Raw genomic sequence first — 72,089 nt, forward strand, 5'->3', positions numbered from 1 at the left:
GGATCACACCCTAAATCGGTGTCAGAGAAAGCATCTGTAATCAGTAGGCCATGAGCAAGTCACTGACCTTCTCTGAGCCCGTTTCTCCAGCTGTGAAATGAAAGCAATGATATTTAGCTGCCTCTTGGGCCTATCATGAAAGCTACCTACGGCCCTGACCCAAAGCAGGCTGGGTGGGTAGATCTGCATAGGATCCACCCACACAGGCTCAGAGGACTCAATGTTTGTCCATCGCTACGTAGGTGCAAGTTCCCACTGCAGCCAGTCTCAAAGATAGTGAAGAGCTCAGGACCTTTTAATTGCAGCCCTGTGGTCTGTCTTTCGTTACCATGTGGGACAAAGGAAAGGAGTGGTTGGGGAGGTTGTTTCTGCTGCAGAATTCACAAGTGGGATTTTCGGTGTGTTTTGCATTATCGCAAAATGTGTGTTTTGCGTTATCGCAAAACATCCCTGCAAATAATTTCTCATTTTTTTTAAACTGAGAAGACTACTGACTGTTCACTATTGCACAAACCTGACTGGCGGGCAGTTAAACACAAACTCTTCTCCACACGATTTTTCACCAGCTGACACCTAGCTCTGGTGGCAGGGAGTTGGTAACAAGGATCATGGAGTCACTCACCACTAAGTCATTTCAGTGTCTTATCTGAAATGAGTTTGATGGGTCTCAGCCCAGTTTCTAGTGGACCAAATGTCATAGATTCATAGACTCTAGGACTGGAAGGGACCTCAAGAGGTCATCGAGTCCAGTCCCCTGCCCTCATGGCAGGACCAAATACTGTCTAGACCATCCCTGATAGACATTTATCTAACCTACACTTAAATACCTCCAGAGATGGAGATTCCACAACCTCCCTGGGCAACTTATTCCAGTGTTTAACCACCCTGACAGTCAGGAACTTTTTCCTAATGTCCAACTTAAACCTCCCTTGCTGCAGTTTAAGCCCATTGCTTCTTGTTCTGTCCTTAGAGGCTGAGGTGAACAAGTTTTCTCCCTCCTCCTGATGACACCCTTTTAGATACCTGAAAACTGCTATCATGTCCCCTCTCCATCTTCTCTTTTCCAAACTAAACAAACCCAATTCTTTCAGCCTTCCTTCATAGGTCCCAAGATCTTTAATCATTCTTGTTGCTCTTCTCTGGACCCTCTCCAATTTCTCCACATCTTTCTTGAAATGCGGTGCTCAGAACTGGATACAATACTCCAGTTGAGGCCTAACCAGTGCAGAGTAGAGCGGAAGAATGACTTCTCGTGTCTTGCTCACAACACACCTGTTAATGCATCCCAGAATCACGTTTACTTTTTTTGCAACAGCATCACACTGTTGACTCATATTTAGCTTGCGGTCCACTATAACCCCTAGATCCCTTTCTGCCATACTCCTTCCTAGACAGTTTCTTCCCAAACTGTATGTGTGAAACTGATTGTTCCTTCCTAAGTGGAGCACTTTGCATTTGTCTTTATTAAACTTCATCCGGTTTACTTCAGACCATTTCTCCAATTTGTCCAGATCATTTTGAATTATGACCCTGTCCTCCAAAGCAGTTGCTATCCCTCCCAGTTTGGTATCATCTGCAAACTTAATAAGCGTACTTTCTATGCCAATATCTAAGTCGTTGATGAAGATATTGAACAGAACTGGTCCCAAAACAGACCCCTGCGGAACCCCACTTGTTATACCTTTCCAGCAGGATTGGGACCCATTAATAACTACTCTCTGAGTACGGTTATCCAGCCAGTTATGCACCCACCTTATAGTAGCCCCATCTAAATTGTATTTGCCTAGTTTATCGATAAGAATATCATGTGAGACCGTATCAAATGCCTTATTAAAGTCTAAGTATACCACATCCACCGCTTCTCCCTTATTCACAAGACTCATTATCCTATCAAAGAAAGCTATCAGATTGGTTTGACACGATTTGTTCTTTACAAATCCATGCTGGCTATTCCCTATCACCTTACCACCTTCCAAGTGTTTGCAGATGATTTCCTTAATTACTTGCTCCATTATCTTCCCTGGCACAGAAGTTAAACTAACTGGTCTGTAGTTTCCTGGGTTGTTTTTATTTCCCTTTTTATAGATGGGCACTATATTTGCCCTTTTCCAGTCTTCTGGAATCTCTCCCGCCTCCCGTGATTTTCCAAAGATAATAGCTAGAGTCTCAGATACCTCCTCTATTAGCTCCTTGAGTATTCTAGGATGCATTTCATCAGGCCCTGGTGACTTGCAGGCATCTAAATTTTCTAAGTGATTTCTAACTTGTTCTTTTTTTATTTTATCTTCTAAACCTACCCCCTTCCCATTAGCATTCACTATGGTAGGCATTCCTTCAGACTTCTCCGTGACGACTGAAACAAAGAAGTCATTAAGCATCTCTGCCATTTCCAAGTTTCCTGTTACTGTTTCTCCCTCCTCACTGAGCAGTGGGCCTACTCTGTCCTTGGTCTTCCTCTTGCTTCTAATGTATTGATAAAATACAGAGTTATGGCACCCCATCACACGTTGCACCAGTTACTAGAAAATGGCAGAGAGGCCAAAGTGGCAACTGAATTGGGAGCTCAGTTGGGCAAAGCAGCAGCTGAGTTTAAGACTGTTTCAGAATTTGGCAGTGCTCTGTTAATATCCATCTCTTTCCTGCTGCCTCAGTATAACACCGACAGATCCCGGTTGTCAATGGGTGGGATCAAACCTGAGATCTCGGAAGCTAAATGCATGAGCCTCTACAGCATGAGCTAAAAGTCACGTATGCCTTAGGTAAGGCTGTAGCAGACTCAATCTCTCTCTAAGTGGTCTTGGTGCCACTAGCTGGGACAGAACACCACACCTGTGTGGGTTACATCAGCATTTCTGAGCTCTATCCAGAGGCAGAAACACCTGTGTATCATAGGAAACCATGTTCTTCGCAGTATCCCAACCCAGTCAGAAGCAGGAAATGTGGGGAATTCCTGAGATGTTCCCAGTCTTGCAGAAGTGTAGACAAGCACCCAACATTGGGAAGCATCTCCTAAACCAGAAGAGATGGTCCAAACGCAGACCCTGGATCCACCCGCCCCTTTACTGTGAGGAATCTCGAATCCGGAACCGAATGTCATGCTCGGCCCCTCCCTTTATAATGACAAAGAAGGTCCATTCCTTGACTGCTGAGTCCAGACCAGAACTGAGGATGACCCTGTGTGATGATGTAGCCAGCATAGACCGGGAGGTAGACAGCCAGAGTGAACCATAGGCTCTGTCTGTGTCTGGCAGCCTCAATAAAGTATCCCCTTTATATTTGTTACAGTTGAGTCCTGTCTCTTTACCACGAGGGATTCAATGGTTGCTAGGCCCTGTTTCTATTATGGCTTGAACCTAAATACCCCCAAGTCCTGGAAAAGTTCCAGTGAAAATCCTGATCCAAACGCTGTGGCTCCAACCCATCTCCGCTAACTGAAGGGTAGGTCTACACTGCAGACTAAGCCTGGGCTCCGAGTCAGGTTTGAGCCTAAGCCCCCCTTCCATCCACACACAAATCAGCCTGACTTAGGTCAGCAAGCGCCCAGGACCCTGCTGAGGGGTACAATCAGAGCCTGAGTCCTGCTGGGACTCGGGCCCTGTCATTTTGCAGTGTGGACTTAGGTCAAGCCACCGAACTGAATGAGAAGGTCTGCAAAGTGTGAGACCGAGGTCCAGCAACTATAAACCCAGGTTTACAATGCAGTGCGGACACTCAAGTGCAAGTTGGAAATACCAAGTCCACAAGTGCAGGTCCCGCAGACCTGGCCTTAGTGTGCAGAGGCTCCCCCATCACCAGTTCTTTCCTGCTCCAATTATTTCTCCACAACCCTCTGCCAGAATCATTCCAGCTGTTTTCAGAGGTTGGGCCATTGGGAGTTTGCCAACCATCTGATAATCAATTTACCATTTCCAAGCTTGGCTGACTTTGATATGGAAGATTTGGGGTGGGGTCGGGGGGGTTAAGCTGCAGCCGTCATATTTCTGAGGGGACGTTATGCATAGGAAACTTTTGCCTTGCGCTTTGGTGGATTAGTTGTTCTGCTTCCTATAAAAATGTATATCTGCCAACTAAACTCTTTCAGATCAGAATTAAAATGAAGAGTTTGCAGATCCCATTACGGCAAATAGAACTTCTCCAGTAGTTTGGGATTGAGGCCAAAGTTGTAAATATGAAGGGTCTGATTTTCAGCTCCCAGCCTCAACTGGTGTGTGTAAAAAAGTGCCCAGGCATGGACAGTCACTCTCGGTGCATGCCCTTGCAGAATGCTAATGCCAGGACACGTACAAGTATTAGAATTTGCACCTTTAATCCACATTTGTTTTAGTGGAGGCAAACTCTAGCACTTGTAATGCGGAGGTTAGGATTTTCAAAGTGCACATGCAGTTGTTTGCACCTGAGAAGCGTAGCCATGTATATATGCCTTCCGAACCAGGGACCACATAGGATATGTCTACACTGCAGGTGGAAGCAAGCCCCTCAGGCAGGGTAGACAGACTAGAGCTAGCATACTAGAAACAGGAGTGTGGATATTATGGCTAGGGCTGGAGCTCAGGTTCTCAAGCTCTTCTGACTCTCTGCTATTTTCAGTGCACTAGCTGACATCCCGCTAGCAAAGTCTGTCTATCTGGAGTGGGCACTTGCTCCCAGCTCCAATGTAGACATACCCCATAGAGACCTGCTGGAAAACAGCCTGAGAATGACCTTTTCCTTTACAATCTCCAACCACTTTACTGTTATTAATTACACCTCACAAATGTACCCTATGAGATATTATTCTTCCAGTTTCACAGATGAGACACTCAGGTACAGGGAGGTTCGCATTTTGCCTAAGTTCACACATTGAGTCAGAGCTGGAGGTAGAACCCAAGAGTCCTGACTTCCAGTCCCCACCTCTGACAAACGGACAACAATACTTACCATATTATCAGACATTTTCTGCCCTTGAATTCATACATGCAAATCCCCTGGGATTCAAGGAGACTTGTGCCCATGGATGGAATCTGAGGGCAAAGACTGGCCCCTCTCTATCTTAAATTCTTTGCTTGAAGTTAGTCATAGTATGACCCACAGACCTTCTGGGTGTGGTGTTCTGTCCCATCTAGTGGCACCAATACCACTTAGAGAGAGAGAGAAAATGAGTCTGCTCTACAGCCTTAGCTGAGAGCCAGTTGGCTTTTAGCTCATGTGGTAGAGGCTCATGCACTAAGCGCCAGAGGCCCCACGTTCAATCCTGACAATGATGACCGGGGTCTGCCAGTATTATCACAGAAGACTAGGGTTGGAAGGGACCTCAGGAAGTCATCTAGTCCCAGCCCCTACTCAAAGCAGGACTAACCCCAACTAAATCATCCCAGCCAGGGCTTTGTCAAGCCGGGCCTTAAAAACCTCCCTAGGGAACCCATTCCAGTGCTTCACCACCCTCCTAGTGAAAAAGTTTTTCCTAATATCCAATCTAGACCTCCCCCACTGCCACTTGAGACCATTGCTTCTTGTTCTGTCATCTGCTACCACTGAGAACAGTCTAGATCCATCCTCTTTGAAACCCCCCTTCAGGTAGTTGAGGGCTGCTATCAAATCCCTCAAAGATGAAAACCCTTCTGGCAAAAGGCAACAGATGATGCAGAGCCACATCTCTGCCCACTGCTCTAAAGGCTTCTCCCGGCTCACAGACATCACTTATTAGCCATCTAGGCTCAGCTGCAGGTGGCCCGCTTTCCTCCAGCTCCATGTCTCTGGCAGGAAACGGGAGAGCAATGAGACTGCAGAATCTGAGATGCGGAGGAGACCTGGAGATGAGGATCAGCCGCATATTACGGGCCAAAAGCTCTCACCGTCTTCCCTAGTTGGTTGCTAGATGAGGTCATGTCAGTGATCGCTCAGTGATCGCTCCATCCTTGAGATGCTTGCAAGAGCTCCGCTGTATTCTATGTATACATAACAGCAAGAGATTCACAGCACTGCTGCCCCTCTAGACTCTCTCTCTGGGAAGCTCAGCCCTTAAAGGCACTGCCCCCAGTACCACAGCAGAGCATGAATTACGCCAGGAGAGGCACAGAGATAGTTTTCCATGATTAAGCCTGGTGTAAGCAGGACATCAGAGGGAACAAACCAATTACTTTGCTGCATTAGATGGACCCAGGACTACCCTTGGCCCAGGTAGCAACGTGCTTCAAAGATGTCAAAATTCTCTGCAAATGCAGGATTGGATCCAATGCAAAACTGGATCAGACTAAGTCTAAACACTTTACAAGATTTGACAGGGTCAACTGGCCTGGTTGGGACTCAGGACCCATAAAATACCTTCATCTGAAAGTCCTGGCCTCCAGCGTACTTTGCTCTCAGCTCCCTCTGGCTTGGTTTCCTTCTTTATGTGTGTGTCCTAAGAAATGGAGCTCAGGAATGCAGGCAGGACACAGTCGTGTAGCTGGGACCAATGTTTGGGATGGGTAGCATTTGGCAATCATCCTTGGAGCTCACGCAGTGGGAAGGAAAGCTCAGAAGCAGCCCTGAGCCGAGAGTTTTCCCAGATGTGCTTCTCTGGGTGGGGGGGTTCACCTGGACGTCACCTCAGGATCCAGCTGAGGCGAGAGCCACCATTAACGAGAAGAGCACGAGGGCTGCCAGCTGGGTCGGGAACCATTCCCATGGCCGCAAGACGTTTACGGGACAAGCAAGAGACGCACGTTTGTTGCAAACGTCTGCGAACAGGAAATAAGACGAAGGAGGGGCAAAGTGATTTTGGCTGCAAATGTAGAGGAAGCAGCCGCTCCAGGGGAAATGATATTCATGAGGGTTGGGTGGTGTGAACAGGTAGTCCTGTACTTTGTTCTCAAGAGACGGGGGAAGGAAGAGACAGGGAGAAGACCCTGACAGCGCCTGTGAGACCAATGCTTCAGGTATTTATGTTTTAATATTCTTTGCCTTTCCCTGGGAATAGCTGGGGTGTTCACTACATTTTCCCGACATTAATAAATTAATCCTCTCAGAATCTCTGCACAGCACAGGAATTATTGCCCCCAGTTCACTGATGGGGAAACCAAGGCACAGAGCAAGCTGCAGTTACTTGCCCAAAGACATCAAGCGAGTCAGCAGCAGAGCTAGAAATAGAGCCCTGGATTTTGGGCCCACTGTGCGTTAAGTACTAGGCAAAGCTTTCCCTCCACTGTGTCACAAGTGACAGCCAACATTCTCCTCTCTTATGTGTACGGCAAATGACTCCTGGAGGCTCTGGCCTCACGCATCTGCTGTGTCCTAACTGATTCGGAGCTTCTGGAATGAATCACACAGATGCAGTAGATCGTTTTAAAGGAAGATTCCATAGACCACGTGTTTAATCCTGCAGCTCACAGAACATGGCAAACAGCTTCTCCATTTGTAGCTAACTGCACTCTCTAGTCAAAACGAAAATCTGAAAAAGGAATCACTTGACCCAATTGCTATACTCGGTACTCTAAAAGACCAACACGGATCATGGAATGGGTTGTCCATAAACACTACATCCCTCCTTTTCTCCAAAATCTTTAAATTAACAACAGTTACTAAATTCACAGCTTTGAAATACTTCCACCTTATGAATAAAATACAAGCATAAAATAGATGAAGCAATGTCAAAAGTTTAATGATTGATCAATACATCCTCAAAGCCACCAGCTCTTACGTTAGATAGTCCTTCAAATGCACTGGAGGTTGATGGCTACCTCTTTTGGGGTAATGGGGACTTTCCACCTCTGGATCACAGTCTGGAGAGACTACAGGGGGTTCAGTCTCTCTGTAAAATTGTCATCAGAGTGGGAACATAATGAGTGCTACGGTGTCCCTGGCCTCTGTTTGCCAGATGCTGGGAATGGGTGACAGAGGATGGATCACTTGATGATTCTCTGTTCTGTTCATTCCCTCTAGGGCACCTGGCATTGGCTGCTGTCAGAAGACAGACACTGGGCTAGATGGACTTTTGGTCTGACCCAGTATGGCCGATCTTACGTTCTTATGAAGAAGTTTGGTGTGAGATGCATTTCATGTGACTTTATGGAATCCTCTCTGAGCAGTGACCATCGTGCCTTTGACCACTGTGATCTAGAAAGACTTAAGATAAAAGGGAGTAGAGAGTTTGTTGCAAGGCTGAAAGTTTCTGACTAGAACTACGTCTCCCGCACTGAAAGATGTGGGCTTGCCCTTCAGCGTATCTTTTCATGGTGAGCTTTGCTTTGTTGTCACGTTGACGTAGAGGTTCATCCACTCAACAACTTGTGGCAATTTTGTCTCGAGTTGTCTGCCAAACATGACAATTCCAGCTGCCGTGTTAGTTGAACAGTGGGGAGTGGTTTGATAACTGCAGAGGAAACAGAATAACTCCTGTTTCGTGTCCAATCCATCTGCTGTAGCAATTCGCAGTGCTTTCTTGAGCGTTCCCATAAACCTCTCAACTTCTCCATTGGCTTGTGGCCAGTGTGGAGTAAGTTTACCGTGTTTGAAACCAAGATACTCTGCAAATTGAGTGAATTGTGAGCATTGAAAGGGGGGATGTTGTCTGTTTTAATAACAGCGAGTATGCCGTAGGCTGACAAAATCTTGTCTAGTTTGGGTATAACAGTGCTGGCAGAAGTAATGCTGACCATTTCAACCTCTGGGTAATGAGAATAGTTGTCTATAACAACCAGTAAATGTTTTTTGTTAGCGAGATCACAAAAATCCGTGTTAACTTCCATCCATGGGGACATGGGCAGAGGAGATACATGTAGTGGAGTAGTGTGCTTTTCCAGAAATGCTGCCTAGCATATTCTGTGGGACTGACTTCAAGTTTCACTAAGGTCATCAATCCCAGGGGACCAAACTTTTTCTCTGAGTAAGGATTTTGTTTTGTTTTTATCAGTCCTTGGTGACCTTTATAAGCCAATCCAGCATGTGATCCCACAACAAACACAGAATAACAAGTCCTGTATCTTGAAGTAGGAGCTCATCATCTGTGATGGTAGGTTCACCTTTAACATGGGCAATTGATCGTAGGACAGCTTGTGTTTCAGAGGTCAAATGTTGTACGCTATGCAGAAGGTCTTTCCATTGACCACTTTGAATGGTTTTGATGCCCATTTGGAGACTCTGGCTGTTTTGATGTGTTGTAATGAGAGAACTGTAGGAATGCTGTGTGAGAGTAGGATGTTCACATGCACTTCTGCTTTCTCTTCAGTGGTGTAATTGTTAGCTGGTTCAGGAATAGCATGCCTGGTGAAGTAGTCCTCAGTAGTAGCAGTCGTCTTTTCCAGGCCAATAGATAAATTTGTAGTCATAACCTGGTAGTTTGAGCATCCACTGCTCAATGCGAGGTGGTGGGCGAAAAGAGAGATTGTGGAACATAGGCGCAAGAGATTTATGATCAGTCAGAATCACGAAATGACATCCCTAAATGCACAAGTGCAAATAGGAACATCCCCATGGTACAGCAAGAGCTTCTCTTTCTGTCTGAGAGTATCGTCGTTCAACAGGCGAAAAAGCCTTGCTGGTTTAAGCAATGATATAAATCTGACCATGTTGGGTAATCTGTGGAGGACTGCTCCTAATCCACTACTGAAAGTTCAATTCTCTTACTGGAATCAAAATGTGACATGTCTACATCACTGGGAATGGATTTCTTTAGCTCCTCAAGTGCATTTTGACGTTCACCTAACCAAACCCATATTTGGTCTTTCCTGGTTAGACTACTCTGTGATAGTGGCTAACCTCGGAATGACTCTGCCACGGTAATTTGTGAGATTCTGCTCCTGCAGTCGTACAAAAACAGCTGCGAGGCGAGTGTCATGTTCTTTAGATGTGGTGCCAAATACTAATATGTCATCACTCACATTAAGAACTCCAGGGATCCTCGCTAGTCCCTCATGTGTGGTGTTTTGAAATATTTCTGCAGCTGAAGAAATGCCAGAACCGAGTCGTTTATAGCGGCATAGACTAACATGTATCATAAAGATTGTTATGTACGTTGACTCGGTGAAGCTCGAGTTGATGGTATCCTGCTGTGAAGTCAAGCCTGGAGAAGAACTTCGCACCATTCAGAGTTGCAATAATGTTATCTACAGTGGGGGTGATGTATTGCTCATGCTTGAGAGCCCAATCGGGTAAATGCATATCCACGCAAATTTGGATTTTGCCTGGTTGCTTTGGTATCAGGGCCACTACTATAGGGGAGACCCATGATGTGGGCCTTCCCTTGCTCAATGATTTCAAGCTCTTCCAGGTGTGATAATTTGTCTTCCACCAGCTTTGTGAAATGGAAAGGAATGTGGTAGAACTACAGCTCACCCATGTCATCAAAGTGCAATTTTATTTGCTGTCCTTTCAACTTTCTTAATCCTTCGAACATGTCCTCATCAGACTGGAGGAGTTGATATGACGGCGTGGCACTGTGGTTGAATGATGTGCTCAGAAGGCTATGTTATTTTGGGACCTACTGTGAGGACAGAAGAGCTGTCATCTTCTGAGGTGTCCATTTGAAGCGCATTCACTCCATCTTGACATCTTCTTTGGAACTTTGTCTCACCCTGTGTGGGAATAGTAGAATAGTAGATCTACCGACATTTGCACAGTGGTTCATTTTCCACAGCTATGACAGAGAAACCATTTTGCTGGGAAATCACCCTGTTATGGGCATGAACCTCCACATTTTTAGCATTTTACATCTGTCATCTTTGTGACCAGAACCTGAGTTTTCCGGGGTTGGTTACCATCTTGAGAATGCCACATTTGATTCCAGATATAGTTCATAGTGGGGAGTGCATGCACTGTCTCTATACTGCTTGCCAGGTTTCCATATTTTACTGGTCAGGCATGTGTTCCCAACATCTTGTTCACTCGAGCAGTGTCCAGTAGTCTTACAAGAGTCATCTGGGGGTCTCAGAGAAATTGTCTTCTCAGTTTAGCTGACAAACATCCTTTTATTCTCTGTCCTCTTATCTTGTGATCCACATGAATCACAAAGTGACGTAGGTGGGCATGATTTTCATCCATGTTTTCCCCTCCTCGCTGATGTGCTTGCTGGAATCTATATTGCCATTGTCAATGTTTTTATTTGGTTTAAAGTACCTTGTGAGTGCTTTTTTCACTTTCTCCTAATCCTAATGATCCCTAGCAGCTGGCAACGTCTTAAAAATATGGTACACCTTGCTTCCCACAAAGTTTAGGAGCATAGCACATTTTGTGGTAGAGTTATCTTCTTGCATTGCAATAAATTGATTTTTCAAACCTTTCAAGCCTGTGTTCCCATCTGGGTCCCAGAGTGGAATGAGATTCCTGGACAGGAAACTCAGAAAAGTTTGGGAACATTTTTTCGTTTGAAGTTAGAACTGCTGTATAACAAAGTGTACTGTTTTCAGAGTGGTAGCCGTGTTAGTCTGTATCAGCAAAAAGAACAAGGAGTACTTGTGGCACCTTAGAGACTAACAAATTTATTTGGGCATAAGCTTTCGTGGGCTAAAGCCCACTTCATCAGATGCATACAGTGGAACATACAGTAGGAAGAGAACATGAAAAAATGGGTTGCCATACTAACTCTAATGAGACCTAATTGATTAAGGTGTACTGTGTGGCTGTAGATGAGGAAGACCCTTGACAGATTTGTTATCACAAAACCTTGGGTAGCAATGTTCTGTGTACACGGGTGTGGGCGTGTTTTAACTTAAGACGGACGTATTCAGACTTTCTGATGCAGTCCAGAGGATATGCCACACTCAAAATGGCCAGGGCTGTCCAGAGGATTCAAGGGGCCTGGGGCAAAGCAATTTCGGGGGCCCCTTCCATAAAAAAATTGCAATACTCTACAATACTATATTCTCGTGGGGGCCACTGCAGGGCCCGGGGCAAATTGCCCCACTTGCCCCACACACACACACACACAGGTGGCCCTTGGAAAAATAAACCTTCCGCATCTCGACACAAACCCAGTTTTGAGAAAACTTCTTTACAAGGTATCTCTGGTTCTCAGTATCAGCTAGGCACTAAAAGCACTAAAAGGCACTAAAGCTCATTTGTTGTGGTTTTTTTAATTGAAAAGCTGAAATTAGTCTGCCAAAACCTGAATATGGTTTGGGGTTTCAGAAGTGTGTGGCCAAATATTTGCTGCTTGCTGTGTTTGATTGTTTAAAGAAACAATAAAAAAATTCTGCTTAAAAAAAAATCCAAAACTTTTGAACCACCTCAACTTGTGACCAAACGCCTGAGCCCATCCAGTCAGAGATTTTTCCAGGTTTCTGATACTCTGCTGGCTTCCTTGACACATATCTATCTCTATAACTTTGGGTTCATTTAGGTTAGAACATAAGAACAGCCATACTGGGTCAAACCAAAGGTCCATCCAGCCCAGTATCCTGTCTACCGACAATGGCCAATGCCAAGTGCCCCAGAGGGAGTGAACCTAACAGGTGATCTCTCCCCTGCCATCCATCTCCACCCTCTGACAAACAGAGGCTAGAGACACCATTCCTTACCCATCCTGGCTAACAGCCATTAATGGACTTAACCTCCATGCATTTATCTGTTTCCTAGAGACTGGCTCCACGAGGTCCCTCACAAACTGGAGACAGTTACTGTGGGTTTGTCTTTAGTATAGACTATGTACATACTCCACGAACTGAGCGTTTGAGCTTGTTCCAGAATCTGGGATGTTGTGAAAACTGAAATGCTCAAAATAGCACATGCATGTGAATGGACACAGGGTGCTAAAATTAAATTAACCCAGGGCTTCTCAAACTGGGGGTCGGGACCCCTCAGGGGGTCACGAGGTTATTACTGGGGGTTGCGAGCTATCAGCCTCCACCTCAAACCCCTCTTTGCCTCCAGCATTTATAATAGTGTTAAATATATAAAAAAGTGTTTTTAATTTATAAGGGGGGGTCGCACTCAGAGGTTTGTTATGTGAAAGGGGTCACCTGTACAAAAGTTTGAGAACCACTGAATTAACCCCTCTGAAGCCTCAGGGAATGCAGGGGAGGGGGGGTGTCTCCCTTGGTAGGGTTGGGAAGGAGGTAGGTGGTGTAGGATATTGCTCTTCTCATGTGATCCCTCCTCCAGTGGCTAATTTGAAATGAAGCTCCCCTCCCCTGACATGAATCTCCCTATGGCACTGAAATTAAATACAGACTATAACTTGGCATTTGAGAAGTGAAAAGGATGGTAGCCCTAGTGGAAAAGCTAACAGCTTGGCTCTTCTGCAAGCCTCAAACTGCTGAATGAGCTTTAGGGTGGGGAAGGCTGTGCCTCCCAAACAGCCTGGCCCTGCCCCCTATCCGACCCCCACCCACTTCCTGCCCCCCGACTGCCCACCCCCCTCAGAATCCCCGACCCATCCTGCTCCTTGCCCCCTCATCGTCTCCCAGAGACCCCCCACCACATCCCTGCTCCCTGTCCCCTGACTGCCCCGACCCCATCCACCCCCTGCTGAGTCCTAACAGACCCCCGGAACGCCCACGATCCAACCCCCCATTACCTGTCCCCTGACTGCCCCCCCCAACCTCTGCCCCCTCCCTGTCCCCTGACTGTCCCCGGGACTTCCTGCCCCTTATCCAACCCCCCAGGCCCTGGCTCCCCCCTCAGCCGGAGCCTCAGCACGCCGCATCCAGGAGCATCCCTGAACAGCGCTGCAGCGTGGCTCTCGCGGGGCCTGAGCTCCTCCCCGCTCAGAGCCGCGTGGTAACGGGGCGGGGCTGCGAGCTCCAGAGGGGCCTGAGCTCCCTCTGCTTGGCCTGGAGCTCGCAGACCCGCCCCCTTACCACACGGCTCTGAGCGGGGAGGAGCTCAGGCCCCGCCGGAGTCATGCTGCGCTGCTGTCCAGGGATGCTCCTGGATGCGCTGAGGCTCCAGGAGAAGGGCGGAGGTGGGGTGGGGCCGGGGCCGGGGAGGGAGCCTCAGACATTCTCGTGAGGGCCCCTGCGGAGCCCAGGGCCTGGGGCAAATTGCCCCAGTTGCCCTCCCCCGTCTGGGCGGCCCTGAAAATGGCTACCACAATGCTTCCGAGCTGATAGAGCAGAATATGCCACACCCAAAAAGGGTGCCCTCAACCTTCAGGGCTGACAGAGCAAGGCACAATCCCTGCAAAGTGCTAATTACAAGCATGTCAAGAAGATTAGTGTTTCCATGGGCAGCCTTGTACAATCTAAAAATTCAGCAGCCGGCTAGCGCTCAGACCTCTTTTTTCTTTTTGTTTGTTGTGGTCCCTTTTTGTCTGTTTGTTTCGTTTTCTGGTTCCTGCTGATCCTGGCTTCATCGCCAACACTGTGTCCTAACAGTCCTGGCTTGTGAAATGAATCACATAGACGCAGTAGATCGTTTTAAAGGAAGATCCCACAGACCCTATGTTTAATCCTGCAGCTCACAGAACGCAGCACGCAGCTTCTCTGTTTGTAGCTAACTGCACTCTCTAGGTAAAACCAGGACTGAATGAACTTGACCCGGCGGCTATACTCGGTGCTCTAAAAGACCAGCACAGAGCACGGAATGGGTTCTCCAGAAATATCCCGGCGCCTTTCACCTCCAAGACCTGGTCGCCGTCAAACTGCAAAGCGTCTCCAATCCTAGCCTCTGGAGGCTGCACTGAGATGTCTCATGTCAGTTCTTCTGCCACACAGATGCCCTAAAGTCTCAGGGATGTGTTTGAATTTGGGCCAAAAGCGCAGATCATCTGGTTAAATACTAACAGGCTTTGGCTGGGAATTTCTAATGAGACTAAAGGACTGAGGGTTCAGTGCCTAACTCCCTTGGGCTCTTTCCCAAATCCCAAGCTTAATGCATATTGGAAGCAGCGGGGCCTAAACTGAGCTTCGGGTGGGTGTAGCGTCCACCGCAGATTGAAACCCAACATTTCAAAGAGGATCTCGTTTGAAACCACCCAGTTTCACCTGTACAAAATGCCAGTTTTGCTCAATTCCAATTTAAACCCACCATTTGTCCCTGGGCTCATGCAAAAGATGGCCCAGTTTCACTGAGAAGGTTCTCAGACTGCTGAGTTGGTGGGTTTTTGTGTGGTCTGGGGATTTTTTGTGCATGTTTCTCACACACACTTGCCGCTAGGTTCCCAGGCTAAAAAATCCTTGTAACACTCATGCCAGAAAGTTTTAGCTAGAGTGCAAGTCAGTAGCTGCTTTGGGTTATTTTTTCCTTTTCTTTCCTTTTTTTTTTAAGTGTTGTTTTAATTTTAAAAAGACAAATAAATTCAAAGGCACAATTCCAGGCACTGGTTTTAATTTCAGAGAGGAGAGAAAAGAATCTAAAATCACTAGCAGGTTTTTTTCCAGTCTCGCAACTTAAAGTGACCCAGAATGATTTTATTTTTGAGGATGAACAGAGAAGGCTCTTCAGGGCAGGCAGGGTTGGCAGGACCAGGTGTGTCTTGACTTCACATTATCATCCTTGCCAGTTGCTGTCAATTTGGCTCTGAGCGATACATTTCCATCACCTGTTCCCTTTCCACATCAACATCCACTGTGAAATTAACTAGGGATGGGGCCATACCAAAAAAACTGTCTCCCTGCACTTTGGTAGAATTCATATCTGGAGAGAAACTTTGGGCCCATCTCTGAAATTAATATTGTAAAAATCATTTGGCTGGAGACTTTACGCCCGGATTTCTCACCCAGAGGGTTTTTTTTTTTAATGGCTTGTGGCCGACACACCTCCCTGCCAGCAGCTGAATCTGGCCTGTGGCTATCTCCAGAAAGGCATGGCACTGACTTCCTAAACCCTTGTTGGTGGTGAGACCATTTCAAAAGGGAGGAGACTGACTGCAGGAGGGAGAGTTGGAAATAGAAGTGAGGAAGTGATAAATACAGTTACCCCTTCTGATTCAAGCAGTTAGCCAAAGTTCGGGGCCCTGTAGGTTGTCTCCATTAGAAGGCAAAATAGATGATGGAGTCACGTATCCTTGATGCTGTCTGGTTATTTACAAAGAATGTACATAAAGTCCTGGTTCCCTGAACACAGAAGAAATCAAACAGCAGGAGACATGGTTTTTGCTCCAAGTTCCAAGCCTCCATCAGCCAGCACTCAGCCCATAATCTCCTTCTCTAGGCTTTTCCCAGGCCACACTCTGTGCCTGGTCTTCCTTGCTCCCTTCTCTCTCTCTGCTTCTCTGGCCTTTCTCCCCCACAGACACACACCTCCACCAAATAATACCCCATGGAAACCCTCTGCCCATGTATTTCAAATTCCTGAACCACCTTACATGTGTTTGTTTTGGGTGGTGCTGTGGGTCCTCGTTTGGAGTGCAGGCTGATCACCGGCCTGCAGAGGGCGCTCCAGAGCTGGAATGAGCTAATTCCCAGGAGTCGCCAGCAGGAGGCACCGCAGGGGTGAATCTGCTCCTCTACAAGGAGCCTAAGATTCTGACAGTGATCTTAAATGAAAGCCAGTGGTTACACTCAGATGCTTCAATGGCATTTCACCCAGCCCTGCAGGAGTCCATAATATTTCCCAGGCACTGTGTGACACTGGTAACGTGATTTCAGAAGTTTGATATACAAACCACTTCCACCATGCGGGACAAGGAAAGGGGGGAGAATAAAGTCCATGTGGATCATCTGTTTATATCCTAGCGGTGAGCACGAGTGGCCAGCTCAGCGGATGTGGCCAGGACTTCAGACACGCATAAGCACGGCATTGCTAATCGGCTCCACTGTAGAAAGTGGGATTTTAGAAGACCTGAGCTGGATGAAGCTCCATTCGGTTTTATGGTACACCTCTACTCCGATATAACGCTGTCCTCGGGAGCCAAAAAAATCTTACCGCGTTATAGGTGAAACCGCGTTATATCGAACTTGCTTTGATCCACCGGAGTGTGCAGCCCCGCCCGCCCGGAGCACTGCTTTACCGCGTTATATCCGAATTCGTGTTATATCGGGTGGTGTTATATCGGGGTAGAGGTGTACTACACTGACACGTTTAGCTAGTGCTGGCATTAGGGATTCTGCTGCCTCAGGCATAGTAGCAAATGCCAGCTTGCTGTGCTCCAGACAGAAACAGCTACTGAAAATTTTGTGCCAGGCCTAGTATTTTGCTGTCCGAGGTGACCAGACGCTCTTCTGTTTGGCAGTGCCAGCCCTGCATTTCCCTGCCATGGAAATTCCTAGGGGTTTAAAACAAGGAACTAGGAGTCAGTAGTCCGGGGCTCTGAAACTGTGACGACAGCTGAGTTGAGATTTAACCGCTCTGTGCCTCAGTTCCTCTTTTTAAAAGAAGTTTAGTAATTAGAGCTGGGCCTGGCTACAGACCCTAGATCCAAACTTCCTCAAAGACCAGGCGTGTTCAGATCCCAGGTTGTGGTTCAGATTCATTACATACCTTGCTATTGAACTGCCTACCAGTGTTATGTTATCATTCTAGATGAATTTTACTTCAGAGGCAGGAGCACAAAGAACAAACGCAAAATCTCCGTGACAGAGGGAGAGCCTAGTGTGTATGACTCGCTCTGTGGCATTCTGCAGCTCAACTGCATCACAAAATGGCAGCTGCTTCCCAGCCACCCCTGCAGCAGACAGTGAGGCACCTCTACCGACAAAGAGGCACTTCACAGAAAACAGAATCCCAACATCGCCTTTCGGCTACATAGCTACAACAGCAGGGGGTGGAGAGTTAATTTATCATTGACTGCAAAGCACTCTGAGATCCTCATGTGAAAAAAGGGCTATAGAACTGCAAACTCATTTTTGGGGAGACCTGGGTGAGGATCTCACCCATGCTCTGCCCCCTTTATCTTCATCTTCTAGACTTAGTCCCATCTATGTGGGGTCAGCTCTTTGAATCCTTCTCCATTCCAGTCTGTCTTGAAACGGTTCCTTGGAAAGTCCACAGCTAATGAAATCCTTTTGTATGACATCCATCCATCTAGTTTTGGGTCTTCCAATCCTTCTCTTACCCTCCACTTCTAAGCTGAACACCCCTGTTTCCTATTCTTCCGCTCTTCTTTTCATGTGCGCAACCCATCTAAGCCTGGATTCCCTCCACTTTTCTATAGTTGGTACCACCCTCACACTTCCCCTAATTAGTTCTTTCCCAACATGGTCCAACCTTGTAACTCCAAGCATCCATCTTAACATTTTCATTTCCATTGTATCCAAGATCTGCTCCTGTCTCTTCCTCAGGGCCCAGAATTCAGACCCTACAAAAGTCTTGTCAATCATACTTTTCAGTTGAATAGACATTCTACTATCGCAGATCACTCTACTCACTTCTCTCATTTAGTCCACGCTTTCCCTGTTTGGCTTATTAATTTGTTGTTGAGTTCACCATTATCCCATACTATCAAACCTAGCTACTTGAACTTCTGTACCTGTGGTAATGGCTGGCCCCACAGACTTATGGCCTAGTTGTCTTCCTGCAAGGTATCATTGAATCTACAGAGCATATACTCTACTTTAATTCTGTCAAGTTTCATGCCATTTCTTTCAAGTGCGCACCTCCACCTAACTAAATCTTCTTCCACTTCTTCTTTGCTCTCCCCCTTGAGCACTACATTGTCTGCAAAAAACATACACCAGGTGTCACCCTCTGGATGTTTTCTGTAAATTCATCAAGCACCAATGTGAACAAAAAGCGTCTTTGTGTACTCCAGTTCTTCCTAGAAACTGTTCAGTTTCTCCATGTGACCATCTCACTGTGGTAACAGCATCCTTGTGCATGTCCTGGATGAGTCTGATTTAATCTTCAGGTGTCTGTTTCATTCTCATGCACCTCCAGATGACTTCTCTCGAAATGCAGTCAAAGACTTCTCAAGATTGATGAATACTATGTGCCGGGTTTTCCTTTTTTCTGTATATTTTTCCACGAGCAATCTTAATGCAAAGATAGCAACATCTTTAGTTCTCTTATCACAGGCCTTTGCTAGTCCATATATTTCTTCCTCACACTCCTTGGTTTCAAGATGAGCATATCAGTCTTCCAAGGCTTTGGCTTTAGTGGCTGCCATCTCTTTCTTCGCTCTCTTTTTGGCTTTTTTATACTCCTGCAAATCCTGCGGTTGGAGCATTGGTTGCCAGAGTTTAAAACAATTTTTCTTTTCTTTCACAGCCTCTCAAACTTTTTCACTTCACCACCAGATCTCCTTTGTTTCACCAGCCAAGGTTTTTGCACATTCTTGAAATTTGATTGCAATCTGATTCTGTCATGGATTCATATTTTCTCTTAGCCGTTCTAAAGAGATCTTCTCCAACACTTTCATTTTAAACTCCTTGCTAACTTCATTAAGCTTCCACCACTTGGGTTTTCTTCTGCTTTGGCCGCTTTCTTCTCAGGTACGATATGGACCCATAGTCAAGAAGCAGCATTCTATGTTGAGTTGCAATGCTTTCCCCTGGGATGAGCTTACAGTTATTGATGTTCTTCAGCTCAGCTCAATTTATCAGTAAGTAGTCTATCTGCGCCCTTATACTACCATTGTTATGGGTAATCAGATGTTCTTCATTCTTAGGAAAAAATATATTGACAACTACCAAATCATATGGCTGAGCACGCTATAGGATAATTTCTCTTCGCTTATTCCTATTTTCATATGTCTGGCTACCACGTCACATTTTGAAGCATTTTTCAGCTCTCCCTACATAACCATTAAGGTCAGATCCCATGATGACTCCTTCATTCCTTATCACTTTCTGTACAACAGTGCCCATTTTTTCCTGGAAAAACCTCTTTTTCTTGTTCATCACATCCCACTTGGAGTGCGTAGGCACATAGGACATTGAGGGGGCCCTTTGCAAGAGCTAGCTCAACCAAAATCATCCTGTCACTTATCCTATCTGCAACCATTCCGCATTCCCTCGCCACTTTGTCTGAAACGATGCCAAATCCATTCCTGTGATTCAGCATGCCATAGCATAGCAGCTTATAGCCTTCTCCAATATCCTTTTCCAGTTCATGTCTCTGTAATTCCACAATACCAGTCTTATTTTCTGGACTCTCTTCTTTGACTCCATCTGTCCAGATTGATGCAGGAGCCCTGGCTGCAGCACTCAGACAAGGGTGCTACCTTACGCTTCCAAGGAACACTTAGTTTTCATGCAGGATGCATAAAGGACTCATTTCATGGATTTCTCTGGCAACGTTTTACAGCTGGCACCAACCACCTCCCTTTTTCAGCCAAGCTTGGGACCGGCTACAGTGAAGTTGCTCTTTCCCATTTAGGCTGAGTAAAAAGGCTAAAGTGGCATATTGAATGCCTAAAGGCCCTGGTCATGGGAGATTCTCCCAGTGCTGGCATTGGAGAAGACAGCCCGACGGATGTCCTTAAAGGACTGCCTTCATGAGTCCTAGCACAAAGGGCATGCTGGGGTGAGAGAGGCGGAAGTGGAGTGGGTCCACAGCACGCAGTGTGGCAGAGATTTCGGGTGACTCTGCATCTCAGAAAGACTGCCATAATTTAGACAGGTCCCCAAGGCTGGCATGATTTACACTGGACACCTCTCCAGCCCCTGGACTGGAGAGCACAAAGCCACCTTTGGGGTCTGAGGTCTGTGCTGTGTCTCTTAGAGTTAAGTGGTGAGGTGCACCCCCAGACACTGACTTACTTCGAGACCAACAAGCCTTGTGAATTGGGAAATTGGCCAACTCCGGTCTTGAGACTCAGGTATCCTTCTCAGCACCTTCCTGTTATTTTCCTGTTCACTCCAGCATTTGCTTCTGCCAACTCCCTAGCTAACCTCTCAGCATGCATCTAGCAGTCCAGGATGGAGATGTGTTTTAAAATAAACCCATATCCTCTCCCTGAGATTAGAGCGAAGTTTGCTTGTATGTTACCAAAGTAACCAAGGAAGCAACCTCTTGACACTACTGCGTGCGTCCTTGGCTGTTTTTATGGGCTATTGGCAAGGACTGTCCCATCAAATGATATAACCAGACCCTTCCAGCAAACCGGCTTTAATGAGGAAAACTCCTGCCTTCTGCAACTGCTAATGTCATAAAGGGCAATTTTATGGCTAAATCTCAGAAAAGAAAAGAAAGAAAAGAAAAAAAAACACCCAAAACCTCAATTTTAAAATGTGGTCAAAGGAGTCTGCAGGAATTGTTGCCAATTATTTTAACAACTCCAACCTGTTTCCCAAGCAGAAGAAACCCCGCTTTTCTTCAGCCTTTGGGGAACAGAAAGTTTCTGATTAGCTCTTCGGAATGAAAGGAAACACATCGGGGGTTTTATAAAGTCAAGCTGTTCATGTGTCTTGAGAACAGTACAAGCCATGGCTGCGCTGAAAGATCTAACAGGTGCTGTGTGACGCTACGCAGCGGCAGCACAAGCCATGCGGGCTCCAACTACTGTTCACAAAAGGATGCTTTCTTCCCCTCCAGCCGGCATCTCCCTTTCTCTGCGTTCATGCTCTGGGCTTTGTTTCAGGGACCTATAGTCACAGCTTCTGACAGGAGCAGTGATGAGCTGCTAATCTTGCATCAGTCAAGTCCCCCCAACCCTGCCTCCAGAGCAACTTCTGCTCTGAGGCCTTCAAGAAATTGAGCTGGTGATCACTAAATTGGAGGGCAGTGGGGGGGGGGCAGTTTATGCACTAAGCAACACATTAGTGGAGCTGCTGGCACGTTTGGGCTGGGTCTGTCCCCCCTTAAGTGTTTGGAGAGTATTTACTGCATCAAGAAGAAGGATAGTCCACTGGCTAGGATGCTAACCATGGATTTAGGAGGCTCAGGTTCCATTTTTGCTCTATCAGAACAAATCTATGTGACCTTAGGCCAGTGATTTAGCGTCTGTGCCTCAGTTTCCCATCTGTAAAATAGGGCTCATAGCCCTATCTGACCTAACAAGAGGGTTGTGAGGTTAAATACATTAAAGACTCCTAGGTGCTCAGAATCTATGCTAATGGGTGCCAGATAAATGCCTGTGACAAATACATGTAGTTACAGAAACAGCCAAGGCCAGAATTTTAAAACGGGCCCAGCCCCTACAGTCAGGGCCAGATTTTCTACCGAGATCTGCACCTTAGGCGCTGAGCACTTTTGAAAAGCTGACCCTGTGTCGAAACCGGAGTGGAATAATAGGCCTGTATCCCTCAGCGTTCTATTTTTTCCAAAGGCAAAGAGCAACTCTATTATTCCAGTCTGAATGTAAATGTATCGTAAACGGTATGCCCGCTGCTGGAATACTGTATCCAGTTCGTGTGGGTCTGCAATTCAAGAAGGGTGTTGATAAATTGGAGAGGGTTCAGAGAAGAGCTACAAGAATGATTAAAGGTTTGGAAAACCTGCCTTATAGTGATAGACTCAAGGAACTCAGTCTGTTTCGTTTAACAAGGAGAAGCTTAAGGGGTGACTTGGTGACAGTCTGTAGGGAACAAATATTTAATAACGGGCTCCTCGGTCTAGCAGACTCAGGTATAACATGACCCCATCGCTGGAAGTTGAAGCTAGACAAATTCAGACTGGAACTAAGATGTACATTTTTAACAGTGAGCGTAATTAACCATTGGAACGGTGTCGCTAGTGTCAGAAGTGGAGTCTCCATCACTGACCATTTTTCAATGAAGATTGGGATGTTTTTCTAAAAGGTCTTTTCTAGGGATTATTTTAGGGATGTTCTAGGCCAGGGGGTCTCAACCTTTTTCTTTCGGAGCCCCCCTCCCCCCCACACACACACACGCTTTAAAAACAACATGGCCCACCTGTGCCACAATAACTGGTTATCTGCATCTAAAAGACAGGGCTGGTGTTAGGGGGTAGCAAACAGGGCAATTGCCTGGGACCCCACGCACATGGGTCCCCACAAAGCTACATTGCTCAGGCTTCGGCTTCAGGCCTGGGTGGCAGGGCTAAGAGCCCCAGGCTTCAGCCCCATGGGATGGGGCTTTGGCTTTATGCCCTGAGCCCCAGTGAGTCCAATGCTGGCCCTGCTTGGCGGCCCCCCCAAAACCTGCTCACGGCCCCTCAGGGAGCCCCAGACCCCTGGCTGAGAACTACTGTTCTGTGGCCTGTGTCATTCAGGAGGTTAGACTAGAAGATCATAGTGGTCCTTTCTGGCATTGGCATCTATGAGTCTATGTAGATTAAGGATAACAGCAAGAAAGAACAAAAGTAAAATCTTCCAGGAGAGAGCACAGTGTGTGGATGGGTCTCCTGCAGTGACTCACAGAACGGACTGGCTCCTGTCTCACAGAAATGTCAGGATCAAGGAAATGAAGATGTTATAGCATAGCTCCATGGCCCCGACTGAGAGGAATGGGCTGATAACATTTAAGGTGGGAGTTTCCCCTGTATCCTCGGAGCACTTTTGAAAATCTGACCCTGTGTTGAGAGCTGAGTGGGATAACATACGCTTCAAGAAATAAGGAACCATTTATTTATCTACTCACGTTTTATGATTGACTGATACGCCCCAGTCATTCTTCTCCTCTGTTGATGAGCCCCAGTGTCTCAGCCTGGAGAAAACACAGACGCCTTTCTAAGAAGTAGGACAATTTTGGACCCAGGGTGGGGGGTGAGTTGGACAGCTGAAGGGGCCTCACAGAGCACAGCACATTAGCTGCCCATTCTCTTTTATACACACTCCGCTCCAGTGTGAGCTGCTCAGCAATCTCATCTGCGGCGGTACAGCATGGGGAGGGAGGTGGCCTTTCAGATAAACCTTTTTTTAGCAGAAACAATCATTTCTGCTTTACACTGGGGCTCATCAACAGAGGAGAAGAACGACTGGGGCGTATCAGGGGCGTAATCATAGTGTAACACCGACAGCTCTCAGTCGTCGGTGGCTGGGATCGAACCTGGGAACCTCTGGAGCTAAATGCATGAGTCTCTGCCGTATGAGCTAAAAGCCACATAGTCCTTAGCTAAGGCTGTAGCAGACTCACTAATCTCTAAGGGAAGGTCTTCACTACCCACCAGATCAGCGGATAGAGATCGATCTATGGGGGAACGATTTATCGCGTCTCATCTAGACGTGGATAAATCGATCCCCGAATGCACTCCCCATCGACTCCGGAACTCCAGCTCACGAGAGGTGGAAGCAGAGTCGACGGGGGAGCTGCAGCGGTCAATTCGCCGCCGTCCTCACAGCCAGGTAAGTTGACCTAAGATACCCCCCCCAGTGTAGACCACGGCTAAGTGGTCTCAGTGCCACTAGTGGGGACAGAACACCACACCCAGGAGGTTTGTGGGTTACAATAGGATGATTATGAAACACCAAGGTGATGTGGTCGTGAAAAAGACAAATGCAACTGGCTCTGTGATGTATCTCCAGCAGAGACAGAGAAGTATTAATGCCATTGGACAAGGCACTGGCCTCTGGAATGCTGTGTACAGTTCTGGTCAGCCATGTTCAGGAAAGATGGACTCAAACTGGAATGGGTGCAGAGAAGAGTTACTAGGATGACCAGGGAAATGGAGGGCCTGTCTTACGAGAGGAGACTGGAAGAGTCTAGCAACATGAAGGCTGAGAGGGGAGCTGATTGCTGTCCGTACGTACATCAGGGGCTACACACCATAGAAGGAGGGGAGCTATTAAAGCTAAATGACAATGTTGGTATGGGGAGAAACTGGCCATGGATACATTTAAGCTGGAAATTAGAGGAAGGTTTCTAGCCATCCGTGGGGTGAGGTTCTGGAACAGCTTCCCAATAGGACAAGCAGGAGACTGGGAGCCCTGTCTCAGGAAATTCTTTCTAGTTCTTGTCCCTATAGGCTTCACAGATCAAAACCAACACCTGGCATTCTACTTGGCACAAGTGCAGATCCCAAAGCACTAGATTCAGAGATACTACAGTCAGAAAGGACCATTACATCTAATCTGACCTTGCTTCCCCTCTTGACTAGGGTCTGGTGCTCCTGGAAAGATGGACCCCATCACCAAACTCTGCACCAGCTTCCCTCTCTAGATAGATTTAAGATATAGCCCAGGTAGTGTGCCTGACAGTAGGTGACCTATTAGAGGGGACACCCGTGCATCTGAAAACAAGATTTTTCCCAAGGTGTTTGACCCAAGAGTCAGCAGTGTCATTTTTTCATAGGCAGTAATGAGTTGTAAAGTCCCCAGCAGTCATTTGATGAGGCAGTGTTGCCGAGTGGATGGCACACCAACCTGGGACTCAGCAGACCAGCGTTCATTCCTGGTTCTGTTGTGTGACTGTGGGGAAATCACTATGCCTCTGTTTTGCCATCTGTGAAATGGGGAATTGTAAAGTGTTTACAGATCTACCAATGATAGGAGCTAAGTATTATGGAATTTGGGGGGGTTAATATTTCAAGGTTCTTCTTTTCTACAAAAATAATCAGCGCTAGCAATTCAGCTTTCCTGAGCAGTCTACTCTAACAAACCACTGAGTACAATCCTGTATTTAAGAGCAACCCTACAAAAACAAACCATTATATGCAGCCCAGCACATATGAGCAGCCCTACAGTACTAAACAGCACAATCAATTCAACCCACATTGCAACCATACAACAATGAACAAGGGTGTATTGCCTAGTGGTGATGAGTAGCCCTACAATGACAGTCTAGTGTGAAATGCCCCCTGACTATGAGCAACCCTATGATAACAAACCTTCCTTCAAAGTGTACGCACCTCTGTTGAGGGGGAAGGGGTTGAATGATGAGGCAACAGATTTTAATGTCATGCTTTAGAGAACGCTCTGTCCTATAAATAGCAGTCAGTGGCAGACAGGATGTCGCTAATGCTTCGTGGGAAATGTACAGCTAAATGTATCAGAGCTTGCATCCTCCCTGCGTATTGCAGAATGCAGCAGAGGCATTCCTCTCACTAGGCAGAAAGGCGCAGCGTTTGATCACATCCACATGAGACAGCCTGCCACCAGACAGGGATGATGCAATGGGGCTAAAAGGTCAAACCGGAACTATTTTATTGGGGCTGAGGGTGAAAGTGCCAGAACCAAGCCACAATTAGGGCGAGCCTTTTATTGTCTGGTTGTTGTTGCCATTAAAATAACCTCCCAAATTAGCCCCAGCTGTTAGCAGGTTTCATCATTAAAACTTGTTTGGTATCTGGACGGGATGAAGGAAAAATCCCTTTTAAAGAACATGATTCCCCCTCCTCCTCTCTCTGTCACCACTTTCTGCTTCCCTTTTTTGAGGAGCATGCACCGCATAACGTCGACCTCACTAACTTCCTATAGCGTCCTGATTTCGCATGCGTCCCGCAAGGGGACCAATCAGACTGCAGCGCTGTGTCGGCACAGGGAGGTGTAGCATTGACACGTGATGCCTATGTGAGGTCATGACACGAAGCCGTGAGGTCGTTGTGTTAGGCCATCTGGGTCTCAATGCTGTGACTTGGAACATTCTCTTTCTTTCCAGAGGTTTAGATTGCAGAGAAGACCCAGGGAAATCTGTGGGAACAACCCATGGCGTGTGAGATAAGACCAGGAGATATTTATCAGCTGAAAGACGCATATGAATCTTCCCCTGAAAGACAAAGAGTAGCTGGAGAGGTGCTGGGTCATTTCAAATATTTATTCTGCCTCCCCTAACTTTCCCCGACAGGATCCTCTCATTCCAAATGACTCCAATATAGCCATGCTCCATTTCAGCTGTCCAAATGGTTCTGGTTAGCTCTTTGCCATGCCTCATGCCACGACTGGCTCTGATTGCCCACTGAACAACAGCAAATGGTGTTTTTGAGACACCACAATGAACTCTGTAGACTAATGGGCTCTCAAACTGTGGGCTGGGACCCCAAAGTGGGGTCGCCGGGGCTGGCTTAGACTTGTTGGGGCCCAGGGTCAAAGCCGAAGCCTGAGCCCCACTACCTGAAGCTTAAGCCTGAGGGTTTCAGCCCTTGGGCTTCAGCTTTGCCCTTCCATCCCTGCTGCCCGCCCAGATTAGTCGGGCTCGGACGGGCTCGCCCCCTTTCTGGGGTTGTGTAGTAATTTTCATTGTCAGAAGGGGGTGGTGAACCTCTGGTTTGAGAACCCCTGGTTTAGAGGATTAGCAATGGGCTAGACAGTTTTTAATCCAGGGGTCAGCAACCTTTCAGAAGTGCTGTGCCGAGTCTTCATTTATTCACTCTAATTTAAGGATTTGCGTGCCAGTCATACATTTTAACGTTTTTAGAAGATCTCTTTCTATAATATATAACTAAACTATAGTTGCATGTAAAGTAAACAAGGTTTTTAAAATGTTTAAGAAGGTTCATTTCTTCATTGGTCCTGCTTTGAGCAGGGGGTTGGGCTAGATACCTCCTGAGGTCCCTTCCAACCCTGATATTCTATGATTCTTTGATTTAAAATTAAATTAAAATGCAGAGCCCCCCGGACCGGTGGCCAGGACCCAGGCAGTGTGAGTGCCACTGAAAATCAGCTCGCGTGCCGCCTTCGGCGCATGTGCCATAGGTTGCCTACCCCTGCTTTGATCTCTAGTTTATCAGTCCAGTTCCAGGCCCGAGTGAACAGGGAAGAACGCCACTGCCCCTCAAGGCTGTTTGTGGCTCTGTGTGGAAAGAGTTGGGGGTCTAAGTGCAACTGGAAGAGAGTAAACGTTCTCTTCACCACAACCGATACTAGTTGGCAGAGAGTCCAAGGACTGAGTGGACCATAGAGACTGTACTGCCCCATTATAGATGATACCTCCATGTCTGAGATGATGCGGTAAAATCTGATATCGCTGTTGTACCTGGTGTGACAAAGTTCCTCCTCTACCTTAGTGGGTCCTGCGCTTATTGGCAGATTTGCTCGCCTCACAGATTCACCCTGTGGGTCGGGAAACAGCCCAGAGATCTTCCCCTCTGGTAGAAGCCACAGTCCAGGTCAATTCCTCCTGTGTTTGATCAGGAGTTGGGAGGTTTGGTGGGAATCCGGGCCCGCCCTCTACTCCGGGTTCCAGCCCAGGGTCCTGTGGACTGCAGCTGTCTAGAGTGCCTCCTGTAACAGCTGCATGACAACTACAACTCCCTGGGCTCCTTCCCCATGGCCTCCTCCCAACACCTTCTTTATCCTCACCACCGGACCTTCCTTCTGATGTCTGATAATGCTTGTATTTCTCAGTCCTCCAGCAGTGCCTACTCACTCTCAGCTTCTTGCACGCCTCTTGTTCCCAGTTCCTCGCATGCACTTCCTTTCCTGTGGCTCCTCCTGGCCTGACTGGAGTGAGCCCTTTTATAGCACCAGAGGGGCCTTAATTAGAGTCAGGTGCTTAACAGCCTCACCTGACTCTTAGCAGGTTCATTGGAGTCAGGTGTTCTCATTGGCCTGGAGCAGCCCCTGCTCTGGTCACTCAGGGAACAGAAAACTGCTTATCCAGTGGCCAGTATATGTCCCTTCTACAACTCTGCTGTTCCCAACTGGCCTGGGTCTATCACACTGGGGATAGGCCAAAGGCTGCATTCTTCAGGGGTGGCATGTCGAACTGACACCTCTCACTATTAATAAAACAGGCAAGGAAATGCCTCGGATGTTTTCGAACAACGGGAACTATAGGTCCTCAGTGATGATCCTGTGCAAATACCTAGATAACAGCGGTAAGGGTTTTTGGAGAGCTATCCTAACTCAGTGTACCTAAGCGACTTAATTCAGCATAGCAGGGATGGAGGAAACCATTTGGCAAAATTAAAATTTAAACTTTCACCCCAAACGTGAATCAAATTTTCTTGGCTGTTCGAAAAAACTCAGTTTACTTCTCTCACTTGCTAATTGCCCTTTGCTTCCTACGTTTGCCCAGGCTGAGTTTCACATAAGGTAGCGAAGGAGACGACTCGATAAATCAACTAACCCTGGCAAGTTAAATCATCTAGCCAGTGCAAATCATTTCCTTAAACCATAAAATCTAGTGTTCCATCTGGTTTAATTTTTAATGTTTCTTTAAAAAAATTTCTCGTGGTATTTTCACCCCATCCGGAAACACAAAGGGATTGAAAACGTCAGGAAAAAACAGCGCTTACATGCAATGGTGATGGACACTGTTGGACAGACAGACATCTTTGTCTCAAGCCTGATGTCCCGACCAAGCAGTTTTGGAGTAAAGATGAATCTGACCTGCAAATTTATAAGCAGATTCATAGCTAGATCCAGATCTTGAGACTTTTTTGGATCCAGGTTTTTGGTTCTGCCTGTTATATAAGGATCAAGAGCAGCTGCAAAGCTCAGCTTCAGTGGTGAACTCCCTAGAGTGCCGAGGGCTGTGGATATGGGGTTTGGCTTGAGCCCAGAGCCCATCTCAAGTTTTCAATGTTGATATTGTATGGGAACTGAACATTTGAACCTTTTCCCCCATTGTATCCTGCTTGTGTAACTACTGCATTCCTGGCCTCTTTGGCCTACAAAGAATATACTGTAGTGAGAGTAGAGAGGAGGGGCCTGAACAATGATTGGCACCCCTCGGCACTACTGTAAATTCATTCACAAAATCATAGATTCAAAGGCCAGAAGGGATCACTGTGATCTTCTAGTCTGACCTCCTGTATAACCGAGGCCAGAGAACTTAAGAATGGCCAGACTGGGTCAGACCAAAGGTGCATCTAGCCCAGTATCCTGTCTTCCGACAGTGGCCAATGCCAGGTGCTTCAGAGGGAGTAAACAGAACAGGGCAGTTATCAAGTGATCCATCCCCTGTCGCCCATTCCCAGCATCTGGCACTCAGAGGCTTAGGGACACTCAGAGCATGGGGTTGTGTCCCTGACCATCCTGGCTAGTAGTCATTGATTGGGCCTGTCCTCCATCAACTTACCCCATTCTTTTTTGAACCTAGTTATACTTTTGGCCTTCACAACAGCCCCTGGAAACGAGTTCCACAGGTTGACTGTGCCTACTATGAAGAAGTACTTCCTTTTGTTTGTTTTAAACCTGCTGCCTGTTCATTTCATTGGGTGACCCCTGGTTCTTGGGTTATGTGAAGGGGTAAATACGTCCTTATTTACTTTCTCCACACCACTGAAAATTTTATAGACCTCTATCATATCCCCCGTTAGTCATCTCTTTTTCCAAGCTGAACAGTCCCAGTCTTTTTAATCGCTCCTCATACGGAAGCTGTTCCATCCCCCTAATTATTTTTGTTCTTCTCTGCACCCTTTCCAATTCTCATATATCTTTTTTGAGATGGGGTGACCAGAACACAGTATTCAAGCTGTGGGGTGCCATGGATTTCTATAGTGGCATTATATTTTCTGTCTTATTATCTATCCCTTTCCTAATGGTTCCTAACATTCTGTTCGCATTTTTGACTGCCGCTGCACATTGAGTGGATGTTTTCAGAGAACTGTCCACAATGACTCCAAAATTTCTTTCCTGAGTGGAAACAGCTAATTTAGACCCCATAATTTTATATGTGTAGTTAGGGTTACGTTTTTCTTGCCCAGTCACCCAGTTTTGTCAGATCCCTTTGGAACTCTTTGCAGTCAGCTTAGGGCTTAACTTTCTTGAGTAATTTTGTATTGTCTTCAAACTTTGCCACCTCACTGTTTACCCCTTTTTCCAGATCATTTATGAATATATTGAACAGCTCTGGTCTCAGTACATATCCCTGAGGGACACCACTATTTACCTCTCTCCATTCTGAAAACTGACCATTTATTCCTACCCTTTGTTTCCTATCTTTTAACCAGTTACCAGTCCATGAGAGGGCCTTCCCTCTTATCCCATGACTCCTTACTTTGCCTAAGAGCCTTTGGTGAGGGACCTTGTCAAAGGCTTTCTGAAAGCTCAAGTACACTATATCCACTGGATCACCCTTGTCTACATGTTTGTTGACCCTCTCAAAGAATTCTAGTAGATTGGTGAGGCATGATTTCCCTAGACTCAATTCTTGCTGACTCTTCTCCAACAAATCGTGTCCATCTCTGTGTCTGATCATTCTGGTCTTTACTATTGTTTCAACCAATTTGCCTGGTACTGAAGTCAGGCTTCATCCTCATCATCATGTGCCCACTACACCTCTAGCGTTTAGGGCAGTGACAAAGCTCCTCCACTCCTGTCTGTTTCTGGCAAGTCTTTCAATGGTTCCCCAGCTGTGCCCCAACACAGAGCTATTTCCAACACTGTTTAGAATCAGGACCGGATTTGTAGGCAGCTGAGCAAGCCGAACCGATCCATCCAGCAGTTCATGTCACAGCACCTGCGGTGGAGGCTGATATTAAAATACAGCATATGGAAATCTTAACAAGCAGAGATTTATGGAGCTGCCTGTGCAAAGACGCTAGGATGCACACACCCACTAATCTCCCTGCTACATGGTCTGTGGGCCTGATCCTGTCTGGAAATCAGTTCCATGGGCTGATGCAGCATTCCAGCTGCGAGATATCTCCCATGGCACCTGCCAGACTGTACATGCATCCCTCTTAACTCCTCTCCCCCACTCCCTGACAAGGAAAGAAAGAACCTGACTCCGCAGCACTAACCAGCTCAGGCAGGAAATACACAGAGCAGCTCAGGGCACGTTTTAAGGGGAAATAATGGGGCATTATGTCTCCCTCCTCGTTACTTTTATGGGAAGCCCATAAGGCAGGGTTTTTTTTTTCCTTTTTAAAATGTAAGTATACTTAGTGCCAGCCAACAAGAGGGGAAGGGGAATTGGAGAGGGTGACTGAGGCATTAAGAAAGAGAATCTTGAATAAACAGAAGTTGGCCCCAGTCTACCAACCCCCTCTGAGCCATCCTCCGCAGGCTCCGATAACACCCACCCTTGCCCTCCCCAAGACATAACAACACAAAGGGCCTGACTTCTGCATTTCCTGTCCACCCATGATTCCAGTTCCAAATGAGACATCTCAACCCTTATCTCTCTCTGCCATCCTTTTCTCTTTAAAAATACCAGTACTATATGCCTTTGCTTTCTGCATACTGCACTTTTAAATCTCTAAGGAGAAAGGCAGCCATTTTGTGTTGAGTTCAGTACAAAGGAGATGCTCGCACTGCACTCTCTTTCATGGAGATTTTGTTGGTTCTTGCTTTTTGCTAGTCTGAAAGCCATTTGGGCTGAAGGTATCAGCTTGCTCATTGTATATGGAAAAATGTAAGTGCTTTGATCCATCTCTGTTTATAGAGGGCTCACTTTTTGTCCCCTAGGAACATTCTACCGAGTATCACCACTTTTATTGTTCTTTTACTGAAATAAGATCTCTGGAGATTCCTGTGTTGCCAGAAACATTTTTCCCACCTTAAGGAGCTCAGATATTTTGAGGCTCTTCGGTGTTTACTATTGTAGCCTAAATTGCGTCCCCAAAGACAATTGCACACAAAAGTGCAGCTCACAATTTCCTGTGTCATGCAGGGTGTATTCTGTTGAATATTACCCAGCTACTCTAAGACACCCTCTGAAGAATAGGTGAGATTTGAAGGTTGCAGGGCCTGTCTGTGCCTATTTATGAAAGTCTTTATACACATCTGTATTATTCCCCAATTTCACAACTTAGAAACCTGGAGTCCTTAATGAAAAAGAAATACACCAAGCTAAATACCCTTTGCAAGTCCCAGTGGCAGCCATTAAACTCCTCCTGCTCCTGATTATGCTCCTACCAGGTTTCTGCAAGAGTTTGAATTAGCTGCATCTGTCTGTGCCTCAGCTTCTCCATTTTTAAAAGGTCTAATGATGCTTGCCCGATTCACCGGGTGGTGATGCTCAGTCTGCCCACATCTGGAAAGCACTTTGGATTCCTCAGAGGGCAGCACTCTTAAAACATGGTCCTTGACAGGCAAGGGAGTGAAAGTGGCCTCTGCACCCTAGAGCAGAAATGAACTGAAGGCTAATTTCCCACAGCCTGGATCCTTGGTGAGTCATTTAGATGGCCGCAGGGGGCTCTGAGAATCTCAACCCAGCCACCAATGGGCTGGGATAACCTTGTGAGACTTGGGAATCTCTCGACAACACTTAACTTTGAACCAACAGCCCTATTTCAGCTCAAATGCTTAGTCATAGGGTGCTGGGTCCTGCTCGTTTCCCCATTCAAGCAGCTACAAGGTTTGCTGATCGCTCTTTGGAAACACCACGGTCCCTGGGGAGTGCCGACATTCAGGCCAGATGGGGAATGGATTTATCTATTTTCAGTGCTTACCTGGTCCCCCATTATCCTAATATCTGAGCACCGCACGATCTCTACAGAACAGAGCCTCCCATCATCCCCATTCTATATGTGGGGAAAATGAGGACAGAAAGAGTAAGTGGCATTCCCAAGATCACACACGAAGTATAGGGCACCGCAAACAGCTCAACCCAGTTCTTCCAAAGGCCAGGCTAACACTCTAACCACTGGACAATCCATCCTTCTGTGGAGCGTATTCCCTAGAGGTCCTTTTGGTGCTGGACCAGGACAAGCTAAAGGCCATCACCTACTTCCCACACATTTTGCAGGGTTCATAATTCAACTTAGGCGTATCGTTGTCTCATTAAAAATATATAAAATGTATCACCCTGCTCCCTGAGCTCCTAGTAAAGACCATAGATGTGCCATGCTTCCAGAATCTTAATTCATTAAGATTTTCCACATATTTGCCAGCCCCTTCCCCTCTTGAGATCTCAAACCTCAGTTCTTTAAGTCCTGTGGCACCCTTATCAAGTAGAGTTGTGTTTCCCAAACCGTGGACTATGGACCACTGGCAGGCCATGGCATGCTCACCAATGATACATGGAGAGCTGGTCAGTCATATGCTGCTGGCTTTTCCTCCTCATTTGTAAGAGGTTTCCTGACGCCTCTTTCAGGCTATGGGGCTCTGTAGGGAAGCATGTGATCTGGCTCTTGCATAGTCAGTCTGCAAAGAGCCAACCTAAAGTAAGGTGAGCTGAGTTCTGCTTCTCTCTGTGTAGGGAGCAGCCTGCTTTGTCTCTCTCTGGTTTTGGTTCTTGTGTGTTAGAGCTCTAGATTCTAAGGAAAAAAGCAGTGTTATGTTGCAAGCTTCCAGAATGAATTTTTTATATTTTTGTCTAAACGTCTCTCTGTGTGTGCATATGTGCCATGAACATAACAGTTTCCAGCTGCTACATCACACTGAAACAGCTAAAATGCATTCAATCCTTTCCTAGTGTCACTTTTCCATGTAAGCATTTGCTATAGTTTGTCATGCGGATATTTGGGATCGGAGGGGAGCTAATCCAGGTGGTGATGAATTGGAAGAGGAACTGTCCATCAGACAACAACGTCTCTGTTAAAATAAGAACCTCATGACATAGAGAAATATGAGCTAACTGAGATCCACAAGCCCAGATCCTCAGCTGGTGTAAACTGATATCGCTCCACTGATTTCAGTAGACCTGTGCTTTCTGATGTACACTGGCAGAGACGGTGGCTTGTGCATATTCAAAACTGAGAGGCAGAAAGAGAACCCAGGAGTTCTGATGGGCAGGTTCTTGTTGGGATCCCCATACCACGCTGCCTCTCATATGCCATCTTGATTTGTGGTCTTGGACACGGTGGTGACTTTGTTTACATGAAATGCTGTCGAGTCTATGGGGCAATTGCATATGTGTCTGTGGTAATGCGTTGTTTGATATTGGTTTGTGCATAGGTCAAAGTTTACCAGAGAGAGAGACGGCTGAAAAGTCAAATTCCCTGCAGGGCTGGCAGCACTGACCTCTGTGTCTGTGAAATCCGGGAATGGCCGATAATGTGCTGCGATGCCATTGCTTTCTGCGCTGCAAGGCTTCACGGAGAACACTGCAATGTCTCAGCTGCCAGCGCTGCAGCTCTTTGCAATGTGTCAGGTCAGGTCATGTACTGGGGAGCGGGGGGAATCACGTTTTCATGTTATCTGATCCGTCTTGTTGCATTATTATAACAAGCAAACCCCTGGAATCCTGGTCAGCTGCCGGGTTGCACACCTGCCTGCATCCATCGCTCTCTGCGCCGACGGTTCTGAGCTGATTGGAATGGATTTGGTGTTTTGAATGAAAAAAATCAAGTGTGGGAATTGGGAAGTGAAGCTCTGTAGTGACAGCATCGCGGGTTTCCTCGTGGGGCCTCTCTCACTGATTCCAGATCACACAGATGTTCCTTTCTCGCGTCCAGCCCCGCAAACTCACCCGCGGTTCCTTCGCCAGCAGCAGTCGGGAAGATTCTATAGGACAATCTCTACCCTCAGTAAGGCCTGTGCAACCCCACTGTCACATTCACAGAGTCCAAGGCCAAAAGGGACCGCTCCAATCACCTAGTCTGACCTTCTCCACAACACAGGCCATAGGCCAAGGCCCCAAAATCTACAAGGTCCTTACATGTATGAGTAGCCCCACAGAGATCAGTGAGTCTACTTCAGGGTGACAACAGGGATAGAACTCAGATCCTCATGCTTCAAAAAAGCACCAGCCCCTGCCACTTAAGTGCCAGGAGAATCTCTATTAGAGGAGAGAAGAGCGGGGGCTATGACACATAGATGAGCAGTTCCAATTCCATCCAGAAGAGGGTAGTGGTGTACATTAGCCTTCACATTACAATATATGGTAGTGAGGCTCTGCCTTGGAAGGAAGGCGGTCTGGCCCAGGGGTGAGGGCAGTAGCTGGAGACCCACATTTGAATCCCTGCTCCACTGAAGATTTCCGGTGTGCTCTCTTGTGAGTCCCTTAGCCTCTCTGTTCCTCAGTTTCCCCATCTAGACAATGGGGATATTAGCACTGCCCTACCTCTCAGGGATGTTGTGAGGATACACATGTTAAAGACTGTGAGGTGCTCAGATACTGCGGCCATAGGGGCCATATAGCTATTTCAGATCGATATCTAAATAAATAGCCTCACCCCTTCTATCTTCATCTTGGCTTCCCGCCACACACACATAGTTCTGGCGATGCCACTCACTCCCTAGCTTGTTCAGTCCCCGGCTCCTTCACATAACTCTGCCAAAACGACTCTGACCAGCAACCCCACCCCCAGCTCCAGCCCTGAGCGGGTCCCCTCAAGTCTCTGCCAATGCGCCTCAGTCCTGACCTGCTCTTCTAGTCCTGGGGTCTCACCTCTGAGACTGCCGTAACCAAAAAGTCCTTCAAGCCAGTCCCAGATCTGGGGCCTTCTCACCTCTGTGTCTCTGCCCACCCAACCAATCTGGGAATTAGTGCTGGGAGCGCAGAAATATCTCCTTACGCCTCATGGGTACAGGGTTTCAAACCCAGACCTCCAGAAGGGAAAGACCTAATATTTCCTCCTGTCCTTTGACTTTGCTCTAGTCCTAACCCCATCCCCAGCCTTTCCTGAAGTGAAACCATTCTACTTTCTGTTGAGACTGAACTTTGCCAAGCTTCCTCCTAAGGGAAAGGCCGGGGTGGCGGAGGAGCTGGCTTTAGGCTGGGTGCAGCCTGTTTGGTCTAGCAGGACCTGGTGACAGGGTCAGACTCAAGTCTCAGCCACTTACTGTCCTCTAATCACCCTGGGGGATTGCAGAAGGCATGTGCATTCGATTCATCGCTCCTTTATGCAAAGATAGCAGCAGAGGAAACAAAACAGCGTGTTCGCTCCCCTCCAGACACTTCCCACCGATAAAATTGTCCCCTGGCTACTCATTATCACAGAGACATCCTGGTTGATTTCACTCCTCTTGGTGTGGGGGGGAAATCCTCTGGAGTTCCTTTGACTTACAAGGTCAACTCGCCAAGGCCATCAGCTGGTTGGTGTCTCACTGAGGGCAAGGACCAAATGAACAGCCAAGACGCTGACAGATTGTTCTCCTGCTGCAGAATCCACTGGCCACCGACATATCAAAGTCGAGCCTGTGCAAGCCTTCTCCCTGGGTGGCGTGCGTTCGTTCCAAAACAGCAGACACATCTGGCTACAGCCAGGAAGTGGTTGCTGGCTGGGTTTGGCAACAGGGGAGCTCGTAGCTAATGCATTCTTACCTCATCAGTAGGTGACGCTGCAACAGAAGACGAGGCCCAGCGGAACATTTCAAGGGGGAATAGAGCGGGGTATTTCAGCCAACCAACCAGAAGCAGGGGTCTGCTCACCTCTTCCTGACTCCAGCCAAAGAACAGCGATGGAGCTGGGGTTATGAATTGCTTGTAATAAGGCTATAGGAAATGAGAGATTAAGGAAATGAGTCATTAAGTGATTACAAAGACATGTGGCGCACACACATTTGTGGCCAGCAATAGAATGTTGAGCAACCGTAAAGTTCGTCTATGGGCGGGCGGGGAATGTTCCTGCTGAACTCACGTGTGGTAGTCCTGAATTATGGCTTGGTGGACAGACCTGAAACGAACCAGTAGCGCGTTTCAGTTACTCGTAGTACAAGATCTGTAAAATAGCTTTGCCTAGCTCAGAAGCACAAGGTTAGATGCCAGGACCGATGGCCGGACCAGACAGAAATATTCCAGCAAATAAAAGGGGCTCTCCCATTGTTGCTGCAGGATCCAGATGCATGGGGGGTTTCTAGTGTGGTGCCTGAGAGTTTGCGCTCTCGAGCCTATTTTGCAGGGCTCTAATACCATAAGGAAAGCTCCATTATACCACACAGCAGGATGGGGCTTGGAAAATGACAGCGGCTGATTCCTTCTGCCCAAGCCTATTAGCAGTTTTCCCCTTCGCTCCGACCAACCTGTGGGTCACACCGTAGCTGCTACAGCACAGAGGTGCTAGGGTGGAGAAGCTGTGGGAAGCTCTTGTTCCCACCCCCATCCCGCCGTGGTGTTTACACTGCCTGTGTACTCTGGGAGCGAGAGGCAGTAGCCGCACTCCCCAGTGCCACCAAAGGGAATGGCTGGATAGGGTTAAGGCTGGGTCATGGTCTGGACTGGCCAGCAAACAAGAATTGTGTTTAGCAAAAAATGTCAAGGTTTCGGCGTCTGGTTTCATTGCACACCGGGACTAAACCAAGACCTTGCAAAAATGTTTGTGAAAAACTAGAGCAAGATCCACACCTAGGGTGACCAGGTAGCCAGTGTGAAACATTGGGACACTTTTTTTCTGGAGGGGAAGGGTACAGTTGCCTATATAAGATAAAGCCCCTAATATTGGGACAATCCTAATAATATCAGGACATCTGGTCACCCGACCCTAACCCCAGCATAGCCCAGCGGATAGGATACTCACCAGTTCTGCCTGATTCACAGCAGGGACTTGAACCTGAGTTCCAGACTGGGCGGCTCTCACCCTCTCTTGATGGGGATGTTTCATTTTGCATACACGATTAAATATTCATCGGGCTAGATAGAGACTAACTGATGCTATCACCCTGCAGGCTGCAACCACGGGGCTGTTGGCTGTGCTGGGGTGTCTCTGTGCGGTTTTGACCAGAGATTCGATCCTGGACCTGAGACACACTCCTGACGAACGGGGCGTCTAAACTTATATATTTCCACAAAAAGTTTTGATTTTGACCAGTCAACATTTTCCGGCACAAAGCGTGATGTCGAAATATTCTCAACCAGCTCTAGCCAGGGTCTTGCTCTGTGGAGGGGGAGCAGTGCCTGTTCCATTCATTCTATGGATGTTGTACCTTCAGCTGGTAAGCGCATACTCTCGGGCACCCCTCCGTGGGCCTTATCCACTTCCAGCATCCCCCGAGATCCTGCTTCAGCCAAGTACCGCTTAGATAGGCCACCTCTTCCCCCATGTTGCTCTAGCCCTGGAGCTGGGAGTCCTGTTCATTTTAATTGCCTGGTGTTTATAGGGGAATATGGGTAGCAGGATTCACAGCTCCAGGCAGCCGGGATGAGCCACGTATCCCACTGAAACAGGGCCTCCCACATTGTTTGGCTTCAAGAAATGCCTTTAATCCCATCTCCTAAGAAGCCCCATCATCTTAAAATGGCCTGAACTCAGGACTGCCCACCCCTGTGGTCTGCGATTGTGCTTGGAGTCTCCCTGGTATTTTTCGGGTTGTGCTGGAGTCACACGAGCCTGCCCAGTCCTGAAACCTGATGCGCAGGCACGTAAGGCCTGAGCTGAGGATACCAGGTCTGAGCCCGATAATCTTATAGATATGTATATTGTTACCCCTTTTGACCCATGCAGTTAGCCAATATTTGGAGTCTTGTGCATTGTTTCTGCTGAGGGCAGTAATTGATGGTGTTTTGCTGATGTGATCTGGTGTATTTATAAAGAAATTTACACACAGTCCTGTTTCAGTAAACACAGGAGGAATCAAAGAGCAGAAGGCAGTTTCTTTGCTCGCAGTTCCAAGCCTCTTCGCAGCCAGCACTCTACCCAAAAGCTTGCCCTTAACTTCTTCTCAGGGCTACACTACAAGTGCTTCTCTCGCTGTCTCTTGGGCTTCCTTGATGCCATCTCTGTCCTCTTCTTTGGTGTTTCTGCTACTTCTCTCTCACACACACACTCAGCCCCCTGCATTTGAGTGAATGAAGAAACGCTGTCATACATTAGGGCTGGTCTCCCCACCTATCAGATGTGACAAGTGTCAAAGCCAAATAGGGCTACATGGAGGTTATGAAATTTCATTATTAATTCATGAAAATGTTTCATTTCCCATGCCACACACGACGACAGGTTCAGTCAACTTTTACATGACCGGCTGCAGATCTTGTGCAAAGAGACCAATGGTTTTTATTTTGGTCATTTGTGGCTGATAGTTGATGATTGCCATCTCTACAGTAGTTATTTCCTGTGCTTAAAATGAAACCCTGAAATAAATAGAACAAAATAGTATCTCAGTTGCAGATAGCTCCTTTCATCCTGGAACATCCCAAGCAAATAATACTCAAAAGAAATGCATACTGCCCACTGAAATACAGCCATCTCTAGCCTGGGATAATAGGTGCTCAACAGGGTTCAGTGTACAACAGTTTAGGACAGGAAGAGAAGATGAGTTCTCTATCCAACTGAAAATTCAGGGAGAAATTTTAGGAAGACAGGATAAGTGAAAAAGGGGAAAGCAGTTGGACAATTCAGCCAGGACAGCCAGGCTAACATCCCGTTCTCTGGCAAAAAGTGCCACGAGCGCTTAAATGAACAGGTTCTCAGATTTATGGCTGATCAGAAAGTCCCCCTGGAAACGTCGCTCTGAACTTTGTCTTCTGCCACAGTGACCCCTACTGTTCAATGTTAGTAGAGCCATGGCCACATCTGGCAGGCAGCATTCACCTCAAGCCATGCTGGGTTCCATATCAATGAGAAGGGAGCTTGAAGCACTAACGTCTCTTCCAAAAGAGACGGTTAAGGGGTAGCTGGATCAGCGCCAATAAGGTCAGTCCCTATATGGAGAACACACGTTTGATAGTTGGCTTATCAGCCCAGTTGACAAAGGCATAACAAAATCCAGTGGCTGGCAGCTGAAGCTAGACACGTTCAGACTGAAAATAATCTTTAAACTATGACCTTCGGGCCCTAGAATCTATAAAAAGCATTGTGGATTTTTCTTGTCAGGCAGCCATCCAAATACATATTTTGCCTGGCGTTTCCATAAACATAGAGATGCATGTAACTGAAGGGGCTAACGGGAAATACGCATTGCTTCTGGATGATGCATCTAATGCAAGGTTAGAAGACTAGGAGGTCTTGAAAACCTATGGAGTTCCCTTAGCTCTATAGTCACCTAATTGATTCCAGTGTTGCTCTGAAATAGCTGGAGTTTCCAAGACAGCGTAGCCCTTGAGAAGTTACATTGTAATGCTATCGAGAGACCTTTAATACCAACCCGCATGAAGTCATGTCGTCCTGAGAACGATAACACCAGGAAGAGATAAATCAGTCCAGCAGCACCTTGCGTGCAGTGCACACGCATAATAGGGTATTCCTGGGAGCCCCGAAAACACACGTGTGTATATTGAGGCAGGAATTTCCCCAGGGTGGTTTAAAATGAACATCTATAAATTTTGGGCATGAGAGTGCAGTAATGTTAAAAGCATAGCACTCTGGAGGTTTTGTAGAAGGAGAAACACCAAATTCCTTGGTAGACCAAAGTGTGAACCCTCTGAGGGTTGGTTTGTGGCACGTGTGAAATGAGTTGAGAGGTGTCAGTCCAGTTCTAAAAAGGCATATCACATTCGAGACACCAGTAAGGTCCATGTAGCCTCAGCTACCTCTCAAGCCCTTGCTGGCAACCTTCAGGGCAGAGGGAGACCCCCCATGGAGGAAGCTAGCACTGAATCATAGAATATCAGCATTGGAAGGGACCTCAGGATGTTATCTAGTCCCACACCCTGCTCAAAGCAGGACCAATTCCCAACTAACTCATCCCAGCCAGGGCTTTGTCAAGCCTGACCTTAAAAACCTCTAAAGGAGATTCCACCACCTCCCTAGGTAACCCATTCCAGTGCTTCACCACACTCCTAGTGAAAAAGTTTTTCCTAATAGCCAACCTAAACCTCCCCCACTTGTTCTGTCATCTGGTACCACTGAGAACAGTCTAGATCCATCCTCTTTGGAACCTCCCTTCAGGTAGTTGAAAGCAGCTATCAAATCCCCCCTGATTCTTCTCTTCTGCAGACTAAACAATCCCAATTCCCTCAGCCTCTCCTCATAAGTCATGTGCTCCAGCCCCCTAATCATTTTTGTTGCCCTCTGCTGGAGTCTTTCCAATTTTTCCACATCCTTCTTGTAGTGTGGGACCCCAAACTGGACACAGTACTCCAGATAAGGCCTCACCAATGCCGAATACAGGGGAATGATCATGTCCCCCAATCACTGATCTAGGTAGTATGGAACAAACTACCAAAGAAAGTGGTGGATTCTCCATCCCTTCAAATCAGGACTGGGTGCCTTTCTGGCAGATATGCTTTAGTCAAGTGTAAGTCACAGGGTTCAGTACAGGGCTCCCTGGATGAAATTCTCTGGCTCGTGTTATATAGGTCAGACTAGGTGAACTAATGGTCCTGTCTCCCCCTCAAATCTATGAATGTTCTGTGGATAAACAGAGGAATTCAGTCCCCAATCTGGCACATGTCAGTACTAATGATACCCAACTCTTACATAGCACTGCTCATCAGTAGATCTCAAAGTGCTTTACAAAGGAGGCCAGTATCACAATCCCCATTTTACCGCTGGGGAAACTGAGGCAGGGAGCTGTGATGTGACTTGCCCAAGGTCACCCATCAGACTTCTGGCTGGGCTAGACATACAACCCATGTCTCCTGAGTCCCAGCCCTCCTCCCCAGGCTCTTCAGTCTTTCCTCTCACTCACAAAAAGTGCCATCAAGTGATAGTTGTATGATGTACTAATTCCGACCATCCTTTGTTGGTACTGAGCTTTTCATCAGCCTTCACATGCACTGTCCTCTCCTATCATACTAGATCAGTCTCATCCAGCTAGCCATGAACACTTTCCTGTGTTTTTAAGCACATCGGCATTACTTAAAAGTCACCTGAAATGTAATCAGCCAGCCTCCTCAGAAGCTATGGGATGTTCTGAAGTCAAGGCTTTCTTGCCCAAGCCTCACAGGGGAACAATACCCTCTGTGTTATTCATGTGAAGGCCTGGAGGCCGCAACTGAATTCAAAGCCCCATTCCGCTTGGCACTGTATATAGGCAACAACTGCCCCCTTAGTCAACACCTGGCTCAAACCAGGGCCTTTCAGATCTCACTGCAAGAGACGCTGCAGTTAAGCCCTGGAACGTGACACCCTCACAGCCTCTGTGGCTTGAGCACAGAGAGGGATGGTGACGGACATAAGCCCCATCACCTGAAAGGTGAAAGAACCTCAATTAGTCATGCGCCACACCTGGGGAGAGGGGAGGGCGATTGACTAATTGCCTCTGGCCAGAGCAAGGCCTTATAAGGAGCTGAAGGCAGTTAGGTGGAGGAGACGGCAGAGGGGCCAGGTTTTGCTCCTGGAGAGATGTCCTGGGAGTGGGTTTAACTGACAGGGAATGATAGAGGAAGCGCTCAAAAAGGTCTGGCCCCCTGAGGCAGGGCCAACAAGGAAACTACAGGGGAGCCTGAGAGGAGTAGAAAAGCTGTTAGTTTGAAGATTTGTTTGGCCTTCCACTTGAACTGTCTGTGTTACTCTGGAAGGGGATTAGCCTCCCAGGTGACTGGGCTTGGGGTGGGGGGCCAAGCCTCGAGGGGGAAGATGAAGGCTGGGAAAGACCATTACAAGGCTGCTGGAGAGCCCAGGCGGGGTGCCAGAGGTGAGGACTCCATGCAGTGCTGTAACCAGAGGGGGTGCCCATGCAGGGAGGATGTGCTGTTGCAGAGATGCATGAGACCAGGCTTATCCTGAAGAGTTTACAGCCTAAATAAACATGACAGATGAAGGGTGAGAGAGAGAGAGAGGTGATGTGACGTGACCAAGGTCATATGGCTGGCCCGTGGCAGAGTGGGGAGTAGAGCCCAGCTCTTGTGCCTCACCCACTGGACAATGCTACCTCCTGTGGGGTAGCATTCTGCTTTCAAGTACACCAGTGAAGAGGCAGATGCTGATCTCAGTTATACCCATGCAAATCAAGCATAGCCTTGCTGGAGTTAAGAGAGCTGCTCCTGGCTTATGCTGCTGATAATAAGGGTGGAACCTGGCCCTGTGTGTTGATGAATTAATTAGCTCATGGCTTGAGTTCAGCAATGAACTCAAAACAAAAGCCTTAGTCTCTGGGCAAGCTGGGGATCTCAGCTTCACCAGAATGGGGTGATCCACCCCCCCTGCCCAGATTTGCAGCATCCTCTTGTTCTCCCTTCTATGGTGCAACCCAAGCCAGGCTCCACTGGTGCAGGTCCAGCTGTTTTGCCCAGAGCCAAGCAAGCAGGTGGGGCTCCATTTTATCTCAGTCCTCACTCAGGCCAATGTCTGGTGTCAGGACTGCAGGATTCATCCCATAAAGTTTAATAAAACTTTCATTTTAACGAAACCTGAATGTTGGGAGTAGACCCCGGACAGTTTCCTCACTAACCAGCTGCATAATGCCCATCAACTACCTGAATTTTTGATTCCCTCAGTGCTAAATCACTCCGAGCTCAATTCAGCCCCACTGTGAATAGATGCAACTCCTTTGGCATCAGTGTGCTTCATTAATTCTTTATGTATGTGAAGCAATCTGAGGATGGTACGGTCTAGGTACATGCTAAATACTCTTATTGGTAGGGTCCTACCAAATTCACGGTCCATTTTGGTCAATTTAACGGTCATAGGATTTTTAAAATAGTAAATTTCATGGTGTCAGCTATTTACACCTGAAACTTCACAGTGGTGTAATTATCCTGACCCAAAAAGGTGTTGGGGGAGGGACTCGCGAGGTTATTGTATGGGGGGTTGCAGTGCTGCTACCCTTACTTCTGTGCTGCTGCTGACGGCAGAGCAGCCTTCAGAGCCGGGCAGCTGGAGAGTGGTGGCTGCTGGCTGGGAGCCCAGCTCTGAAGGCAGAGCCGCCACCAGCAGTAGCCCAGAAATAAGGATGTCATGGTATGGTATTGCCACCCTTACTTCTGTGCTCTTGCTGGCGGGGTGCTGCCTTCAGATCTGGGCATCCGGCCAACAGCTGCCACTCTCCAGCTACCCAGCTCTTAAGGCAGCAGCGCAGACGTAAGGGTGGCACTACTGCAACCCCCCTGCTACTCCCTTTTGGGGCAGGACCCGCAGTTTGAGAAATGCTGGTCTCCCCCGGGAAGTCTGCATAGTATAGGGTAAAAGCACACACAAGACCAGATTTCAAGGTCCGTGATGCATTTTTTTTGTGGCCGGTGAACTTGGTAGGGCCCTACTTATTAGTGAAAAGCGATATGGTTGCATGGATAATACACCGGACTGGGATTCAGGAGAACTGGATCCTGTTCCTGGTTTGAGGTAGGTCTCTATGGCAAGTGAAGATGTGATTGTAGCACAGGTAGAGGTGCCAATGCTAGTTTTAATTTACCTCGTGTGGGTGACAATAGCAGGGTAGACGTGGTGATACAAGCTTCAGCATGGGTTAGCAACCAGAATACAAGCCCTCCAGGGAGCTTGGGTAGCTCTGCTAGCCTGCCACACCACATCTATGCTGCTATCAACTACCTGAATTAGGCCATCTAGGTTAAAGCTAGCACAGGTCTGCGTACCCACGCTACAATAGCGCCGTCACAATAGGTCTTTGTAGACCTACCGTTGGCCACTGTGACATTGGATAGTTGCTTCACCTTTCTGTTGTCTTGGTTTCCCCTCTCAGCCCTTGAATGTCTTGTCTCTAAATGGTAAACCCTTTGGGGCAGGGAATACATGGGGAAGGGCTAACCCAGTGGTTTGAGCATTGGCCTGCTAAACCCAGGGTTGTGAGTTCAATCCTTGAGGGGGCTGTTTGGGTAACTGGGGTAAAAATCTGGGGATTGGTCCTGCTTTGAGCAGGGGGTGAGACTAGATACCTCGTGAGGTCCCTTCCAACCCTGATATTCTATGTCTTGCCATGTGCAAGGACAGCACCTAGTGTAGTGAGGTCACCAAAAGGGCTTGCCATGCTTTGAGTCTATGGACAAGAGAACATGACACTTTGGCTCCCACAGACCCTTCTACAAGGTTCCAGGGCAGTGATGCTATCAGGCAACCAGAGAGGGTCAGAAAAATGTAGGTGAGCTGGAAATCATGAAAATGGAATTGAAAAAAATCTCCCCCCCCTTAAAAAAAATTATTTTTTGGTCAAAATCGCCATAATAATTTTACATCAAATAATCAACATTTTCCCAGTTTTGATCAGATCCGGGGTTACCCAGGATGCAAAGGGGGACGTGGGGAGTGGCCAGTTCCAGGCTGCAAGTAGTGAAGAGTTCTGGAACCACAGAGCAGGAAGAGCGCGTCCAACCAAAAGTTTCCACGTTGCAAAAGCAGCTACAAATAGCCATCGTGAAACCCAAGATCCATGGTGGTGCCAGGAAAGCACCTTTGAAGTTTACAGACTTTGGCACATATGGAATAAAAAAAACCTGCCATGAAATCAAGTCTGGCATTAAATGAAATGCCCTTCTCAGAGTGGCCGTGTGCATTTCCTATATACGCCACAGCATTCACGTTTCCCAGGCACCGAAGGGAATGGGAAGTATGTAGAGCAGCAATGTGCTAGATGTCCATCCCTTAGGAAGAGCAAATCCCCCCCCCGCCCCCTTCCCCAGGCCTAGCGCAATGTCTGTCCACAGTAGCAATTTGCAACACGTCCATATAATGTTACATCAGGCCCTAGGCTGACCTGGTATGTTCATCTTGTAAAAATACTGCTTGTGCCATTCATCTCTCTGATTACTCTTGGTTTGTAACAGGTGGGACTGCAGGGGATGGGGGGAGAGGGGGGAGGTTGCAGGAGAAGCCAGATCACAGCTTTATTTGCAAACCCTGCTGAAAAACAAGCCCTTGGTTCACTCGTCCCACTGCCCCAGGGGCTCAGGTTATTCAAGAAGGAATTTCACTTTTCAGCCATTTTTATTCAGCTCCCATTGAAGTCATTGGGAGTTACGCCAAGCAATTCAGTAAGGGCGGTACCAGACCTTAGCTTTGGTTACATGCCATCCTATTTCTGTATTCAGGCCAGCTTCGTGTCTAATGCGCATCTGAATTCTGTGAACTCCGTGGCCCTGCTGAGCTGGAGATCTAATACGGATGATCTTTCCGGTACGTCCTCTTTCCCACTTGGGAACAGCTTCTGTGCTAGGACTTGATTTTGGTGCATCCAGCATTTGGTGCAGGTAGGAAATAGGAGGAGAAAGTTAACCGGATGTTTTGAACCCCAGAAAAGATTGTTTGAGGGGTCTAAAAGTTCAGATTTGCTCCTTATTTGCACCTAAATTAGCGATGAACAAATCAACCAACGGGTCAGGTCCAAATGATCTGCGCTTTGGGTGGGTGTGGATCCCGATCTGAATTTTGTAGCCAGCCCCATCTCTGGACAGAGCCAAGCCAAAGCATGGGGTTCACATACAACAAAACTCGGGGGGGAGTTTGTCTCTGGCTTCAGAGTTGAACTTTGCAGCATGTTCATCTCTAGCCCAAACTCCTCAGTCCTCATCCAGTTGGCAGGAGCTTCTTTGGATGACCCAGGGTTGGGAAGGCTGAGTACCTAGTGAAATCGCATGGAACAGATCTACCAAATCCAGGGAAAATGCTATACAGCCAAGGAAAATCCCACCGGTGGAAATAAGAGGAGGAACCCCCAGGCACATAGAGAGCATGGCTACACTTGCAGATGTAGAGCACTTTGAGTTAAACCAGCCTTCGTAGAGCACAATAGGAAAAGCACTGTAGTCTGTCCACACTGACCGCTGCCAGCGCACTGGCGTGGCCACATTATCAGCCCTTGCAATGGCCACAGAGAGCAGTGCATTGTGGTAGCTATCCCAGCCTGCAAGTGGCTGCAATGTGCTTTTCAAATGGGAGAGGGGTTGGAGTGTGATAGAGAGGGTGTTGTGTGTATGTGGGGGGAGAGGGAGTGGGTTTTGGGGGGGCTGAGAGCATGTCAGCATGTTGTCTTGTAAGTTCAGACAGCAGCAGACCTCCCCCTCGCTCCCACCTCTCTCTCTCACACACAGCATTCCACAGTAATGGCTGCTTTGTCTCGGAGCAGATAAGCAGCCGGCTGTCAAACGGAGCTTTCAAAGGGCATATCCAAAACAATGGCAAGAGTGGCCACTTGACATAAGGGGATGACGGGACGTTTCCGGAGGCCGGTCAGAGCGCAGTAATGCCACACCTCGTTCGCACTGACGCTGGGGCGCTCCAGCGGGGGCACACCAAACGTTATTCCACTCGCCGAGGTGGAGTACCAGTAGCGCTGTAGCTGTGGAGTCAGAGCACTCTACGTGCCTTGCCAGTGTGCACGGGAAGTGAGCTAGTGCGCCCCGGGCTGCTTTAATGCGCTGTAACTCGCAAGTGTCGCCAAGCCCAGAATGATTCAGTCAGTCTGCAGAGAGGTCATTGTCAGCCCATGCCTTCAATCTGAAGTAAGGTTGCTCCAAAGAGGAGCATCTGAATAGGAAACTGCTTAGATCCGGTGACTGTTGTAGCCCCATCCCAGGGGTAAGGATTTGAGCTACACCATATGGGGAGATCCCTATAAAAGGCCCATTAGACCATGTGGCCTTCTCCAGCACCAATGTCCTACAGCAGGGGGGGGTTCAGAATAGGTTTTCATGTGCAGTAGCCTCATGCTTTATTCCAGAACGGGATGGCACATGCTTGGAGGGTAAATTAAGCTGTGGTCTTGACGCCGATCAAAAAGAATGTCGAGCTCACTTCTGCCTCTGAAGATTGGGTGCTGGATGGGGCAAAGGACAGCACACCAGTCACTTCAGAGCTCAGACTGGCAGAGAGGTGTCTGTTCCCGCCCTGGTCCACTTTTGATTGTGCCAACGGGAACTTGTTCATAAGGAGTAAATTCCCTCTCTCCCTCACAAGAGGCTGCAAGCTGTGCCCACTGCTCAGAAAATAACCTGGTTTATTCCCAGCTGGCGCATTCATGTCTCAGATTTTCCAAGGAAATTTCTTAGTCTGGGATTTGCCTTGTCCAGAAATCTTGGGCCCATCCAGTATTCGATTCTGGGTTCTGGTCCCTCTCAAACTGTGTGTTAGTCTTTGGCTACTGGATGAAGGTGACTTTTGCAAATTGAGCTCATCTGGATTAATTCAGGGTTGTTCTTCCTCTTCTTGAAAAGCCATAATAAGAAAGCTGTTTTGGGGCTGCCGCTAGGCCAGATGTATCGTGCCCCATGCTGCACAGTCAGTGAGGATCAAAGATGAGCATTGACCTTGCCACCTAGAAGAAAGAAACCAACCTTCTGAGCCAGTGAGTGTGAAGGGAAAGAGGTCACAGCAGCAGCCAGGTTGCATCAGAGTAGGAGATCCATTTACTTTTAAAGGGACAGTCTCATATATATCTCCTCCACCCCAACCCCCTCAAAATAAAAGTCCTCATCTCTCCTACTTCCGTTTACTTTTTTCCACTGAGTCTCTCTGTTTCCTTTTTGCACTTTGCTCTCCTTGCCCAATGAAACGAGACTAGTCTATTTCACTTCCTGATTCTCATCCATCGACACAAAGCGATCGCATCTGGGACCCCAACATTGCGAGGGAAAATTTGAAAAAGTGCAACATTTCCACTGACATTTACAAAACAATCATTTAAATCTTGTCTGCACATCATATTGCTATAGGACCTAAAAAAACTTATTGTTTAACCATGCTCATAGTTTTTGTCATTGTCCCGTTAAACTGCACTGCCCCTTACCTGGAACTAGAAAACAAAAGGGTGGTGACTTTCCTATTTTGCCTCTTCATAATGTATAAAGAAAGCCTGAAAGATTTTTTTCCCATAAACAAAGCATTTTAAAATTCTTCGTTTTTATCTTATCAGTCTCAGGAATTGGTAAGTCTGTGCTTCCCCAGGGGTCTTTCTTGGATAATGGAACTGTGACCTCACATTGAATATTTAACAAAGAGAGTTTTTCTCCCCACTCTTTATTGGACACTTAAGGTAAATATGTGTTTACAAAACCCAATGAGATTTAAGCAGCTTGAATAAAAGATATTTTCCCTCTCCAACAAGCATCACTTGTTTGAGATCTCTGATGTTACAGTCTCATTAGTTCTCCAGTCTTCAGGAAATACAGCATGAATTCTTAAGGTACAATATATGTCAATAAAAACCTATGGTGGGGAGGAAATAATCAGGCTTATCTATGCATCATAAAGACACAATAAAAGGGGGCAAACCCAGTTACTTTTTTCTTCGCAAGTCACCTTAAAGGACAAACCATCCCATTCCAATCCGAGATTTCCTCAACCCACTTCCTTGAAATATTAAAGCAAGTGACGTTTCACTGTGTCTGTCCCTGGCTTCTCCGCGGTGTGTCCTGGGTGCAAGGCTGATAACACCTAAGAAGTTACACAGGGAGGAATCTGGGTCATTTGTTTAGTTTGATTTATGAGCATCCGAAGCGTATTCTCATTTGGGATGAGCAAGGATTGACACACATAGCTGCCATTAACACGAATGGGGACTTGTGTACAGTTAATCTTTGGGCGTTGCCAGGATAAAAATATACCCTGGGAATTTAATTGGCGGGGCTGAAGGTGCTCATTGGCTGAGTTTTGTTTCACAGCACACAGACATTAAAGAAACCGTCCGGATTGTTTTAGAATCACTTTTTTTGAGGTGATGGGGAAGTAACTGAATGCCGGTCACTTCCATAGGACCCAGTCCCACAAACACTGAGGCGAGTGAGTCACTTGAAGGGTGATACCCTAAATGTTCAACTTCTTGGACTGCACAAGCCACTGTTTGTTATTACAGGGATGCTTATGAACACTGGGATGCTATTAATATTTGTTACGGTAGCACTGAAAGACCAAGACTCCATTGTGCTAGGCACAAAAGACCATCCCTGCCCTGAAGAGCTTACTGTCGAAATAGACAAGGGGTGGGAGAAAGGAAGGATTATTATGACCATGGTACAGATGGGAAAGTGAGGCACAGAGGGAGGGCGTGCCTCACCCAGGGAGTCTGTGGCCAGGATGGGACTAGAACCCAGGACTCCACCCTTTCTCGGCCACTCCACATTTTTTATTGTAGGGTTGCTTGTGACTCAGGAGGTCTGGGACCAGCCCCTCCACGTTGGTTATTATGGGCTGCCCCTGGATCTTGGGCCACACACATTTTTTTTCGCCATCTGTTGTTATTGCCTAGCAATTCTTGGGCTAACGGGGTTTGAACCTCATTATGCCGCATCAGGGCTAAACTTGCCAGGGAAGGCAAATAGAGGAAAGAGCGTCAGTGTGTTTGAGACCCCTTTGAAATGGGGCAGGTGGAAAAGCTGGGATGTCAGAGTGAGAGCCTCCCAAAGAAAGGGACGAGGTGGCAGGAAAGATGGGCCACATCTCTGTTGCTAGGTAACGGCGACTCACGTATTTCTCACTTGCTAAGATTCGGGCATCAGAGCTGAATGCACGCGGCTTAGCCAGAGCCAGCCGAGATTCTCCTGTGCCAGGACGTAGGATGGGAAAGCAACTTGAGCGACTGTCCCTCTCGGCGATGGCAGCCCACTACGGAGACCACAACCAAGGGCTCTGATCAGTGCCAGCTGAAATGTGGACAAATGTCCCATTCGGAACTGCACCATGCAGGTACCCTGGCCCCTACTTAGCACAGTGAGGCCTCTGGGCATTTGCACAACCTCAATATTAAATACAAACAATGATTAATAACCCAATCCTGGCCATCTAGGACTCTGGGTGTGCTTTAACAGCCCTGAGAGGCAGGTGATTATTATCAGCTCTATTTAAGGCTGTCAGGGTGGTTAAACACTGGAATAAATTGCCTAGGGAGGTTGTGGAATCTCCATCTCTGGAGATATTTAAGAGTAGGTTAGATAAATGTCTATCAGGGATGGTCTAGACAGTATTTGGTCCTGCCATGAGGGCAGGCGACTGGACTCGATGACCTCTCAAGGTCCCTTCCAGTCCTAGAATCTATGAACAAGAATCTAAGTGACTGATAAACAGTGGCACAGAGAGGTTAAGCGTCTTACCCAAGGTCGCACAACCAGTCATTGGCAGAGATGTGATTAGTCTCCAGAAAGCCTGATTCTCAGGTGCCTTCTCTACCACTACAACGTGCTCCCCCTCAGAGGTATTGGCGGCAACTCCCTTCTGCGTGCTAGCAGTCCCTATCCTGCTGCGTGATAGTCATAGGCGTGTGCTTACTGATCTGTGGAACTTCCTGCAGCAGGCAGCCCTTGAGACAAACAGCTCAGCAATATTCCAAAAGGGAGGAGTCTAACATTGAAATTACTGCATCTGCACTTACCCCCATCTGATACCACTACAAGGGCAGTCAATCCCCATGCGCCTCGGGGACGAATAATGCCCCTTCTGGGACTAGGAAGAAGCTTACGCCAAACGGAGGCAGTATGGTCTAGTCAACAGCGCACTTGATGGGGATTCAAGAGACCTGGGTTTTATTCTGGGCTCTGCCACTGACCCACCGAGTGACTTTGAACAAATCACTTCCCCACCTACCACTTCTTTAGGCCCCCTTTATCCCCAGTGTAGCAGAGCAGTTTAAGCAAGGGTTCAACTGATTTAAGTGTCTACATTAGGGGCTTGCACTGGTTTGCTTTTACACTTATATGGTTAAACTGGTATATGTTTCTGGTGTAGGCAAGGACTTAGACCGGAAGCTCTTTGGGGCAGGGACTGTCTCTGTGTACAGCTCCTAGCACAATAGGCCCCCAATTTCAGTTGGGCCCTCTGGATGCTACTGAAAGTACAAATAATAATTATTATTATAGTATTGTACAATTCAGAGCCCTTAAGGGCTTTTCACCCTTCAGCTGACGCCTCTGGCATTGGCCACGGTCAGAGACAGAGTGCCAGACTTAAACAGACCATTAGTCTGTTCCGCTATGGCAATCCGCACAATATGTTCCAAACTTAACTAAACAGCTTCCCACGGCCGCGAGCGCATCCAAGCATGCAATGAGGCTGCCCGGTGTCACTCAGCAGCCCCCCCTGCAGATCTCACGGAGCCCCTTGGCGAAATGCAGCAGAAAACTCAGTGAAAACAACACATGCAAGCGACAGAGGCAGGAGGAAAATGAATTTCGCTCTATTCTGTTTCTTAAAAAATATTTCCCCTCAGCCTGGGACCAGAACATCTTGGATGTAACAGAATCCGTTCAGATTAGAAGGTTTTGTTACAGCCCTAATAAGTTTTTACAAAGGCAGTGACTCGAGAGACCCATATTTTATCTTGACTTTCCTCACTACATTAGATGGAGGGCTTAATGCTGGAAATCTGGGCTCCAGCACTCAGCACCGTGGAGTAATGAAGACTGACGGCTCCAAGCCGCCATGTGAAACTGGAATAAACTGGACCCAAAATGCGATAACAGGTTTTGGGATCATTTCCACCATCATCTGTTTGTTTATTATTAATTATTAGTATTTATTGTGATTTTTTTGGAAGCCAGTAGCTTAGCAACAAGCAGTCTAAATCTAAACATCACACACACACACACACACACACACACACACAAACTGTACCCTGGAAAAAACGTGGATCTTTTACAACAGTGTCTATAACAGCATCACTTGGATCAACCAGCAACTTACTTGGAAGGAATCTTTGCTTTCCTAGAATTCATGTACTGAGAGATAAAATGACTCCGAGTGATATGGCAGCCTCATAAATGCATTAACTTCTGCAGTGCAAAGCCAGCTACGCCATCCATTTGACCTAGAGCTGTGTGCAGCATGATAGGAATTGAGGACCTGATCCAAACCTCACTGATGTTTATTGAGAGTCTTTGCACAGACTTTACTATGGTTAAATGTAAATGGCTACATCCAGGAACAAAGAGTGCAGGCCTTACCTGACGGGGGACTCTGTCCTGGGAAGCAGTGACTCTGAACAAAGTTTGGAGGTCCTGGTGGATAGTCAGCTGAACATGAGCGCCCAGTCCAATGCTGTGGCCAACGGGGCTAATGCGATCCTTGGTTGAAACAATAGGGAAATCTCAAGCAGGCGTAGAAAGGGTATTTGTCCACAGTATTTGGGACTGGTGTGACTGCTGCTGGAATACTGTGTCCAGTTCTGGTGCTCACAGTTTGATACATTGGAGGGGGTTCAGAGAAGAGCCACCAGTATGATGAAAGGATCAGAAAACCTGCCTTATAGTGCTAGACTTCAGGAGGGCTATCTATTTAGCTCAACAAAGAGAAGGTTAGAGGGTGACTTGATTGCAGTCTATAAGTACCTACATGGGAACATATTAATATGTCTATGTATTAATATTCATATTTAAATATTTAATAATGGGCTCTTAAATCTACCTGAGCGAGATATAACAGGATCCAGTGGCTGACATTGAAGCTAGAGAAATTCAGGCTGGGAATAAGGCATGAAGAGTAATTAACCATTGGAACTATTTACCAAGGGTCGTGGATTCTCCACCACTGACAATTTTTCAATCAAGATGGGATGTTTTTCTAAAAGATCTGCTCTAGGAATTATTTTGGGGGAGTTCTCTGAACCGTGTAATACAGGGCGCCAGACTCAATGATCACAATGGTCCCTTCTGGCCTTGAAAACTATTAATCTATAATAGGTGTTGAATCGGCCACTGACTGCATTGATTCTGAAGCAGCACTTAAACATCTGAACTTCTGGTCTCCCGCATATTCGAGAGTTGGGTGAACTATTTTCAGTAAACAATTTGTTCGACAGAGGTAGCATTTTTTTTCTCTGTTCTCAGGTGATCTGCTCACAGATCACTTCAATCCATTTCGTCCTTATTTGGAATTGATTGACAATGGGTTAAAACAAAGGCAAAATGACAATCACTATGCATAGGGTGACCAGGCAGCAAGTGTGAAAAATCAGGACAGGAGGTGGGGGAGTAATAGGTGCCTATATAAGAAAAAGCCCCAAATATCAGGACTGTCCCTAAAAAATTGGGCCATCTGGTCACCCTAACTATGCATGTCGTGTGATAGCTCGTGTATGTCTCAGGGTGTGGCTTCTGTCCTCAACTAGATAATGTAAACTTTAGAAGCAGGAAGAGAAATGATTTGGGAACGCCTGTCTTGGGCAATCATACAAACAACTTTTCAAAATGGTTATGGAAGCAAGGCGCTCAGATGAAAGGTTCTGAATGAGCAAATAAAAGGGACCACCCATACCAAGGAAGAGAATCAACAGTTTTCATTCACAAGAGCAGCTGTTGGATGCGTTTTCGCTCTAATCACCCAGCTCTTTCGTTTGTGAGAGGGCTTGGTCTACAGCTGAGCAATTTTACGTGAACAGAGACACTGACAGCTTCCATTTCTCAACTGACTTTCAGATGAGTCCTTAAAGCCAGGTCCTGAGCCCTTCTAGGAATTAAAGGCCCCTGGGACTCTTTGCCAGTGTAAAGGATTTAGATGTGATATCCTGGCCTTCACTGGAGCATCGACCCATTCCACCTTTCTGAAACTCTCTTGTCACAGTCACTTGGAGATGAGGATTCTTCTTTACTTCCTGTCCAAAACTATTGTTGTAAATAGCTGCTGTATTTCACCCTGGAGGTAGCTGCATTTCATTGCTAGGTGAAGTGATCCATAGGGCTAAATTTTCCCTTCTGCCTCATCAAGTAGAGGTGGCTTAAACATCTGGAACCTGGCCATGGACCACAAAAGCAGTAGAATGCTGGTTTTGTTGCATATTGCTGCCACCACCCTCCGGCAGACCCTGTCAGGTGAGCTAGCAAAGCAGGAGCTGAAGAAGGGAGAACAAGAGCTCTGCAGAGGCATAGGGGTTGGGTGACTCTCTCATGCTTACGGAGGGCTTGGGTAGGAGGACAGAAAAACCACTCCCACTCTCTCCACCCTCAGGGAGCAGGGAGAACAGAAATACACAAAGCAGAGAGGTTGTGATGCGCCCGGTCCGGCAACGTCCCTGGCCATTCTGCACTCAGCAAGGGCTCGCATGCACCTGGTTGGCTGGAGCCTTTTCGGCTGCCGGGGGGAACACTGGCGGGGTAACCGGGGTCACCCAGAAAGCACCACAGAGTCCGGCCTGAGGTCACTCCGCTGGAACGAGTGGAGTTACACCAGGGATGAAGCTGGCCAGAATAATTAACTTCCACTTGCAACGCCTGCTAGCAGGGATCTCAGAGTCACACCTCTCTCCTCCAATAGAAAGCGCCTCTTGGCACACAGCTCTCCTCCCGGCCCTGCAGCCCGGAGCACCAGTCCAAGTCCCGGTGTGAGACCTGAACCCACCGTGACCTCCCAAGCCCTGCAGTGAGGGATGTGCTAGCCAATGAGTCATGTTGACTCTGGCTGGAGTCTAAACGGGCCTCTTCTCTCATGCCAGAAAAACCACATTCACACAGCCAAGGATGTGCTCAGCTCAGATGGCCCTTAACTCACCAGGATAAGCTGCCTGCCTGGACTTGGGGCCGGATGTGCCCAAGACGCAGCCCCACCCAGAGGGCAGTTTGGAGTCTTATCGCCCCAGGGAGACAATGCCTCCAGGCTACCTACCATGTGCACCCTACAACATCAGCTGGGATGGTGTAGATATACTCCCCCAGGGGTGCTGGCCCCCATCTCTTCATGGCTGGTCTTTCCGGTGTGGGGAGGGGGCTAGCAGCCCCTGCTCCCAGGGACAGGTATTGCTGGCCTTAAGCATTGAACTGTCCAGGTCTGATAGGAGTTTCTCCTTCACTGACGGACCGTCTGGATTGTGATCTCAGAACATGGCAGGCAGGCTCCCAAGGAAAGCCCACCCTGCTGCAGAAAGTGCTGCTGTTGACTCACTGGGTGGTGTCACTCCTGAACCAGAGCCCCAGAAGAATGTTACTGGAGCGGGGGAAGGCGGGAGTGGCACCTTTCAGCTGGAGTCTAAACCCAATAGGTGGCCCTGGCAATTTCTGGTCAGTAAGGCTCCCATGGCACTTTCAGATGGAGGGATCTTAACTCCAGCTTCCTGGCCAGACTTCAGCCTTGGCAATTATACACTGACCACCCACAAGGATCCCGAAGCACTTTGCAGGCTTGATATACTGCCCTCAGGAGTGATTTCACCCACCACTGACATGCAGCTTCCTCGAAGGTGGAACATCGCAGTGGTGGAAGGCCCTGATTCAGCCAGGCATTTAACCACATGCTTAACTTTAAGTATTCAAGTAGTCACATTGAAGTCAATGGACCAATGCAAGATTACGCCAGCACCCAATCAGTCAGGACATGAGATATAGCTACAGGGAGAAGGTAGGTAGATAGACTATAGTTACTAAAACTGAAATTTGCCAGGATACTGACCATTGCAGACATCGCTTTTCCTTTCCCGTTACCTGATTTTCTCTACCAATTTCAATAACCGGTAGATTATTTTGCTAGAATATATTTGCTTTGCCCTCACCCGCTTCGCTCTCTCACTGAGCTAAACAAAGAGACACTTGTTTCTAGTATATTAAAATTGGAGTTTGCTTTGATGGGTGTATGTTACAAGTTATCTACCAAGGCAAAAATTCAGCCAATCAGAGCCCCCTAAAAAGTCCAACATCATCCACTGTTGCCTATTGACATCATTCCAGTTCCTCACAGGCCCCAGAAATTATTCACAATAACCCAGCCCTGAAAATACCATCAATGGAAAGACTGAGAAGGCAGCAATGAGATTTCAAGGCCAGGAAAACATTTTTTTTCTAACTTTATTAACGTTGTGGTTTGTTGAATGGTCATATAATACAAATCACATTCACGGCATTTGCCTGTACTTACAACAAATGCCTCCTGTGGATATTAAATGTCTTCACTTCATAATTTAACCCCTGCAAAAGCTATTTATTGCCTTGTGTACTCCACTGATGTGAATATTGTCTTTCAGCCAATTGAAGCGTGGCTATGATTCTGGTTTTTGCATACTGCACTTTTAAATATAAGTGGTCTGCCTGGAGATGGGGCATGGATGGGAAGGTGAAAGGCTGAAAGGGGATTCAAGAGAGCAGATCTTAAAGAGTGAGAAACACACTCCACGGTATCCTTTATAGAGACTTTATATTTGTTCTTTCTTGTGGGTTTCTTTCAGCCGAGAGTTCATGTTTGGTCTTTGTCCATAGCCGGGTATAGACAGGTGAACAACATATAGTGAATGCCTCCATCTGAGACAATCCACAAAGCATATAAATTGTGACAGCCCTCAGCTACACAATGGGAGTTGTTTAGCTCAAGCGGCTGCAACTCATGCTTCTAGCTCTGGAGATTCAGTCCCTGGTGTGTTGACCAAGAAAGATGCAGCCGTCACCAAAGCTTCCAACTGAATATTCTGGATGAAAGTTCTTAAAGAAGCCACAACCTGGCCTGTATCGTACTGCAGGTGCCATGCGGTGGCTGCATATTTATCCCATTGCTCCCACTGTCCATTGCGCCAACCGCTGGGTCCAACTGCACAGCTGGAGAGGGGCCCAATGCACCACACTGGGATGTGGTTTCTTCAGCCCTCAGATGCTGAACCTGTCAGGACTTGGGGAGTCCTGCAAGAGAAGTTCTTCTCATGTCCCGGGGGGTGACGGTCACAAAAGATGCCTCATGTATAATACTTAGTCCTGCCATGAGTGCAGGGGACTAGACTTGGTGATCTCTCGAGGTCCCTTCCAATCCTAGGAGTCTATGTCTGTCCCAGCGTAACAGTAACATGTTTTCCTTAAAAACCACAAGGAGCCCGGTGGCACCTTAAAGATTAACAGATTTATTTGGGCATAAGCTTTCGTGGGTAAAAAAAACACTTCTTCAGATGCATGGAGTGAAAGTTATACTGACACATGAAGAGAAGGGAGTTACCTCACAAGTGGAGAACCAGTGCTGACAGGGCCAATTCGATCAGGGTGGATGTTGGTCCACTCCCAATAATAGATGAGGAGGTGACAATTCCAGGAGAGGCAAAGCTGCTTTTGTAATGAGCCAGCCACTCCCAGTCCCTATTCAAGCCCAAATTAATGGTGTTAAATTTGCAAATGAATTTTAGTTCTGCTGTTTCCCTTTGAAGTCTGTTTCTGAAGTTTTTTTGTTCACGTATAGCTACTTTTAAATCTGTTCTAGAATGTCCAGGAAGATTGAAGTGTTCTCCTACTGGCTCCTTAGGGAGCACTTTTTCGTTTATAAGATTTCAAACCCCTTTACAAAGGTGGGTTAATATGATCATGGTCATCTCGCAGAGAGGGAGACTGAGGGCAGAGACGTGACGTGACCTGCCCGGGATCAAACAGCCAGTCGATGGCAGAACCAAGGTCTCTTGATTGTCAGCCCATGCCTGATCCAACGGGCAGCACGGCCTGTCTTGCATGAGTGGCGGGATGGCAACTCCAGTGGCAAAAGCCAAGCTTGAGTAATTACAATTTGCCACGCCCCTGGAGTTTCAATGGGTTATGGTATTCTTCTTCAATTCCTGTCCCAAACTCTTGTCAAGCAGCTACCACCTTGGGAAGTCAGGGGATACTTTTGTGTGTATATAGTCATTTGTAAAGTGCTTTTTGATCTCGTGGGATGAAAAGTGCTGAATAAATATAAGATATTATTGTCTAGAACTTGTCTTCTTTAGTGCTTTTCTCTCTATGAGAGCATAACTGCTTTGCAACCAGTGGAGTTACACCGGAGATGGATTTGGCCCATTGAGCCATCGGGTATAAATTTGGAATCATTAGTACATCCAGGGGTGAATTAAAGACACAACAATCAGGGCCAGAATGCTCTAAAATGAACTCTAACTGTTGTTTGTGCCTGTCCGCACCGGATTGCCCGACTTTGTTTAAAACTCAAAGGCCCAGGATGGACGCAGCCTAAATCTCTGTCTTCATCTGCCCTGCCTGCATTAGCAGAGGGCCCCAGAGAAGTGTGCTTGTCAACTGGGGAGTGAATCAGTGAGTCAGCACTCAGCAGGGAACTTGCATTCTGTATAGCTGGCTGCCTCTGCATTTGGCAACTCAAGATGCTGAGAGAGACAGAGAAATGATGAGGGTTTATAGCAGAGTTCAAGGCGCCGGGTACAAAAGCTTCTGTCAGATGGAGGTGGATTTTGTGCACCCTTCTCAGGTGAAAATGTAGCCTTGATGAGACAAAAGCTACCGTCATTTCCAGGCTGTGTTGGCCCCGGGATCCCGAGCCACCCTGGCAGCAGGTGCGTCAGAAAGATGCCCATTCTACCAACCAAAAGGACATGAAAAGCTGTTTTGAAGCATTGTAGTGGGTCTGAACGGGGGCTTGATTTATGCACTTTGCCCAGCGGCCGTGTCTTGGCAGCAAGTACGTACCATTCCGGCATCACAAAGATTTCAGTCGAGAAGGCGGCTCGAAAGTTCCATCCCCTCCGCCTTGTTCGTCCCTAATAGATCACATATGGGGCTGATATTGAGTTTCTTGATTGCATTTTTATGGCTTTTTGATTCTGTGCTCTGTAGCTGTTTGTGTACATAAATATAGAACTGCACTTGGACTGGCGTTCACCCTGGCAAGCGACCTCTTGGCAGTGCTGACAAGCTGCATATCTACCTTCTGAGCTATGGATGGGTGGGTCTTTGCAATTTCCCCCCAGTTGCCAGCAGTCCTCGGAAGGGCCCTGCGTAGTTATACCTAGAGCAGAGTCCTTCTACCGTGTGCTTGTTTCTTTTTATCAGCAGGTCCCATGGTGTAATGGTTAGCACTCAGGACTTTGAATTCTGCCATTATCCGGGATGGTCTAGACAGTATTTGGTCCTGCCATGAGGGCAGGGGACTGGACTCGATGACCTCTCGAGGTCTCTTCCAGGCCTAGACTCTATGAAGCTGAGTTCAAATCTCTGTGGGACTTCCTCGGGCTATGTTTGTTTGCTTGGGGGAGGGATAGTTCAGTGGTTTGCACATTGGCCTGCTAAACCCAGGGTTGTGAGCTTAATCCGTGAGGGGGCTATTCAGGGATCTGGGGCAAAAAAAAATAATCTCTCAGGGACAGTAGTTGGTCCTTCTGTGAAGGCAGGGGACTGGACTTAATGACCTTCAAGGTTCCTTCCAGTTCTATGAGATAGGTATATCTCCATAGAATAAAATTTGGGGATTGGACTAGATGACCTCCTGAGGTCCCTTCTAACTCTGATATTCTATGAATTCTACCTCCTATGCCTGATTCACTGAGCCACACAGGATACTTCCTGAAGCTACAGAGTTGCAGGACATCCTGTAGTTCCCTTTCTAAAAGGCAACTCTCCCCTCACCCCTTGCATCCTCAAGAAGGGTGACATCTCAAATTGCATTGGATTGGGTGACTTAGGGGCATGGTACCCAACTTTGGAGACCTTTCTCTGATTGGCTGCCAGATCAAATCCAGCCTAAGCCCATAGTGACTGAGTTTTTACCATCTGATGGTTGCCCCGTGACCTCCGTGAAATGAGTTGCTGGTCTCAGATCCCTTCCTAAGAGAGATGTGTCCAAAGCTCAAAAACCACCATCACAACTGGCATTAATTTAGGTTCTCACTTGGAAGTTTTAGCACAGGCAGTGGCAGGGCATTGGGGGGCCCCAGAAAAATGGGTGCTCCAGCCAGGGAGTAAGGTTGGGGCATGGAGGGTTGCCCCACCCCGCCTGCCTAGTACTCCTGCCGGGGAGTGGGGTCATGGGGTGGGGGCTTGCCCCGCTCCACCCACCCGGAGCTCCAGCTGCTCCCCATGTCATTACCCGGCTCCCCAGTTGGAGCGCCGAGGGGGGGATCAGGGGGTCCCCGCTTGCTTTGGCCCAGGGGCACCACCAAACCTTAATCCACCCCTGAGCACAGGGGTCAATAGATGATCATGGTATGGAGACTGGATTCCAGCTGAGGGCTGAGTGTGTGGGGAAACCTGCTTCCCCTGTATTTGTTCAGTGGATAACCAGAAGCTTTCCCTCGCCAGGGCTGTTTTAAATCAGGACTAGTATTAAATGAGATTAAAATGTCACCAGATACAGGTAGGGACTTTTAAAAGCTTTGGGACAAATTCACCCCACCCCATATACCCCCGCCACCAATTCCAAAAATCCACCGAAGCCCATTGTTCTTATTATTTGTATTACTGTAGCATCTAGAGGCTGAAGTCAGGAATCAGAGCCACATTGTGCTAGGAGCTGTACAAACACACAGTAGAAACAGTCATTTCCAGAAAGAGCTTACAATCCTGGTGACTGGAAGACTATAACAAGGAGTATTGTGATGAAAACTAAACAAAGGAAAAGGTAGTCTGCAAAAGTTTCATGCATGAGGTCTATAGTATTATGGAAAAGTCTCCCAAGGGGAAGGATGGAAACCTAACATTTGATATATTTAAAGCAAGACTGGACCAACCATTGGTTTATATATGGTAGGGGACAATGAACCCTGTGATGTAACATGATCTTGTGACTTTATCTTCTTCCCCTTGACCTTTAGGGGATTGTTTGGGAATGAGAGAGATTGAAATCTCTTGCCTCTTAGGACCTGAGTTACACAGTCTGCTAGGCTGAGTCCAACATGAGCAATCAGCTCAGCTAACTAGATCTAAATGCCACCTTCTCTTGAAATTTCTCGCTAAACTATAGACCCGGGAAGCGTGGATGGTTTGGAGAAGCATCTGAGCTCATGGGAGTGGATACAGCCTCGTCTTCAGAGCTTCATCCACACCTCATAAATCATCTCTGGGTCTTTATGTAGCACCAAAAGCCCAGACGACAAGCCCAGGGGCAGAATTGCCCATTCCTAATTAACTGTGAAATCTTTTTCTCTTGTCGCTTCATCAGAATGTCCCTTGCCTTGAACACTCTCCAGCTCAGTGTGGGGAAGTTTATCGAAGCACAGAGAGAGTAGCAAGGTTTCTTTAGCAGGATTTTTTTTTCTTTTTGGGAGGAGCTGGAAGGGCGAAGGAAAGATATACCCCCCCACCCCAGTATTTCCAGTATTTTTTTTGCCATTTTGCTTTCTTCTTCTTCTTCTTCTCCATGCTCTGTTCTTATAGCTTGTATCTATGAAGGATTGGCAAAGGGGAAATGAAGGATAAGATATTTCAATCTGTGCTTTTGGCCAAAAGGGCTAATGCAATCTTTGGTGTATAAACAAGGGAGTAGAGGTTGGTAGGTGAGTTTGTCTCTCTCTATGGCATTGGTGGGACCGATTCTGGAATACTGTCTCCAGTTCTGGTAGACCACATTTTTAAAAGGATGTTGAAATTTGGAGAGGGTGCAGACAAAGAGTCACAAAAAATATTCAAGGACTGGAACAAATGCCTTACAGAGGGAGATTTGAGAAGTTCCATCTGTATAAAGCTTGAGAGGTGACTTGAATGCAGTGTTTAAGGGCCTTCACTGGGAGAAAATACTAGCTACTAAACGGCTCTTTGATCAAGCAGAGAAACACAGAACAAAATCCAATGGCTGCCAGCTGAAGCCAGACAAACTGGAACTGAGGCTCAAATTTTTAGCAGTGAGAGTGACTAACCACTGCAACGCACTACCAAGCAGAGTGGTGGATTCTCCATCTCTCTTCAAATCAAGACTAGAGGCCTCTCTGGAAGATACACTTTAGCTAAACCCAAATTATTGGGCATATACACAAGGGGTGAAATCTAAAGACCTATGAGACAAAGAAGGCTATGAGGAAGGATAGCTCAGAGGTTTGAGCATTGGCCTGCTAAACCCAGGGTTGTGAGCTCAATCCTTGAGAAGACCATTTGGGTCAAAAATCTGTCTGGGGATGGGTCCTTCTTTGAGCAGGGGGTTGGACTAGATACCTCCTGAGGCCCCTTCCAACCCTGATATTCTATAATCTAACGTTCCCTTCTGGATTGATACTCCATAAAATATGAAATTTGTTTGTAAAAATTCCTCTCTGCTCAGAGGGGTCATGTTCTCTGACTTGGCCGAGAGCTTTTGATGCTGGAGACGTCCACTATTGATTGGGATTTTTCCTCAAGGCCCTCTGCTTGTTCAAATAGACATCTCAGAGGAACCCCTGTTCCTAGTGTGTGTGCATAAGAGATTGTTTAGCGGGCAGGCTATGAAGTGTGCACCGAGTCAAGGCCTGTGTTTGCCTTGGCTTCCTCCTCTTCTCCGTTCTCATTAATAATTTGACGAACTCGCTTCGCCTGATGTCGTTCCAAATGAGAAGGGCTCCCGGCCAACTGGACAGTCATTATTCAAAACCTTAGTTATTCCCTTGCAAAACCTCCTCAAAGCCAGGCCTGCTCACCAGGTTTCAAACAGCTGTGTTGGGATTGGCTGGCCTCTGTCAAGTTACAGAAGAAGAGCTGCCAACGTTAAAAGAGAGGGAGTTGGAGAAAGTCTCACCTCACAGGGAGGGGAAAATGGTGGTCTCTCATTTATGTTGCTATAAATAACTCACTTGGCATTGTTGCACAATGAATGCCTTGGCTACACCCCTGTGTTTATTGTGTATCAGTGGCTACTTGGCCTTCTGCATCATTTATTGTGGGAGAAGAATCAGAAAATCATAGAAGATTAAGGTTGGAAGAGACCTCAGGAGGTCATCTAGTCCAACCCCCTGCTCAAAGCAGGACCAATCTCCAACTAAATCATCCCAGCCAGGGCTTTATCAAGCCAGGCTTTAAAAACCACTATGGATGGAGATTCCACCACTTCCCTAGGTAACCCATTCCAGTGCTTCACCACCCTCCTAGTGAAATGGTGTTTCCTAATATCCAACCTAGACCTTCCCCACTGCAAGTTGAGACCATTACTCCTTGTTCTATCATCTGCCACCACTGAGAACAGCCTAGCTCCATCCTCTTTGGAACCCCCCTTCAGGTAGGTGAAGGCTGCTCCCCCCTCACTCTTCTCTTCTGCAGACTAAATAACCCCAGTTCCCTCAGCCTCTCCTCATAACTCATGTGCCCCAGCCCCCTAATCATTTTCGTTGCCCTCCACTGAACTCTCTCCAATTTGTCCACATCCTTTCTATAGTGGGAGGCCCAAAACTGGACACAATACTCCAGATGTGGCCTCACCAGTGCCGAATAGAGGGGAATAATCACTTCCCTCGATCTGCTGGCAACTCTCCTACTAATGTAGCCCAATATGTCATTAGCCTTCTTGGCAACAGGGGCACACTGTTGACTCATATCCAACTTCTCATCCACTGTAATCCCCACGTCCTTTTCTGCAGAACTGCCGCTTAACTATTCAGTCCCCAGCCTGTAGCAGTACATGGGATTCTTCCATCTTAAGTGCAGAACTCTGCAATTGTCCTTGTTGAACCTCATCAAATTTCTTTTAGCCCAATCCTCCAATTTGTCTAGGTCACTCTGGACCCTATACCTACCCTCCAGCGTGTCTACCTCTCTCCTCAGCTTAGTGTCATCTGTGAACTTGCTGAGGGTGCAATTCATCCCATCATTCAGATAATTAATGAAGATGTTGAACAAAACCGGCCCCAGAACCAACCCCTGGGGCACTCCGCTTGATACCATATGCCAACTAGACATTGAGCCATTGATCACTACCTGTTGAGCCCGATGATCTAGCCAGCTTTCTATCCACCTTATAGTCTATTCATCCAATCCATACTTCTTTAACTTGCTGGCAAGAATACTGTGGGAGACCATCTCAAAAGCTTTGCTAAAGTCAAGATATATCACGTCCACCGCTTTCCCCATATCCACAGAGCCGGTTATCTCATCATAGAAGGCAATCAGGTTGGTCAGGCATGACTTGCCCTTGGTGAATCCATGTTGACTGTTCCTGATCACCTTCCTCTCTTCCAAGTGCTTCAAAATGGATTCCTTGAGGACCTGCTCCATGATTTTTCTGGGGACTGAGGTGAGGCTGACTGGTCTGTAGTTCCTCAGATTCTCTTTCTTCCCTTTTTTAAAGATGGGCACTACATTAGCCTTTTTCCAATCTTCCAGGATCTCCCCCGATCACCACGAGTTTTCAGAGATAATGGCCAATGGCTCTGCAATCACATCCGCCAACTCCTTTAGCCCCCTCGGATGCATTAGATCCAGACCCATTGACTCGGGCATGTCCAGCCAGCCCCATCCCTATAAATTATGGTGCCCTACACAGCCAGAGCACCTCCTCCCCCCGCCCACAGAGGGTCCAGCCTGTCCATGGGCGGGGGAGGTGCTCACGCTCAAGGGCTGCAGAACCGCGGAGGCAGGAGCTGTGGGGGGCTGCTTTGGGGGGGCCAGGAGATTGGTGGGGGTCCAAGCACCGGCAGCAGGAAGCGGAGTGACCCAGCCCCAGCCCATTTCGCTCCCCCACCCCGGCCGTGTCTCTGGGGTGGCGGGTTGGGGAAAGGACCGCCCCCTGCACTCACTGGTACTGGGAAGTGGAGCGACCCACCCCATCCCACTCCACTTCCCCCGCCCCGGCCCTGGCCCCGGCCGTGTCCCTTGGGGGAGAGGGAAGGACCGCCGCCCACAGCCACCGGCAGCAGGAAGCGGAGCAATGCTCCTGGGAGCTGGCAGAGTGGAGCAGGCTGGGGCCGGGTTGCTCCGCTTCCCGCCGGTGAGTGTGGGGTCGGGTCTGACCCTTGCTGCCGGCGCAGGCACCCTGCTAATCCTCCAGGCTGCGTCCATCGCTGGGGGAAGAGGCTTGGGGGGAAAGAGGTGGAATGGGGGTGGGCCGGGGGCAGAGCAGGGGGGAAAACTAAGAGGCAGAGCGGAGGGAGTTGTCCCGGGTCCCACACCCTCCTAGAGACGGCCCTGCCCCTTGCCCTACGCAGCTGCATATTCTGCATCAGGATGATTGAAGTCCCCCATGAGGGCCTGTGATCTGGAAACATCTGTTATTTGTCTGAAGAAAGCCTCGTCTACCTCATCCTTCTGATCCGGTGGTCTATAGCAGACGCCCACCACGACAGCACCCTTTTTGCTCTCACCTTTAAATTTAACCCAAAGACGCTCAACAGGCTTTTCTCCAGTTTCATACTGGAGCTCTGAGCAGTCATACTGCTCCCTTACATACAGTGCAACTCCTCCACCTTATCCTTCTTCCCAGACCACATAGTTTGCAGTGACCCGCTCAAGGTCATTCTTGGCAGTATCATTGGTGCCCACATGGAGAAGTAGGAAGGGGTAGTGGTCTGAGGGCTTAATCAGTCTCAGCAGACACTCCATCACATCCTGAATTATAGCTCCAGGCAAGCAGCACACTTCTCGAGTCTCCTGGTCTGGACGGCAGATGGATGACTCCATCCCCCTTAGGAGGGGTCTCCAACCACCACCATCCATCTCCTCCTCTTGAATGTGGTGGTCATGGAATCCCCCATCCCTAGGACAATGCATCCCATGCCTTCCAGTCAATCGGCTCTCCTTCTGATCCTTTCCCTCAGATAACTCTTTGAAGGCACTCTCAGCAGTAGTACCTGTGCAGAGACCCTGAAATCAGTTTCTTACCTCTATCTGCATTGGGGGTACCTGGGTTCTCCTCTTTCTTCTTCTGGAGGTCACATGCCACCAATTTTCTTTCCCGTTCTGCACTGCCCTCTCTGATTCTTCAGCATGCTGTGCCTGCAGTATCAAACGCTGACTTCTATCCAGGATGTGCCAGCCAAGCAATCTTTCTGCAGGTAACTCTTCCCATACCATCTGGCTCTCCAGCATGGCTATGATGGGTCTCTAGAAAGGCTTTGGTGGATATGCCACAGGTGAAAACTGCTGGGCTCTTGCCCATTTACCCACAGAACTGGGCTGCAGTGCTGCAAACATGGAGCAAAGTAGATGTGAAAGATCCAATCTCTCAGTACTGATAACCCCCCGGAGGCATCCAGACCTGGGGAGGAGGGGAATAGGGGGTTAGACTACTTTGGTTCTACAACATGAAATTAAAAAGCTCTGCGATGCACAGGAAGGCATGCTGGGAAAGAGTGACTGGGCATATAAGCAGCCCTTCCCTCAGAAAGGCGAGAAAAGAGCAAGACCTGCTGTGAGTCTATCTAGTGGAAGACAAGTACTAGGAAAGGGGCAGTAACTCAGGGACTCTCTGGTCCAAGGGTTTGGAGAAGGCAGTGAAAAGGCCCAGGAAGAGCTGGGTGGCTGGGTAAGGTATCCTGGGAAGGGGGGTGGAGGAGCTGTTTTGGCTAAAAGGAACTGAGTTCTGAGAGGAGCATTAAGGGACTCTCAGAACATAGACAGTAACTGTGAGGGACGAGACGTGGGGAGAGTCTGTGGTCAGACCAGATGTCCACTCCAGTGTTTGGGCCCTGGACAATGAAGTTCTGACCAAATGCAGCCAGTTTCTCCCCACCTTTTGGGGTCTCAAATTCAGCCGGGGCAGCATAAAGCCAGCGAGTCTCTGAGCACGCAGGCCGATTGGTCATGTTTATCCAGAGGCCAATACATTCCCCTCCCAGCTGCTTCGGGCTTGGACCAGTCAGGTCTGTAACTCCCAGCCGGGGCCGTGGAAGGAGCTTCTGTTCCAGGCTGAACTCTCTCCTCACCCTTGCACTTACTGCCCGTGCCCAGCCCACATGACAGGGAGTGGTGCTGCCGGAGTCCCAAGGAACTGAAGATCATCGCCAAGACGTTGCCAGTTCACAGAGAGCTCCCTCGGCAAAAACAAATTTTATAAGGCTCTGACAGAGATAAAATGTTCCCCGGGGCGCCTTTAAAAAAGCCAATTTGTCAAGGGGCCCATCTGACATAACTATTTTTAAAGGGCTCTTTTGGTTTTCTCTTGGCACACTCCTCTTCCTCCACAGCAACTTTGCTTTGTTTTTTTAAACCCTGGGCAGCATTTGAACTCCTTAGCAGAGAGTCCACCAGCAAGGTTCCCGGTGATGCATCCCCCATCCCTGCCTCTCTGCTCCCTTTCAAAACTTTCAAAGGGATCTTCCTCCGACGTTAATGTTCTAGGTCTCTCTGACCTTGGCAGCCTCCGCAGTGTCCTTGGACCGTGTACCTCTCACCCCGTTAGTTACGTGATCGGGCAGGCTCTCTTGTTTTCCAGCCCCTCTGGTATCCTTGTCAGTCTCCCAGGTAGCGTTTTTCGCCACTCCGTCTATCTGCTTCATCAGCCTCCAGTGAGCGTTTGTTTCCAAACCTCTCCAGAATTCCTTCCACTGTGTTATCCTGCCTTGTTCATGCCAAGCTCTCGGCCTCCACTGGAATGAATTGAGCACACACTGGGCTTGCTTCTAGCAGAGATCACAAGCCTCTGTCCTAATAATCCAGTTCCCAGCCTCTATAAACAATTGTAGGGTAAGATGGTATTGTGGTGGTGAATTCTTTAGTAGATTCGACTCCCAGCTCTACTAAAGACTACCTGTGTGACATTGGGGGTAAAAATCCCACCTTTTGACTATTTAGATTGTAAACTCTCTGAGGCGGGGCCTCTATCCTGCTCTGCTTGTGTGTGACTCAGAGCAGATGGGAATAATCTCAGCTGGGTGGGGGTCTGACAGCCAATGTTTTGGTGGCCTTAGAGTGCGGCCACCAACTCTTGCTGGTGGCTGCTCTGACAGTTTTTCCTAATATACTTAATTAACTTTAGGGAAAAGAAATATATAGGCACAGACGCATGTCCAAATCATTGTAATTTATTTGTGGGGTTGTTTGGGTTTTTTGCAGACTCAATAATAAAAATAATATACAGTTGCCTGTATTCTTTACTGGATCTAAACATAATAGAAAGACAAATAAGGTGCTTTGTGCGGGTTTTGTCTTTTTTGTTAGTGTTTCTTTTGCTTTTTTAAAGACTTGCTAGCTAGTTAGTCTGCTGCTGTGAAAAGTGATATTTGTACGTTTCCTGCTGCTGGAACCCACCACCCGAGCATCCCAGAGCTAAAGCCCAAAGCTCAAGCCCCACCGCCCAGGACAGGTGGGAGAACTCACCTTGCTCAACCAGCATTGTGCCCCATCTGTCTCCAGAGCTGGTGCAAGGCTCCAACCCCTGCTGGCGGCCTCAGCCACCAACACCAAAGTGGCGTATCCAGGAGCAACAGGTAGAACATCATATAAGAACGGCCAGACTGGGTCAGACCAAAGGTCCATCTAGCCCAGTATCCTGTCTATGACAGTGGCCAATGCAAGGTGCCCCAGAGGGAATGAACAGAACAATCATCAAGTGATCCATCCCCTGTCGACCATTCCCAGCTTCTGGCAAACAGAGGCTTGGGATGCCATCCCTGCCTTATCCTGGCTATTAGCCATTGATGGACCTGTCCTCCATGAACTTATCTAGTACTTTTTTGAATCCTGTTATAGTCTTGGCCTCCCCCTCCACCCTGCTTTGCCTCCCCCTCCACCCTGTCACCACCCAGGAGTCTACCATGGATGCAAGAAAAGCCACCGGTGGCCGCATTTGAGAAACACTGCAAGGTGCTACCATAATACTGCCACATATCAGTATTCCTAATCTCTTATATGCACTTTCTTCCCCCTTTAAAATTATACTGTAACAACCTTAACTCTGGAGGGACAATTGCAGGCACTTGGTGTGGGGATCCTAGAGCGTATGGTTTCTGTACAATTACATTTTTAACAAAATAATGGCCAGTAAATATCCAAGCCGCATTTCCAATATTGTTCCTATTCTCTTTGCCATGCTGATGAGTCAAAAATGAATTGGCAGAGCAGTGAAAGTTGGTGCTGCCTCGAACTAATGGGTTGGTTAATCAGCCCTCAGAATGTCAAAAGGAAGAGCAGAAAGCCAGGCCCGTTTCAACAGCTCTGCCCGGGTGGCCTTAGAAGAATTGCGAATGGCATCATAAGGTTGTACACTGGAAAGCCAAGTGTCCAAACAATTCATTCCCACCTCCCAATCTCACATACCCTTCTTTTTCTCCTGCAAAAATGTGGTTCTCTGACCACAAGGAACAAGCTGAGAAAGAAAGAAAGAAAGAAAAAGAAACCTCTCACAAATTTGTCATCATCAATTCAAAACTTGAATAAAGAAATGTGGAGAAGTCTGGGGCATGGGCTGCCGAAGGCAGGTTCTGTTATGGAGAGGTAGGATAAAGAAAATCTCTTTCATGCATCTTGGGCCCAGAATCAATACCGAGGAGGAATAACGATTTGCAAATGATGAACACTAGGAGCTAACAATTTGGCAAATACTTTCCAAGCAACCCAGAGGCTGACGTATTGTTCTTCTAAGTCATTAGCCAAAAAAAAAAAAGATTCACAAACACGTTCCTCAAAATCTGATCACCAGTCATTTGTAAACAGAAAACAGGGCTGAACTGGTTAGGAAAAGGGCTTGCATGTATTTCTACTCATAGTTGCCATTCCCAACACAAGCTATATTGGTGCATCCAGACCCTGACCCAAAGCCAAAGGGCAGGTATCCTGCCTCTGACAGCTGACGCTTTGTGGGAAAACAAGTACATAATGCACTTGCTTTTCCAACTGTACAAAGTTCCCCATTCCAGGGAGTCTTTCTATAGCCTAATTTATCCTGGCTAAAGTGAATGAAAAGACTATTTTTATTGAGATATGGGGCGGGGGCGGGAAGGTGGGCCAGAAATCACCCCGGTGCGAAAGCCAACACAAAGTCTTGCTGGGCTTGCGGTGTATCGCGGCCCTCTGCGTGAGGATGGATTTCACTCAGATGAGTCCAATCCTTCCCTTGGGGTGCGTTGCAGGACGCTCTGATTTCACAGCAAGCATTTGGTAGCTGCTTTGCCGTAGAGGTTTGTAGACGGGCTGCATACAGCAAAGAGAAAAGTTACCAGGCTCCATCCTTTCACTTTACAAACGTGACACTTTCTTCGTGACACATTGCCTCTCCAAAAACCCGTTGTTTATTCAGCAGTGTCCCTGACTAACGCTGGAAACCTGCTCTTTTGACTCAGGAATTTTTCTCAGTGAAATATCTTAAATAAATACAACCGAAGTGTGTGTTTATGGCGGGACTATTAACTCCTGATGTTGAAACAGAGCCATTCCGCTGACTCGCCTCTCATCAGCAATTTGTCACTGGTTTGTGTTAGAAAAACCTCCATATGATTGAGCGGTGGAAACTTTCAAGCCATTAACTGTTGCCCCTTTGGTTAATTGTTCCTGATATTACAAATTCCCCTCATTAATGACTGCATTTTTTTCCCCTGAAGTCCAGATGCTGGTGCTCTTTGTAAGGACAAATGTAACATAGCTGCAGTGTCTTGAAGACATTTTCCCTGCAACCACTGAGCCTGTGTCATTAAATCCAAACTACAATCTGCTTCAGGATCAGCTTCTAAGCCACACAAATAATTAGAGGTAGAACTGGCAGGGACATTAAGGTTGCCTAACACTTTCCATTATAAGTTCCTGTTTTTGGCTGCTTATAACTTTGCTACGTCTCCAACCCACCCCAACCCCGCACCCAGCATGCTCCTTCCTCCTCCTTCACTGAGCAGGGCCGCCCGGGGGCAGGGGGCAAGTGAGGCAATTTGCCCCGGGCCCCACAGGGGCCCCCATGAGAATATAGTATTCTATAGTATTGCAACTTTTATATGGCACAAAGTGTCCATAGTGAATGAGAGAATTTGCCTCTGTCTCCTTTGTGCTTTTTCAGAACAACCCACTGGAAGCCAGCAACCGAAAGCTGTTCCCAGACCAAGTGCGAACTGCCCTCCATTGGGCATGAACACAACAGTTTGTTTGTGTAGGGTGGCTCGCAAGCAGTGCTACGCACTGTTATTGTCCGGGCTGAACAAACGTGGCAAACACTGCTTCACCAAATACCACACCAAAACTGGCAGCTTGTCATTTGGGGGCAGCTTTGTGTCCCTGTCATTGAACTTTTCTGCAAAAAGGTTGGAGATACGGTTATTTGCAACATGCAAAAATGAGGGGGATGGGGCTGGAATCCCTTTCACTCAATGTCACGTGCTAGCAAGAAGCTGCCAAACAGAAGAGAAAATAACATAGTAGCCACTATTGTTTTTTTTTAATGTTTTATGGTCATACAAGGGCTCTCAGCCA

This window comes from Mauremys mutica, chromosome 10 (assembly GCF_020497125.1).
Source record: "Mauremys mutica isolate MM-2020 ecotype Southern chromosome 10, ASM2049712v1, whole genome shotgun sequence".
Taxonomy (NCBI): Eukaryota; Metazoa; Chordata; order Testudines; family Geoemydidae; genus Mauremys; species Mauremys mutica.